This window comes from Copadichromis virginalis, linkage group LG8 (genome assembly GCF_057382275.1).
Source record: "Copadichromis virginalis isolate Kocher_CV1m ecotype Utaka linkage group LG8, C_Virginalis_male_GT1.1, whole genome shotgun sequence".
Classification (NCBI taxonomy): Eukaryota; Metazoa; Chordata; class Actinopteri; order Cichliformes; family Cichlidae; genus Copadichromis; species Copadichromis virginalis.
This window is the reverse complement of record NC_140625.1, coordinates 28,165,308-28,227,317: the sequence shown is the minus strand read 5'-3', so window position 1 is coordinate 28,227,317 and position 62,010 is coordinate 28,165,308. Positions and strand designations below refer to the sequence as shown.

Sequence of the window (62,010 nt, the reverse complement as noted above, 5' to 3'; positions counted from 1 at the left end):
TACACAAAGCAAACAGGCTCCTGATAGCACTGCTGCACTTAACTCCATTATCATTCTCTGGATTTTCATTTTCATTGGAAGTTGCAGTAGAGCTTAAGCATGCATTTCGTAACTGGATATATCTGGATAACAACTGTGGTCAGAGTAAATTAAGTAAAAAAAACTTGACAGAATAGCGCAGCAATAAGGACACATTTTCAGGTTTGAATATGTTACTGACTGTAACTATAATAAAGTTTTAATGAAGGTAGAAAGGTGGAATTTTACGAGTCTACAAAAGGAAAGTTATAAATTGATTTTTTTGTTTTTATCCATTTGTGAGAGGGGCTTCCAGACTGGACAGTAGCTACAGTAACAGATGGATGCGGTGGGCTCACAAAGGTCGAGTGTTGGCTCATAAAGCAGCTGAGACCTGCCAGACTAAACAGTGCACCCTTGTGTCACTCCTCTTTCACTGCCCTCCCTGTGGCCCCTCGGTATCACACACTGAGTGCCAACTTTTACACTGAGTCGAAAAACCAGCAGTGGAATTATTGACGTTCGAATTCATGCTGGGGCCATGATGTGTTGGCAAGACAAGTGCTTTCTTTCTTTTTCCTCTCCGCCTCTCTGTTTTGCCTTTCTGGAATTGTGCCCAGTGCAACAGCTGGCACTAGCTGTGTGGGTTAAGATGATTTGGTTATTATCCTGTGGTAGGAGTTCTCTGTGAGCCAGGTGCTGCCACAAGACCCTTCCCTACCATGTGGGCACCGGCCTGAAGGAGCTGCTTCACAGGCTCAGGGACTTTCCCTTTTCTTTCCAAGCATTACAAATAAATACAGTTCAAATAAAGAAATGGTGTAAGACAAATATTTGAAGTTACAGGTTTTTATCTCAGATAAAAGATGATTTTAATATTAAGCTGGGGGATAACTTTTACTGATTGGCCGTATAATCATTCTTTCCATACTTTAAAAAACATGATGCTAACTTCAGGCATCCAGATTAATCAGGTATTCCGACTAAAGCTTATAACTTTCTCCGGTACTCTGGGAAAAAAAGTAAGATTTCTCCTTTTGCATCAACTTACTAGCAACAATCATCAGTAAGCTAGCAGCTCTTAATAACTAGCATCCCTGGAGTATTTACAAGCGTTCCTATGAAAGGGATTCATTATCCTCAGCTGGGAACTAGCATTAATTAGTTAATATGTTAACAAGTTAATATAATAGTTTCTAGCATTAGCATTAACTAGCATACCCAGCCTACAAACTTGCCTTCCTAGGCTAGCAACTAGCATTCCTAAGATAGCTACTATTAACAACCAACCTACACTACTGACTAGAATTTCTAGGCCAGCAACTAGCATGTTTAAGCTAGTAATTATTATTACCTCACATCCTTATAATACTGACTAACATTCCTAGAATGATAAATAGGATCCCTAAGTTGGTGACTATTATTAACTAGCATCCCTGCACTAGTAACTAGCATTGCTAGGTTACTACCTAGCATCACTAAGTTATCATCCCTTAAGCTCCCAATTAACACTCCTAGGCAAATGAGTGACAATATTAAACTAAAAGCGAGCATTAATTAATAGAACCAGGCCTATATTTCTAAGCGAGTATGTCTAAGCTAGAAACTAGCAGAACTAAGATAAGCTGCCCATAGGGTTTTCAACTTTTTAACTATAAAATAAGGGGCACTCTGGTGTACCAGAAGCGCAGTGCACAGCCAGCTGGGCATAGTGTAATAAGAAAAAAAATATTCAAATAAAATACTGTAAATAGGGACTTCAGTCACCCAGTTTATTATGCTACACAGACAAAACATCACCTTATTTTTACAAATCACGTATTACTCTTCACATCTAATGTGCATAATGGGCCGTCACTGAATGTTGTGACTGGGCAGAAACAATCATCTGATACAACTGCAGTCAAATCAGATTTAAGTGGCATTACAGGTAATGGTCAATATATACAGGACATCTGAGGTAGAATAAGAGACGAACCATTTTTGCTCATTATACAGGATGTCCCAGCTAAAACGGGCAGTTGGCAACCCTACCTACACAACAATGGTCAAAGAGAAGTACAAGTTCTTTTTAATTAAGAAATATTTCCATAATAAATTAAGATAATTCCAAGAAACCTTGGAATTATATTTTCTGTATTTTCTATACAGAAAATACACAATTTCCAATTTTTTTCTTCCAAAACACTTTGATTTACATCAGTTTCACAAGTTGCTTATCCGCCAATAATAAGGTATAGATTTTTGTCAGCATGCAAAGCTTAAAAAGGAAGTAAAAGCACATTTTTACACATATATTCTGTAGATAAAAGTAATGTGGAAAGACACTATGAATTTGATTCTGTAAAAATAGTAGAGGTATACAGTTTCTTGCATATTACACTAATTTCTTTATGTTTCAGTTCTGGGACTCCACAGTAGCTTTGCATGACCTTTTGTATATTTATCTTATACGATCCATTTTTGTAGTCTTTTAGCTCATCATCCTTCTTAAACAAGACCTTTCAGCTCTTGTCTCTTTAAGACCCCCCTCCTTAAAAGTCCTCTGTTTTATGATTAGCAGACTTCTGGAAGTTTACTGAGGGGCAGCACTGAGCGTTTTTGAACTGTACTGATCATTCAGAAAAGTAAATATTAGACCATTGTGAAGCCTGAACATTTGGTCCACATATGTTCATTTTAATATATGTAACAAAAAATAAGAAAAAAGGTAACATCCATATGACGAGTAGAACTGAAAACAGAAAGAATGTTTGTTTGTTTTTTCTAGATAGAAATTAAATTTTAAAATAAAATAAAGACAATGATTAAGAAAAATAACACTGCGCTTAATGCTTTGCCTAAATATGAAAAATGACGTATGTGGTCCTTAAATCAACTATAGCTGCAGCCACTATTTTCCAGCCACTGTCCTCACTTTCTATACGTGAAGTGAACACATGTTATTCACCACATTATTTGTAACTGACTGGCGTATTTACTGGCCTGTTTTGGCATCACAATTGAATTTTGTCAGAGTTCCTCCATATTTGTTTATGTTTAGACTCTTGCAGGAAAACATTTTGTACCTTATGTAATCACGTCTTTGACCATGGCAGTCACAGCAGACGCCAACAGAGGCTGTGGTCTGCTTTTCAAAGCAGAGGAAAAATAATGGAACAACATTAGATTGCTGAAATATTTCAGCGCTGACTGTGTCAGTGCATTTAGACCAGAGTTTACCCTTCAAAGAGTGTTTGGGTTGTCCTCAGGACTGTCTGGAAAAATCTTAAATCCATGAAGACCATCTGCCTCCATCACTCTGAGGGAAAAAGGTTGTGTAACGGGTTTACCCAAATCAGACCCGCAAGCTGTGATAATTCCTTTAGATTACTTTCCAGTAACTTACATTACCCATTCAGTCAGCCATGTAATTCACTACAACTAACTAGAAGGTGTTATAGCTGCATGAAGAGAAATGTGTCTCAATACTCAAAAGTGTTTCAAATGCATACAATATGATCCAAAAGCGTAAACTAAGATTTAGAAACGTGTACATTTACTTGTGCGTCATTTTTGAGGACTCACAAAAGCATGGTCCAATCCACACAAACACAAAGCAGTCTGACCACATGTAAAACTATTTAACAAATAGGTATATCCAAACCCAAAAAACTATAGACCCCCTATGCTAAGCAAGCCTACCGCAGACATGAGCGAGACAGATAAATATGAAGGCATGCCGGTGTTGTGCCAAAAAGTGATTGTCTGCCAAAAACTGATTTCCGGTATTTGCCAAAAACTGATTGCTCGTATTTAAACTGCTATAAGTAACTTGTTGGGCTATAATATGTGAAACATATGTCAAATGCATCCCTCATGGATGACATAAAGTCATCTTGAGCCACAAACAACATTCGTGTAACAAGGTAGAAGCCGCAATCAGTTTTTGGCAGTGACTTTTATATAACCTTTATTTATGCAGTTAAAAAAATCTCATTAACATTAAAAATGTCTTTTGTAAGAGGTAAGTTGGCCAAGAGGACAGCAGACATGGCAGCAAATATTACAATATTTCTGTAAAAATATTTTAAGTGGGGATAAAGGACCGGATTGGTTATACTGTAAGTACAATAGCAGAGAGTTGTAAAGATACTTGAAAAACAGATATTGTTTTAATTCTCTATATAACCCCTTTGTAAACCCTGTTCACCGAAGTCTATTTACAAACATACGTAAAGATATTACACATAAAAAATACACAGAAACATTGGAAATCAGTTTTTGGCAGACAATCACTTTTTGGCACAACACCGGCTCGGTCAACAAGGTCCGCATCAGGTGTTGAGGAACCAGGGCACCCTGACGAGAAGTGGGCTACTGGAACAAGAAGGCATCGGTGGGCAAGAGACGAAAACAGGGCGTTGTTGGAATGCTACTACGCAAGTAACCCTGGCGGAAGGGGCTACATGAATAGGATGAGAGACCTATGGATTCTTCGATATCCAACATCCACAATGACGGCGAAACAACTAGTAGCTCAGTGTTCCAACATTTTTCATCTGCAGTCTGGAGGTATTATAAAGTTGATGATAACAACATTGCCATAGCAAACTGTGAGATATGTAAACTTGGGAAAGCGACCCACTTCAGTACTGGAAAGAACATGCTAACCAGTTTCCCTCTATGGCTGCAACCCAATATCTCAGTGCCCCCTGTAGCTCTGTGGACAGTGAGAGACTTTAGTGCCGTTGCAAACGTCCTTGATGAGAACAGAAACAGGCTCAAACCTGACAAGGTAGAGATGTTAGTTTTCATTAAGAGAAAACACACATTTCCTTCTGTGAAACTTACTGCTATGATGACAGTAAGAGTTAGGAGTGCAGTTTCTAAAACCACATTACTAGCTTTGCAAACACTGTGGCACTTTTATTTTTTTATTTGTTTACATGCCTGCCGGATATTTAAGTTGAGGTGCTATTTGTTGTTATATTAGTCTTTTTTTATATTTACTGTTGCACTAAAGTCCATAAGTGAAGAATTTATGTTATTTATTACTTGATTGTTCAAGCTACCTCACAAAAGTGCTTTGTTTGTTAACAGAGTTGTTGAACGTTAAAATAAAGTGAATTAAATAAAAAAATGAGGAACATCCAGGATCTGTTTCTTCGTTCTGCTTCATTCTTTTTTTATGTATTATTGAAGTATTGGATCGGGACTCGGTATCGGTAGATACTCAAAATCAAATGACTCAGACTCGAGGGCAAAAAAACATGATCAGCACATCCCTAATTGACACCTTGCTCGGACACTGAGTGGCAAATAGCAAAGATTGCAGATGAGTGCATTTAATGTTTTTGTCTTGTGTAGCCATTCTAAAGCTAAACAAAGGACAGGCTTTGTGTATAACCTGTGGTATGTAGCATACACATGTAATATAATAGAATTTTACACATCAGCTGAAACAAAACCTTCTTGGATGGTCTCGTCGATTAAACATAAATCCATTTCATTTGTTAGATAATTGCACTAAAATGCTGTAAAGAGCAAAAAACGCACAAACATTGTCAAGTGAACCAGTTCGCAGACTTCAGAAGGCACTCACAGCAGTTGTTGCTGTCACGATTGAACTTGAGCTAATGCAGTAAAATGAGACACTCCAAGACCTGATGGTAGAGAGATGAACCAGAGCATGACCTTCAATGCAGACTGCAGAGTTCACAAGTTGCTTAGCGGTCACATTAGGGTCAACTTTTGAGATAAGGACGGTGAGGTACGTTGTCCTCCCATCATGGTGAATTGTATGTGTGGATTACATAGATTTATGTTTTATAAGACATTAAACCTGCAGTGTTCCGGTCAGAAACAGCACTGGACCATTTTTGTGTTTGGGCGTTTCGTCCAAGTGAAGCAATGAAAACTCACAACTGCATTTCTTAGCATGACAGGACAGGATGATCACACTGACGTGTTTAAGACGGGAAATTCACACACTTTAACTTTCAAAGAAATTGTGATGCATTAGTACAAACAAATAATTATTATAATTATAACAAATTAAATCAATTTCAGTGAAAGGTTTATGTGATATAAGCAGACAGGCGATGCAGGATGAATTATTCAGATTTATTTATTAATTAACTGATAAATTTAGATTGTCCAATTACTGTTGCTGCTAATTCCCTGATTAATACATTTCTTTAGATTTGTCAAATTTTTTGGTTAAATTGATTCATGAATAATTAATTGATCACTGATCAATTAATTATTGATCAGTGCAGCAATACAGGTTGCTACTATGCACCTGTATTTATAACTCAGGTTCATAGTAGCAACTCTTTTTAACCCAGCACAAGCTCTCTAAGAAGACGAGGAAAAACTCCTCAAAAACTTGAGAAGAAACCTCGGGAAAGGCAATTCAAAGAGAGATCCCCTTTCCACGGATTGCTGGGGGTGGGTGGGGTATTTTCCATTTATGGACAGAAACCATGTATGGAAAAGACAATACATGGAAGTTCCACTTCGATCTCGTGGTTTTTGTGGGGTGCCTCTACAGGGGCAGGACTGTAAAAATGACATAATTGTTAAAAACATACACAGATATGTGACATGGCTTCAGAATTTGACCAAATACTTCTCTGTTAGAGCTTATGCTCTGTAACCCTGTTGTGCTTGGAGTCGATAAGTCATTTGAACCAGGGATGATTTCGAAGTTCCTCTAGGGTGAGGCGGTCTTCATTTTTGGCTGCCAGGCAACCTAACAGAAAACTCTCGCAGTCTGTTTGGAAATATAATAGAGGGTGGGGTTCACGTTTGTCATACAAAAATCGATATGTGCGTTACCGATACAGATAACACATTAAACAGAATTTTCTGTTTTGTAACGCAAATCACGACAGGTTAACGAATTAACATCTGGCTTACTTTCTGAAATATCAGTACGCTTCGAATACATGTTCTTGGAAGAGGTGATGTTGTGTAACAGCCTATCCATCACTCTGCCCAGCTGCAAAACTGTGATGCAATCGGCTTTGGTGGCGTTAAACAGCAAGTTTAGAGCCGGTGATTTTCTCCCTAAAATCCAAAGAGAAATTATTAATGGTAAGAAATGAATGTGGACACAAGGCGTGTGGGCAGGCAAGAACATGTAAACAATGAGGCTGATGACCTACCATTTCTTCGAGTGACTGCTTCTGGTGTAAAAAAGACTCCACAGCCAAAATCAATGTATTTGACACGCGGACGTGCTAAACGTTCAGCTGAGTTTTCAATTATAATATTGTCTGTCTTAATGTCTTGATGGAAAACACCCTTGGAGTGCATTTCAGTGGCTGCATCTACCAACTGTCTCATTATGACCTGACAGACAAACGAAAGATACATTAAAACCATAAGATCTAAATTATTCATAAAAGACAAATATTTTATTCTTGCTACTCACTGACCTTAATGTCGCTCTCACAAATCCTTTCTCTTCTGTTTGACAGGTAAACGTCCAAGTCTATGCCGTTTTTGCCCCCTTCAAAGACCATAATAAGTTCTTTTTCTAAGTCATACCAGTCGAGTAAAACTGGGGTCACATTGCTGCTTGTAGCCTCTGGTCCTGCCCCCACTTTTATCAGCAATGCCACCTCCAGAGGAATCTTGGTCATTCTACCATTAAGAAGCTTTAGAAACAGAACATCCGGGTCAGTTGTCAAACATTAGGCTGTTTGAGGTACATGCTGCCCGAAAAACAACCGAAAAAGACAAACATCTCATACCATTGGCTGGCGGTAGAGCGACTTCTGAGGAACATGTTTTATTACCACCTGCATTAAAGAGAAAATGTGTTTGAGAAAAAGCACGTAGAGAACAGGATGAACTACAAGAAAACATGCGTAAAGTGCACACATAAGAAGCCATACTGGGAAGTTGTCTTCTCTACGTTTTCCAAAGAACACTTCCCCATACTGTCCTTCACCCAGCATATCCTGCTCGTCATATTTTTCTTCAAAGTCCTCTACAGAGAGACAAAACAAACACGGGGTTGTGATTAGTTGCATGTAGGAAAGCTGACATCGTCTCATTTTACACATTCGTACAGGCTCTGTTGGAAGCTTCCTAGTGATTACCAGATGGATGCCAGCTAAATTCTGAGAGCTTGGGAAGGGGCTCTCGTTTAAGGTGTGATTTGAACTTTTTCTTACCTGTAGTGTGACCGTTGTATGTGCTAGGTAAAGGATCATCTGTCTCATAGATGGAGTTGTTAGACTCCTCCTGTGAGCTTGATGTCCTCCTCTTTTTACTGCGTGGTTCTTTTGTTCCATCGCTGCTCTTTTGTTTGCTGCTCTTCTTTCTGGAAGCAGCTGCATAAACAAAAATCAATTAGACCTCTGAACTCCACACAGGCCTACAGATGATCAGAAACTATAAAACAAAAAATAATCTCTGTGAATGTCTCACTTACACTTCTCAAAGAAAACATGGCTGGGGCCTGGGGTTGGACTTTCGCTGTCCTTTCGTGTTTTGGAAGCTTTTTCCAATCTCTCTGTGGAACCATCTTTTCTTTTGGAGCTCTTGATTCGCCCATCTGACGTCCTGTCCTCTATCCTGAAGGACCAGGGCTCAGTGTGGCGTTCTGCAGTTTGTAAAAAAATCTGTTTGTTACTGCTGAATCAAAGCACCTGAAGTAAAAGCCTGTAATTTAAGATGAATTGACAGGTAAAGGAGACTTCACTCACCTAGATATTTACTTACACCCACAGCACGTGGCGTAGCAAAGGTCGGCCAAGATTTTGACGACATATCGGAAACTGGTTCAAAATTGTTCTCCCTGGACTAAACTCACTTTTAACTATTTGATTTTGTATGTAGTTGGAACTTTGAAAGGTCCCTTTTTAAAACTGTTTTGATGACATCACGGAACTTAACATTCTAATATATGCAAACTGTCTCTGCGTGGCTACACAACATCAAATTAAATCACAACAAAGGAGTAACAAGCAGGAGCAGTCTTACAGTATAGGTCACATGTTTGTCAGCATACAGAAGTGAAGTGAGCTATTCTGTTCATTTAGAAAAATTAACGCCTGCTTTATTAAAAGAAAACCAATAAATATAAAAATAAAAGAATGCAGGAATAGAGACAAAGCCCAGATGTCCAAGTTTTGCAATGGGACATGAAAGCAGCTCAGGGAAGTTGACAGTGAGAAATTTGTCTCAAAAGCTCACCATGCTATCTGTGTGTATGAGGTGAAGCACATACATGTAAGGTTCTGTAAACCAGCGAGAGAGATGTTACATGAAGTTTTAGACATTTCTACGCACAGAAAGGTTTTTGAACGAGAAGCTTATCCAATTCGTGGAGCTGAGCTTAATAAATAGTGATTATTTATGCACAATTTATTTAGGTTTGGATATATGCATTTGTAAAATTGTTATACATGTGGTTAAATTGCTTCGTATTTGTGCGTGGACTGAAGCACGCGTTTTTGAGTCCTCCAAGATTACACACAAATCACTGCACACATTTTTAAATTTGGTCATTCAGTGTCCCACTTGTCATTCTGGATAGCCCTGACCAACACCCAACGCACAATAATGTCACGAAAGCATATTTTTGGTGATTAGTATCCCATAGCTACTAACTGTTATCCTTAAGCTAGTAATTAGCATTAACTAACGTCCCGATGCTAGTAACAATCATCCTTTTTGTGCCAATCACCAATAATTAGCATTTCTAGGGTAAACCTTTTCCCAAACTATTAAAACTACCCATATGGCAAAGAAATAGAAAAAACTTATAAAAGACTTGCGTCAGCTTTAGCTTGCTAGTGAATCATATAAGGCTTAATATGATTTACTCATGGGGCAGCACGGTGGCATGGTGGTTAGCACTGTTGCCGCACAGCAAGAAGGTCCTGAGTTCAATTCCAACATCAGGCCGGGATCTTTCTGTGTGGAGTTTGCATGTTCTCCCCGTGTTTGCGTGGGTTCTCTCCGGGTACTCCGGCTTCCTCCCACCGTCCAAAGACATGCAGCTTGTGGGGATAGGTTAATTGGATAACCCAAATTGTCACTAGGTATGAATGTGAGTGCGAATGGTTGTTTGTCCCTGTGTGTTAGCCTTGCGACAGACTGGCGACCTGTCCAGGGTGTACCCCGCCTCTTGCCCCATGACAGCTGGGATAGGCTCCAGCGCCCCCCGCGACCCTGAAAAGGATAAGCGGAAGTGAATGGATGGATGATTTACTCATGAAAGTGGCCACTTTCTCATTACTTTCATATATTGTTTTAGTAAGTATCCAAAACATACAAGTTTCATTTATATAAATGTTCAAGGGATCTTACATCTGTTTTCACTCTTGTATGCTTTTCATACAAGTTTCACACAAGACAGATACAAACCTTAGAAGATTTATATATATCTTTTCCATACTGACTGCATTTTTTTTTAATCCTGCCACCAGGGGAATGTTGGTCATTTTTCCCATTAAGAACATTCTGGTCAGTGTTCAAACATTACATGTACATGTTACAGGAAAAACAACAGGAAAAGACAAATCTCATCATTGGTAGGCAGTCGACTGCTGAGTAACATGTTTAACAACCTCCTGCATTATAGAGAAAATGTATTTTAGAAAAATCATGTACAAAATCGATGAACTAGAAGAACTGTAAAGTGAACAAATAAGAAGCCATACTTGCGTTTTCTAAAGATAGAACAAAACCTTGCTGCATCCACCCCTTCATATTTTTATTCAAAGTCTTCTGCAGAGAGACAAAACAAACACGGGGTCGTGATTAGTAAAGCTGACATTGTCTTAGCTTAGAAGGGGCTCTCTCGTTGCAGATTTTAACAATCTCTTACCAATCCTGTGATAAAATGGAAAAATCCACGCCGGGCATCGGTCTCATAGATGGAGTTGTTGGAGTCCTCCTGTGAGCTTGATGCCCTGCTCTTTTTATTGTGTAGTTCTTGTGTTCCATCACTGCTTGATTTTTATTTACTGGTCTTCTTTCTGAAAGCAGCTGCAAAAAAAAATATACATGTCTACAGATGATTATTTACTATAAATCAAAAAATAGTCACTTCAGTGTTGTCTGTCTGCCTTACCACTACATATTTCAAATACAACGAGGGTTTCTAGACAAAAACATGGCTGTGCCATGGGCTCCCCGGTGTCACCTATTGTAGCCAACCTTTACATGGAAGAAGTGGAAAGAAAGGCTCTTGGCTAAAGGGAGAGTACCCAGCCACTGGTACAGATATGTAGACGACATCTGGGTCAAAATCAAAACACAAGAAGTGGAATCCTTCACTGCGCACATTAACGCTGTGGATAAAAACATCAAGTTCACCAGGGAAGACACAAAGGACGACTGCTTGCCTTTCCTGGACTGCGCTGTGCACATTGAAGAGAACGGCAACCTCAACATTGAAGTTTACCGGAAGCCCACACACACGGACTAGTACCTCCTCTTTGACTCCCATCATCCTCTGGAACACAAACTTGGAGTCATTAGGACCCTACACCACCGGGCAGAACATGTTTCCTCTAAGCCTGAAGGGAAAAAGAAGGAACACACACGTGTAAAGGAAGCACTAAAAACATGTGGTTATCCTAACTGGGCGTTTATAAAGTCAGCAAAGATGCACAGAAAAGAAGACCAGACACCAGCGAGGGAGGATAAGAAGGACAGACGCAACAACATTGTCATCCCCTATGTAGCCGGTGTATCAGAAAAACTCAGGAGAGTTTTCTCCAAGCATGACATCCCGGTGCATTTCAGACCCAGCAACACGCTCAGACAGAAACTGGTTCACCCGAAAGACAAAACTCCTAAACACAAACTTAACAACGTGGTGTATGCTGTACAGTACAGCGAGGAATGCCCAGACCTCTACATTGGAGAGACCAAACAGCCACTTCACAAGCGCATGGCACAACACAGAAGAGCCACCTCCACAGGACAAGACTCAGAAGTCCATCTGCATCTTAAGGATAAAGGTCACTCTTTGAGGATGCCAGTGTTCACATTTTGGACAGAGAGGACAGATGGTTTGAAAGAGGAGTGAAAGAAGCATCTATGTCCACTGTGAGCGACCATCTTTGAACAGAGGCGGGGGTTTACGACACCAACTCTCTGCCATCTATAATCCAGTTCTGAGATCCTGTCACTACCCGATCTGTACCGGAAACCCGATCGGTACCCCGCATGCGCTAAAAGGTGTCTACTTCTGGTCGAAGCGTTTTACGATAGAACAGAGTATCTGTTAAGATGTTAAGAATAATAAGTATCTCGTAAAATGTTTCCAATAATGAAACATTTCAATATAATGTAGACAAAAACTAAAACTAAAAAGATAGTTACGGATCAGGACTCCCTGATCCTTACTGCGCATGTGAAAATTCTGACCATACAAATCGGGTCTACCCGATCCTTGCCACCTCCAGAGGAATCTTGGTCATTTCACCATTAACCCTAGAATACTATCGCTAAAAGTAGTAACACCATCACTAACGCCAGGTGATTTTATACCCAACAAAAAGTACTTCTCATCAAAATATGACAACACATGACAAATTAGAGTGGTCTTCTTTTTTTCTTCAACTGTGCCATGTCTAACAAAATGATGAGAATAAAAGAAAGAAAAATCTGTGTTGCTCTGGACTCCTCTGCAGAGCTGCAGTTTAAAAACTTTAAGCTGTGTTTAAAGTGTTTAAAAAACACTTTCTCCATAGCTTTCATCACTGGTAGATCTACAGTCTGAGGCTGGAGCCAAACAAACCTGCAATATTACAAAACCTGTTTTGATCAAGCTCACGAGCAGGATGAAGATTTGGGGAAGGAGGTACGGCTGCATGCAGGTTTACTGTAGCGGCTCAGTTCCATCAAAGGGTTTCCACTAATTTAAATATATTTAGCCAGCAGGGAGAAGCAGACTTACTTCTTTGTGCCTGCGTGTGATAAATCTTTCATGCCTTGCTCCAGAAAAACTACTTTGATACTCTGAGGTTGATGTGGAGTGTTGGATATGGAGCATCTCTTACTGCTCTCCTCATTGCTGTTGTGGTTTTCTGCTGTTTCAGGTTGGTTTTGACACCAGAAACCTTTTCATTAAAGGCTGAAAACGACCACATTGAAATGTCAGAATAAAACATTAAATATGCTTGTGAGAGTTTCCATGTTAGTGTAATTGTAATATATATATATTTACTTTATTTCTGCTGTAAATTTGGAGTTTTAAACAGAGCTGTATGAGAATTGACTCACTTTTGGAGGCAGCTTCAAGTGGCAACTAGAGGAACTGCAGTTTTTTGGCATTTGCGTTAGCTATTAAAAAACAAACAAACAAAAACACTTAAGCTAATGCTTGTTGATAATTGACTTTGGTTAATTGACTCATGTTGTTTGGATGAGCAGAGGTTCATAGCAAAGGCTGCAACCCACATCCTGCTCATTATGGGCAAAAATAGTCTGAGCATGCTCAAAATGTGCCCTCTTCTCAAAACAATAACGTTATAGCTGTCTATAAAATCCTTCCTGGGTTACACTGTCTCCCAGGTGTTTCAGCTGCAGTACAAAGCAGCAGTGACCTGCTTCACTTCTTCACTTCTGTTGTCTAACTTTTCCTGGTTGCTGGTGAGGGGCCTGTATCTGCACACTGTGCTGCTCTTCAACTTCATTCAAACCAGGAAGCTGCTGTGGATGTTGGCTGGGGTCATTTTGGTCATTTTAAATAATTTCTTTGTCAGACACAAGATTAAAGAGTAAACAACCACAAATATTATTAATCATACTATGATCAGCATTAAAGCATTAAAGTGCTGATTATGTTCAAGCTTAAAATGAAGTTCCTGAATCTCGTGACCAAAATCACGAGTGTTCAGATTATCTTTCTTTTGTTTTATGGACCACAGATAAACTTTGTGATCTTCCTGAACATCAGCAGCATCAGTTTTCAGAAGATGAAGAGCACCCACGTGAACCAAAGTGAGATATGTGTGTACATGTTACATGGGGTTATTGATTATCTTAACATCTGTTTTGTAGCCCCCCCCCCAACATGAGTGTTTTATATCTGTCTCCTGCTGATCTGCTGCCCTCTGTAGGAGACTCGTCCACTCTACTCGCCTCCTTATCCCTGTTTGGCTTCACCATGTTGTGTTCAGCACGTCACCATGGGTCCTTGACTCTACCTGGAGTTAGTTTTAAGCTCCTTCCAGGTAACGACCCAAAAAGTCCTAAAATATGTTGTCAGCTATTTACATTTTTCATGTTGTCTCAGGGTTTTACTGGAGTGTTGTACTGATTTCTAAATCGAGAGGTAACTTTGTTTTTTGCAAAAATGCATCTTCACAACATCAAGATTTGTCAAATGATCAGCAATAAAAAACATGACACTCTATTGATTGCATAAACTCAAAGAAAGACTAATGAGTATCGTGTGTTTTATAGCAACTTTGTATATTTTTATTCTTGGGGGGGCTAGCAGTCTAGTTCATTCATATTTTCATTCTTTTCATCATCTCTGTTTGTCTGAACTCGGAGTCGGCGAAGTGAAAAGGTCTCATTAGCAACTGCTTCATGTGTACACAGGCACGGACGCCCCATCAGAGACCTCAGGGGCCCCCAGGTACAAAGAAACAAAGGGCAGGCATGAATGGATAGGTGGAGGAGCCACACAGTAACCCTCTGATGAAATGAATTCCTCCTCTGCTCTCTGAGCCCGAGTTTGATGAGTGTGATAAAGTGAGACCATTCAGCACAGGGAGGGTTTAAAAAAGGTCTCCATGTTGAAAAAAGCATTCCCACCCTCCCCGTCTTCCTGTCTGAATGGCCTAACCCACATGGTTCACAGAGTGCCCTCCCCCCATGTGTATGTTGTCTTTTCCTATTATAGCGCAGAGTTATCCGGCTGCACGGCCATAGGACTCTGGTGTTGGATGGCACCCGGCCTGTGCGTGTTTCTGTAACAGCTTTCATCAGAAAGACTTCACTCCTTCAGTCTGCACAGCCCTCAGAATGAATTCCACAGTGAATGTGAGCGATGAGCATACTGCTCATGACTTCATGTTTACGTCCGAATCTGTGGGAGAGGGACATCCTGGTGAGTAGAGGAGTGCTGCTCATCATGTGAGAAACTGCTTTGAGCGCTTCAGTGATCATTGATGGTTTTGAGGAATGCGCAGAAGCCTGATCGGTGCTGCATAAAGTCTACTTTCGTGGAGCCACACGGTGCTGATTTGCAGAGGAGGAATCCTGGACTGAGAAAACTTCCACTTTAGTTCCAATATAAGCAGAACTTGTGTTTTAAGCTGAACATCTGATGAGTCACTTTTTTGTCATGAATAATTTTTACATCTGCAGCTGCTGCTGGAGCCATTTTTGTGGTGCAGACATGTGACGTATGTTCTGTTAGGAAAAATGTGTCTTCGGCATAATATAAATTATGTCATTTATAAAGTAAATAGTGCAGCTTTGCATCTTTTCTTTAATTTTCTAACAAGTGCATGTTTAATGCACTGCAGATGTTTAGCTTGATCCCACCAGGAAGTGGTTGAAGAGCAGATTTAACCTCATCACACTTTGCATTTTTACAATTCTGCAGAACGCAACATGTGAGCATCATGTAAAATAATCAGGATAACAGCTAGATTTTATAACATCTTTGCTGATGTGTAAAAATGGTGCTGGTTCACAGATAATCCCTTATATCAGGTGAGTTTTGAAGACGTGTGCAGTGAAAGTGTCAGCAAATATAATTCATTTAAAATTACACATAAACATGTGCTTTAAATGTAAATGTGTAGTTAAAACAGCAGCAAACCAAACTTTACAGATGGGGAAAATCCATGTTTGTAATTTAAAAAAAACAAACAAACATGAAAGTTTCACCAACAATAAGCCGATAATATAATATTTCTACATTTTTAAGGGTGGTGTAAAAAATGTTCATCATAAAGCAGGAGAGTAAATTGAAGTTACAGAAGCTTCAGTGCCGTAGTGCTGATACAGTTTGGGAGTGCTTTGATGATGGAGTTAGAGTGTACCGTGTCACGCTGGTGTGTATTCACCAAATCAAGGCTATTCATAGTCCTGTAACTGCCAGAGGGAACGGGGTGATATTTTCAGGCTCTGCCCAGATCAGGAATCTGGCATGTGCAGTAAAACGATCGCACGACAGACCGAACCAGCACACATGCAGATATTTATGCCTTTTAGACTTCTCCTTATTCTATTTTTTCCAGATAAGATATGTGACCAGATCAGTGATGCTGTGCTGGACGCTCACCTGAGGCAAGACCCTGATGCTAAGGTGGCTTGTGGTGAGTTTGAGTTTTTGTCCACCAGAGGGAAGCAACACACAGGGAAGAGGGACATTTAAGATGGATGCAAATGGTAATAGTGTCCATGACATTGGTTAAGTGAGACATTAAAAAAGGAGGGTGGGTTGCAAACAGGCTTGCATTTTCTTTTGACTGTAGTGGGAAAAAAATCGCCCATCAGAATATGTCATGTAATAAATGCAGGTGTGATAAGATAAAGCTTCCCACACCTCAGCATCTTTTGTTTGTATTTCTTTAAATTATATGTCTATTTTTAGTTTATGGAATGAAAAAGACGATATCGCTGGTTCTGCTGCAGGAAAACTCCGTGAAATATTCATTAACAGCAGTGATCCTGACAAAAGAACATCACTTCCCAAGCAATTCAATTCACTTTAATCCAGGACACCAGCAGTATTACATCAATAGTCAGGAAGGACATTCACATCTGATGGCATGAATACACATATGCAGTGTGATGTCCTGTGTGTGGATGAAACAGAGACGGTGTGTAAGACGGGCATGGTGCTGCTCTGTGGGGAGATCACGTCTCGAGCCAACGTGGACTACCAGAGAGTGGTGAGAGAAGTCATCCAGCATATTGGTTACGATGACTCGCAGAAAGGTGAGTGAAGTTTTTAACGTTTTGGCTGTAACTTCATCTACACTGGGATTCCAGGGAGGAGAAATGCTTTCAAACGAAAACATCCCTTTACTTCTTTTTCCTCTGTTTTTCCAAGGATTTGACTATAAGACCTGTAACGTGCTGGTAGCCCTGGAGCAGCAGTCACCTGACATCGCTCAGGGAGTTCATATCGATCGCACGGAGAGCGAAATCGGAGCTGGAGACCAGGTCATCTGAGCGCTTACATTTCAATTCTGGACTGAAACACCAGTTTTTTCTTCTTCAGAATATAAAGTGCTGCTCTTTGACTGTACTCGTGCTGCGTGGACAGGGTCTGATGTTTGGATACGCCACAGATGAGACAGAGGAGTGCATGCCCCTCACCATAGTCCTCGCCCACAAACTCAACGCTAAGATGGCCGAGCTGAGACGAAATGGGACGGTCCCCTGGCTCCGCCCAGACTCAAAGACACAGGTGAGGTCAGAGTAGAAAACTGTGTAGACATGCCTGAACCTGCAGTGTGAGGCAGCCAGGGTGGCATACTTAATGGCATGTTTGTTGTGGAGAAGAAAGCTGAAGATGCTTCCATGAATCCCCACGAATGAGGTCCAGCAGCCTTCATTCAACTCTTCATGTCAGCTTTGTTGGGCTCTGCTTTAACAGTGTTATTTGTGAAGTAGATTCAGTAGAAGTAGCTCCCTCGTGTGACACACCCGAGTCTCGTTAAATCAAAGTAAAAGGACTAAAAGTGGCAATGCATATTGTTTTGCTACAATAACATTAACATAATGTTCACCTTTCCGTAGGTAACAGTTCATTACGCCCAGGAAAATGGCGCTGTGATCCCCAAAAGAGTGCACACTGTGGTGATCTCCGTGCAGCACGATGATAACGTGTGTGTGGAGGAGCAGAAGAAGGTGCTGAAGGAAAAGGTCATCAAAGCCGTGGTGCCTTCACGCTACCTGGACGAGGACACCATCTATCACCTGCAGCCCAGCGGACGCTTTGTGATTGGAGGGCCGCAGGTAAAGAGCCGAGAACATTCGAAGTCCCCGAATACTGTTTACGTTGATGTCACGCAGCATGAGGATGCTGGCAGTGGCTTTTAGTGCACAGCTCAAATATGATGGGGTTCAAATCTAATTTCATAGTTTCAAAGTTTAAAAACAAATAATGTAGTGAAGATCTTGCTTGCTTGTGTGCTGTGTGGATATAAATCTTTGTGATTTCTCTCAGGGTGATGCAGGAGTGACGGGCAGGAAAGTCATTGTGGACACGTACGGTGGTTGGGGGGCCCACGGGGGCGGAGCTTTCTCTGGAAAGGACTACACCAAGGTGGACCGCTCGGCCGCCTACGCTGCACGCTGGGTGGCAAAATCTCTGGTGAAGGCCCAGCTGTGCAGGCGGGTACTGGTGCAGGTGAGACCTCGTTCCAGTTTAATCTTCTCCAAAAGGTTTCTGAGATGTGTGCAGGATGAAAAGGCTCAGAAGTCTGTTTTCTGAGTCCTTTTATGTAAATCATTCTTTTGGATTTTTGTGGGACTCATTTTTCTACATATTTAAGGTGGAAGCTGTTATGCTTGTCATTACTTTGCGGTTCAAACCTTCTGCTTGTGAGGGGAAACAATCAAAAGGCTTAAATAGAGAGGGATGGTGGTGCACCAAGGTCCAATTAAAAGTAAATTAGAATGGTTTTAAACTGTGAATCAAGGAGTTAGTTTCTCCTTCTTTTGGACTTTATAAATAAATAATAATAAAATAATTGTGGAAAACCCAGCAGTACGTGGCACTATCACCAGTGGTATCACCATCATCACGGTGGTGATAAAACAACATGTTCATTAATCACATGCTGTGTTTTTCCAGGTGGCGTATGCGATTGGAGTGGCCCACCCGCTCTCCATCTCCCTGTTCACCTACGGCTCCTCTCCAAAGAGCGAGAAGGAGCTTCTGCAGATCGTCAATAAAAACTTTGACCTCAGACCTGGAGTCATAGTCAGGTCAGGGTTGCACCCACACCACCGCCTCAGTGTTTTATAATCTCTGTCCAAATCTGTTAGACTGTACTGAATCTATCTCGACTGCTTGCTGCTGCAGAGACCTGGACCTAAAGAGACCAATCTACCAGAAGACTGCATGCTACGGACACTTTGGCAGGAAGGAGTTTCCCTGGGAGGTCCCGAAGAACCTCAACTTCTAGTGTGTGTGTGTGTGTGTGTGTGTGTGTGTGTGTGTGTGTGTGTGTGGTGGAGTCCATATGGCCTTTGTTCATTGGTCTGAGTCTGAGGTGTGGGTGGGTCAGAGGTGTTCCAGCTGTAGGTGACAAAGTCCCTAAATGACAACTCTGAAGCATGAGAGATATTTACACTTTAAATCTAAACTGTTAAAGAAAAAAATAAACTGAGTGGATGACCAAATTTTAAAGGAGAAAAACCGTGCATGGGTCATGTCTTAAGCGTTTCAGTGAGTTTTTGAAGAGCCTGTGGGGATTCTGCACGTTTGAGGTTTTCTCGCGCTCGTTTATGACTATTTCAGTGACAAACTCTGACAGTCAGCTAAACCTCTTTGAATAATTTTTATCACAAGCGTCTCAGTTTTGCCTGGATAAAAATGAACTTCCATCCACCCAATTAAGGGTCACTGGGGGGCTGGAGCCTTTTCCAGCTACTATAGGGCGAGAAGCACGGACAACACATTGAACTCACATTCACATCTATAGACAATTTAGAGTCACCACGTAACCCAACTCTACTACCTGCATGTCTTTGGACTGTGGGAGAACGCCGCAGTATGCAGAGAGAACCCACGCAGACACAGGGAGAACGTGAAACAGCCAGATGGTGGATTTAACTCAAGACATTCGGGCTGTGAGGCCACCGTGCTCCCCTGTAAAGGAATTTATTTAACATGAACAACAACACACGTCTACCAAAGACGGATGACGTCAGAGGACATGGAAGTAGACAGTCTGAACTGCATCAGCTGATGACACCCTCACATCAGCTGATTTTTGTTTTTAAAAGACAACTTTAGAAGTCAAAATGACTCCGAAGCGTCTTTAAACCATACATAAAAACAATTTTTTTTAATCAACTTGCTATCAGGGGTGGGAAGGTGTACTAGTATCTGCTGCTCTTGGCACTTCCCAAGGTTTAGCCAACTTTCCCCTACATGGCTTGGATGTGGCATCCTGCTCCTGTTACATTGCATGGAAAACACCAAAATGATTTTGATGAGAGTTTGAGGTTAAAAGAACAGAAGCTGAATAATCTTAAAACTTTTCTGCAGGTGTATAAACTTTTCCTCAGGCTTCATGCAGTTTAGTACGATAACGTGAGGTTTTTAATGAGATGCAGACGACCAAAGATGAAATCCAAATGTCCCAGAGAGGCTTCATAGGTTAGCATTTATTAAAGTTTAAAGTTAAGATTTTTCTTCCTGCATGCTTACCAGAATATATATTTTTTTACTATCAGTGTAGAATTTTTTTGTTCGTTTGTTTTTCTGTTAGATACAGATGGGTACAAATTAGGGAAAAGAAACAAAACACTAAGTTACTTTGGCCACCGTGTGGCGCCAAAGGAGCTCCGATGCGCGTTGGTTTTGCTTCAGAACTCTGCAGGAGGGATGGAACAGTTCTTCTAAATGCCAGTCATCATTTTGGTCTTTTAATATGCGTTGATACAAAATTTCACAATTTCTGGTATTCATCTCATCAAACCAATATGTCTTCTGCATGGGAGCCTTTTCAGTTTCATCAGGATGGAAATGTTTATTCAATCAGAACAACTTTGTACTGATTTGCAGTGAAGCTTTCCTCTAAACAGACCTCGAGGATCTTTACAGTTTAAAGCTCAATAAACCTGAGTCAGTGGATTCCTGTATATCTAAAGCTAACCACAACCCGTTATGTGTGCACACACTGCATCATTTCATATTAACTGTTTTATTGTTTTACTTTCAGTGTACATTCTAAGAAATACAATTTGAATAAAGTATTTCCGCGTATGATGAAATTAAAGATGTTAAACATATCAATGTTTCACCTTCATAGTTTGGTCCCATTAAAGAGAAATTATACAGCATTTTTTTGGGCAATGAGCTGAAATGAGAAACAACAAAAGACAAAACAAAACTGAGCTTATCTGGGAAATATGAGAGAGCTACATGGGCAATGTTGCCTTAAACAGTTGCACCAAGTGTTGAAATTCAGCTTAGAATAACATTTACATCTTTAAGCTACTTTGATAGGAGAGGCTAGTTGTCGCACATGAAGCCCACCTGCTGTCTGATGTTTGTGGAAACCCTCATCTTGCGGCGGAGGTATGGAGAGAAACCTGATTGTGTAACAAAACTTCCTGAGTAGAAACAATGCAAGGCTCCAGGACTGACGGCGCGCAGCGAGGAGCGACATCTGAGGCACTTTCAGAGACCGATTGTTACTCTGAGACAATTAAACCAAACATTAAGGACTGTGGGTGTGCTCGTGTGTGTTTCTTTGTTGGTGTTTGTGTTCGCACAGGCATTGTTGGTTTTGTGCAACGCTTTGCAGGACAGAAGTCTGTCAGTCTTTGGTCACTGCTGAGGAGAGCAGCTTTGGCACTTTGTAGTAGTGAGTGTGGTGATATGCAGGGTGCAGCATCCAGGCTCTAGACTCTGTTACTCTTTCACCTCCAGTTTTTCTCAAACACACCATAGTTAAGTCACAGGATCGATAAGCTCTCTGGCTGGTGGTGGCCGGCTCCGCCGACCTCTGTCTTGTGGTCAGAGGTGGAAAAGCTCTGCATCGCCCCGCCTTTGGAGAGCACCATCAGGGTGTTCCCCGACATGCCCCCAAACTCAAAGGCAAAAGTCCCGTAGAAGAACATGATGATCGAGCAGTAGATCCACTCAAAGATGGCGGAGGCGTGCTGCAGGGCATAGCTCTCCTGGCAGAAAAAAACCCCACCTGGTGATCAGAGGGTTAAGGCGAGCAACGGCTGCACAGTGGTTCAGTTTGACATTGTTTTTATTGCTCACGTACTGAGATGTACTGGTCGCTACTTTGAATTCGGTCCTGTGCTGTTAATATTAAGATGGCTTCACCATCACATTGACCTGTGGTCAAACCTGACCCTCTAACACAAAGGCCCACCTTAAAAAAAGTGATGGTTTACCTTTACCATTAACAGCCAGTAAAAGGTTTCCTGTGTCTGAATGCAAGCCTCACATAGACTCCAATCAATACCATCCATACATTGATGACCTGCCTTTTAAAGGTGCATTGCAGATGTTTTATCCCTAAATGTTTCCTTACAGACTTGACAGCAATAAACTCATCAGACACATAATCTTCATGACCAAAAACTCCAAGTGAGCATTTGGTTTCAGTCATGTTTGTAAGGCTGTAAGGCTGTGTGCTCTCCAGCAGGGGGCAATGCAACATACCATACATTATAAATGTGCTGGATTTTAAACACTATAAAGAGCGACAGTCACGTGTGCAGACAGACAAGAAATTAGTTTTATACTAATGTGCTGATTTATTGCAAAAAGCTGAGTTTCTCAGGATTTATGCACAAACAAAGCCAGTTATTGTGAAGCAAAATGACCCTTTTCTCCCTAATATATCCCTGCAACCCATTCATGCTGTTTTAAAGGTTTGATTAGCTACAAATGCATCTTTTAGTAAATTTAGGGGAACAAACTGTGTTATGTATAATGGATCATAAAGTAACTACTAAAGTGCTACCACACTTACAATTATGTCATTAAATATGTTAAAAAAAGGTCTTAAATTCTCTTCTTAATGCAAAAGTCATGTAATCAGTACTGTAACAAGTCACTTTCATTACTTTTAAGAAAAGTAACAAATAATGTGCAGTAATACATAACCTTTTTTTGGCTCATTTAACCATCATGAAAGAGAAAGAAAAACTATAGTTATTAAATCTTATATTGACCCATCCATTCACCCTGAGCTCCTTGTTCCTGTCTCTGTGGCTCCATAAATCTACAACTTACGCTGCCATAGGTCCTACAGCCACTAGAGGGTGCCATGTCTCGAAATAAATCTTTCTCATCCAGCTCTGACACAACCCTGCAGGGTATCTATGCCACTGAATGTGGTTTTAAACAAGCAAATAAATAAATGCAAGCAACCTATGTGTTAGGGAACTGTTTCACTAAAAATGTACTGTAGTGCTGGAAGAAACACAGATAAGCTTCAAGGATACTGAGCACCAGGGCGATGAGGGCCAGCAGGGCCATCCCCACTCGTATGTGACCTATCCAGTATTCCTCCTGGGTCTTGGCCAGTCTGTAGGTCAGAGCCGACTGAAGGCACACAAACAGCATGCTGGAGGGGAAGGCGACCCCAGCTCCCACGTAGTGAAGGACTTTAGCAAAATCCACCTGAAAAAAAAGAAAACAAAACAGGCGGATAAACAAAAACTGTTACACTGAGGATCTGGAAGTAGAAACACGGCACGGAAGAGAAAGACATAGTCGGTCTTTCTCAACCACTATGAGAACTATGAGAGCACGGCGCTAACACGTTAACAAGCAACCCACGCTAACGCGCTGACGCCGTCCAGCCCCACGCACGGGGCGATCCACGCTAACTCGCTAACTGTGATTTGCAGCATTAATGCGGTTATGGCGTTAACGTCATTTTAACGAGATTAACGCTGACAGCACTATTTTAAATGCAACTAAAATCCTCCTCTTTTGTGTTTAGGACAAAATAAATTCATGTGATATCACCAACTGTCTTTCATAATGCTCAACATCATCATATAGCAGCCACTGTTTGACTGATGTGAGCTCAGCAACAGGCTTTATTAGATTTTCTGCACTGAAAATCACGTTAACCGGAGGATGAACACTGCCACCCTGTTGACTGGGTGAGGTTTAAATTTGTTGTGTAAACCAAAATATCTTAACAACTCTGGGAAATTTGTGTTATATTAACAAATGTAACATAAATCAATTACTGGATGTATTTCTCTCAAATACGCCTTCAGGCTTTAGTACAAATCTGGAGATGGAAGTTTAAACAAGTCCTTTACTCAGCAGAATATCATTTACACCTCACAGTCTTCTTGTGGGAACATCAGGACAAAACAAAGCTGATAGAAATGCAAACAGAGGTCATTGTGACCCAGCACTGTTACCAAATCATCTGTCACAGGAAGCTGTAATGATACTAATTTACAAAGGAAGCTGGATCATCACCATTATCATCTCTGGCACTGGAGGAGGCGACACGGTGTCAGCTCGAACTCCACACATAACAAGCCGGAAGATTACCCGTCACTGCCATGAGCTCATCTCGTCTCAGCATCACAGACGGAGGAAGTTCATTTTTAATATTTTCTCCTGCAGTCTGTGAGAGCACGTTTTCAAATACAGCAGCTGATTTTATGACGACACATCTCCTGAGCCTGGACTTGTGGTTTATTATGGAGAAAAAGCAGCGGTTTAAGCCGTCTGACCACAGGGAAGAGACCCAGAGAACAAACAAATACTCATTCAGCTTGAGTTATAATTGTGCTTACACCAAGCATCTGAAAGTTTTTTGTTCATGAGCTACTTTTATGTGGGTCGTATCCTCTCATATTCATCTCAGCATTAATTATAAAACTGATTCAAAGAGAAGGGCGAGCAGGAAGATAGATAAATCTTCACATACGAACAGAGGAAGAGGAGTCAAATGCAGGACAGTTGACAGGTAAGCTGAGGCTGTGTAAAATCCTAAAAACAAGCCATGTTCATATACCAAAGGGCAGTCAGGGAGGCCAAACAATCCAGGCAACAGGTCACACAGAAGGAAATAACTACAAACACAAGGAAAAATACTGAGAACACGAGGAATTGTGCGGCAGGAGGTTTATGTCCTGAGGACACTTATTAGAAACAAACAATTACCAAGAAGGGGTCACGAAGAAAGACAAGAAGTAAAACTGACAACAGTGTAAAGAGAACAGTCCAAAAAAGGACCGCCTACCTGCTTTTCCTAACCACTTTTCCTCGACCTCGACGGAAAACATCACGAGGCGAAGGAAAGGAGCGAAGGAGAAATGATGAGTACTGTGCACAGGGATTATTGTCTGCCGTACAGAAACTACAACACCCAGAACATGGACTACAAAATGTGTTTAACACAGCTTTATCTTTATTTTGTGAATTATGGTGCGTTATTATTCCCACGTGTTTTTGCACTACTGTATCGGCCTGCAGGGTTCTCGGGTTTCTCAGTCAGATCCACACTTTGCTCAGGTCATCTGCTCAGCTTCATGCTGCAGAAGCAAGTATCAGCAAACATTTCGATGGTGTTTCCTACGTCCATCTTTATTCAGTGTCTATGTGTGATTTAAACCTTATTGTTGGTGCTAACTTTTTGGGTTTTTCTGGTGATTGTGACGACTGGAATAAAGGTCATAAAACTCTTCTGACTAATAATAAAGAGCCTTCAAAGCTAAAATAACTCCCTGGAGGTCTTGAAATGATCTTGAAAATGTATATATGAATTACTGTGTCAGGCACTGTGGAATAAGACCTGGGACATGGGATGATAAAGGTTTAAAAATGCAGACATACCACCGATGAATGAGACCACAATAAGCTCTTTGTGGAACGATGCATGATGCAGAACAATGCTGCAGAAATTTTCCTTTTCCACGCAGACTCTTGGCCGCATCATTCGTGATTTCCTGAAACTCCAGTTCAGCATTCACCCTTCTTTCTCTGAGACATAAACAGACTGGATGAAGCTGTTTATCATTGTGTCAGAGCCATGCGTGCTTCTACAGTATATGAGCCCATATCACTCAAGACGTCTGCCATGTTTACACTGTGGGAAACACTGCGATTCATTATATAAGACCGAGCATAGAGGGGGAGGGAGGAGGGCGCCACGGCCAATCGGCGAGCAGGGGAGGGTCGCCCTTAATCGATGGTGGGCGAATGGATGAAAAGAACTGAGGCTGCACTGTGCAGTGACTCTGAGATGTATTTGAGGGGGCCCACATGTGCAGAGACAGGGCAGCAGTAACCTGAGACCCCAGCCTCCCTGCATTACTGTGACCTCTGGCAGCGTGCACACGTGCCTGAATATTATCACTTCTATGTCAAAACAGCTCAGACGGCCGCCACATGCACACGCACAGTAGAAGCTGAAGTACTCCGATCTTTTTAATCAGCCCACAGTTTGTCTACTTTATTCTATTGGGACTTTATTTGCACAAATGTTGCTGGATCTGTACTTTATTTAGTCTCAAAATCAGTGCAGACGTTGTGTTTACGTACAACCAGTACAAGATGACACACACTCACATTGCCCTGTGAGTTCATTATGCTATCACTAGTTGTGCAGCTATAGTCCCAGATCAGCTGATCATCAAACCACAGCTCATCCAACTGGTGAATCTTTGGCCTGCTATATTAGCCGGCCCACAGCTGCTGTGTCTCTGCAAGCCACTTTGCAACCCTCCTCCACCTGATCTGTTCATGATGTGTCCGACTGCTTCACCTCCTACCTGAACTAACGATATGCTCAATTTTGTGCATCATGTTAGCGCGTTTCAACAAAGATGATGCAGTTTTGTTTCCACTGCAAAGTGGCCACTTAAATATGTAAAACTGTTATATGGTGGTTGTAAAAACCGTCAGTTAAATCCCTGTTTGTTATTTTAAAAACAAATATTTTAAAAACAAAGGGGTGAATATGATGTTAAAATCAGGCTACATCAGTGCAGTTTACATGTAGTGCAGTGGAGCATTTAGCAGCTAATGGGCCTGATATATATATATATATATATATATATATATATATATATATATATATATATATATATATATATATATATATATATATATATATATATATATATATATATATATTTAAATCAGCAATCACACAGCAAGAATCAGCTGGTTCTGAGCTCAAGGACAACAAACCTCCAAAGAACAAAATGGACCAGAGCACACTGATCACATTAGAGCCTTTACATTTGCAAACATTACTTTTGTCTCCCCTAAAGTATCTGAATCAGTGATTACAGGTTTAAATTAAAGTTAATGTAATGCACCTGTGTTTGCCTGCAGTGACAAGTCATAATATGTGATAAGAAGATTAGGAAAGGCAAAGAATGCAGAAATTATAAGGAAAATCTTTCATGTAATTTGTGTCTTTGAAGTGCTGTGAAGTAATATTAAACAATCCTCACATGTATTGCATATTAAATTGAGTGTAGGATACATCTAGAGCTGTAAAATAAATGTATTGGATTAAAAAGTCCAACATGTCTCAGTGACATGTTCTGCAGTAAAAATCAAGAAATCAAGTGACACAGTTAACTGCACGTAGTTTTCTTTTGCTTCCTATGCGTTTCTTTCCTCTGATCTGCAAACTAAAAACATTCATTATTATCGCGGTGACATTCAGACGCTGCACCGGTGCTGCATTCCTGGCAAAACCAAATCAGCACAGGTTTAACAGAAGATTTCGTGCAAGTCAGAACTTGAAGCACCAAGAAATAAAGGAGCTTGCGCTGTGACCCTAATGTACGCATGTGTGTCCTGAGCATCTGCTGTAAAAACCTACACGTTGGTGCATGTGTTGCAGCTCTTCTCTGTAATGAAGCCATCTTCTATGAATCAGAAGAAAAGGTGAGCCAAAGATTGAGCTTTTTTCTGAAAAATGAACGGGCGCTTTGTCGTGAGAGCGCGCCCTTACATTACACCACGCTCGAGTGTACCGAGGGAAGAAACACAGACGCACAACACGCAGCCAAAATTTTGTTTTTATGATCACAATACCACAGCGAGACAATTTCCAGACAAAACAAACAGAACATCAAAAGGAAATGTGCTTGGAAGCTCTACAAAGAGCTGCGAGTCTGCAGGAGCGAGGATCATCAGAGGCTCTGCAACCGCAACTCAGCAGAAACCCCGTATACGCCAATCCAACATTCACAGCGGTGCGAAAGGACATAATCCAGCTCGTAAGGTCGTAACTCGATTTTTCGAAGACTCGATTGAAATGGGAACGAGAGACAGAGTTGCAGTGCGTGCACGTAGCCACGTTTGCTGAACAATGGGCTGCACCGCAGGCTGAGGTGCACACTGGGTCATTGTGTAACTTCATGTCTTTGATGCTTGACGAGGCTGTGTGAAGCTGGAGAAGGGCTTGGTAACAGGTTTGTGAAAATAGTTATGAAAGTTAATGTTGCTGTAGGAAAGAGGTGTCAAACATAAGGCCCAGGGGCCAAAATCGGACCAGCAGACTCTCCAATCCACTGCACAGCATTCAAAAATGTGAAGGAACAGTAAAAGGACCGCAGCACGCCTCATTCACCGACTTATTCGCCTACAAGAACTTTTTCTACACCCAAGTCCTTTCAATCTAACACACAATTATTCTCTGCTCAAACAGCAGCTTCAGTCTCTTGTCCAAGATACTTGGATACCAGGGATCGAACCATCGGATGACCTGCTCTATGTCCTCAGCCACAACCAGCCCAAAGGTGTCAATTTTGGACTTTTAACTGTATTTTTATAAAGTTTTATAGCTTTACGTTTACTGATAAAGGCTGCACACATGAGTATCCATGTTACAAAAAGGTAGGTAATGGATGTAAGATTATAGATTAATAGATTAAAGAAAAAATGAAATAATGGAAAAGTTCTTGGTTTCTTAACATCTACTAAGGATTTTCTGTTTTTTATATGTAGCCAAGTGAACTAATACTACGCATGGAAAGGGTTTAAAAAGAGGGAATTGTGTTTTTGACTGGTTGCCTGTCTACCGGAGGTCTGTTGTAGGGTTGTCATGGTGATGACTAGACCTCGCGTTTTGGGGGTATACTGTCCCTTTAAGAGCCGCCGTAAGCCAGAGCACGCATGCACTCAAGTTTGTGTCACACTGAGCGCTGTGAGCGGGAGCACTGGAGAGTTAGAGACTGCAAAAGATTCTGTGGCTAGCTACACACGAGGTAAATGTGCTAAAAAGTGTAGCATACTGCAAAATATTGTCACCAGTGTTGTAGTAGACTGTAATTAGCTAAGTTTCTTTAGCAATGACTCCATGTTTGTGACCATTTCTGTACAGTTCTTAACGCGCGACGGATGCATGTTTAATGGTCACGTGCTGTGAAAGGGACTGAAGAGCGGGTTGGCGTGAGTAGTTACAGTGTCCTAACAGATTTCAAAGTTGTTAAGTTTATACTTTTACTCACTTTGCATAACTCTGTATGTTTCTGTTTGATTCAGAGGGGAGATCACTTGCTGTGTGATTCCTGCGTGTGTACTTGTCCTAGCACAGTAGCTGTGTGGAGAAACCGAAGTGAGTTCATGATGTTCTCCCATAGAAATGTATGTTTAAAAGAGAGTTTACAGTGCACTTTATTGCCAGTTGACCTGCGAAGTTGTGGGATGTAAACAATGTGTTTATTTGTTTTGTTTTCTCTTTTTTTGTTGTATTTGTTTCTTGACAGGTCACTACTGTTGTCTATACTGTTTGGATTTAACATGTACATATGATAGTTACTGTTGTCTCAGACCCTGAAAGGCAGTTTAGGCTGAGCCAGTGGAATAGTTAAATTTTGCCGTTTCACTCAAAACTACAGAATTAAAACTGTGCTCCTCCGAGTACAGTCGGAGAATAAAAAAGCCCACAAAAGAGTATTTCCTGTGTCCTGTCTCATTCCCCATGACCGGGCCACATAGTTTGGTGTCAGAAGTGGGATTCTCAGGTTAGTTTTGAGTTTCAGTATAGAGAGACACAGTGAGTGGGGCTTTATAGACAACAGTAGTGGCTTAGAAGATCCCAGTCCTTCCCAGAGGGCGGCAATCGCAGTGTGGACGTCCTGAGGTGGTTCGGTGCAGTGGCAGTTGGTACAACAGGAGCCTGCTTCAGCCATTGGACGAGGAGGGCGCCTGACACAGATTTTGGACTGTTGAATCTCATCTACAAGTGACTGTGGGAATCTGCTGCAGTAAAGACTCAGAGACATTGCAGTATGTCGCAAGAGGACGAAGGGGAAGGTCCTTCAGGGGCCGGAGCTATCCCCACTGAAGACAGTCAAGCTGCCTCGTTGTTTGACAGTGCAGGTAACCCGTTGGTGGAGCTACAAACAAAGATTAACGAACTGAGTAGGAAACATGATGCTGTTATGTCTAGTATTGCTAACATGGGTAATGTTCCAACCAGATCTGTCGTGTACATTCCAAGAGAAAAGGTGATTGTACCTTTTAGTGGGGAACCAGCTAAAGATGCTTACACTGTTGATGAATTCATAGAAGAGGTGGAAAGAGCAATAAGAACTAGGGGTCTGCGTGGAGAGGATCAAACCGACTTTATCCTCTCACAGCTGAAAGGGTCTGCCCTAGAGGAAGTTAAGTTACGTATGGCAGGCCAGGTGAAGCAACCGAGTGATCTCTTTTCATATTTGAGGGAGGCATTTAGAGAGAAGCGCACCACACCACAGCTCTTGCATGCTTTCTATGCACGCCGCCAACTAGATGGGGAAGACCTGCGAGATTATTCACATGCACTCTCTCAGTTGCTCAATGCTGCAATACAGCAGTCCCCTAATGTAGTACCCAACACACAGCTGGCACTTCGGGATCAATTCATTGAAGGTGTGCATGCCCCAAATCTTCGGCGTGAACTACGTAGGCTCACTAGGGACAAGCCTGAGTGTAGTCTCTTTGATGTTAGAGAGGAGGCAATCATGTGGACTATGGAAGATCGTCCACGCAGCACTAATGTGGCCAGACATAGAAATATAGTGAGTGACAGGCCAGATGAAAGCTGTGAAAAGACAACCTCCACCAGTGATGTACAGACAGACTTTACCATGGCTCTGCAAGAGATGGTTAAAATAATCACACAACAGGGTAAAGCCATAGGGGAGTTAACTAATGCAGTGAGGGAGCTCACAACACAGACTGCCAGTTCTGAAGACAGTAGAGGTGTTAAAGCTAAGCCCAAGCCTAAGTACACTAGAGAGGGCCAGCCTATTTGTCTCCGATGTGAAGGGGTGGGACATATGGCCAGACACTGTAATGCACCCCAACAACCTACGAGCCAGTCTGCAACCATGTCCAGTTCCTCGCTAACGGGAAACGGGAACCCTCCATTGCTATGAGCCGGGCAATGCGAGGCAAGTCAGAAGGCTCAAAGGAAGCTCTAACCAAGGAACATTTTCTAGAACATGCTGTTGGTCAGTGCCCTGAAGTAGATATCCAGATAGGTGGTGTATCCCTTAGATGTCTGCTTGACACAGGAAGTAATGTAAGCACTTTGACAGAAAGCTTTTTCAGAAATCATCTCCAGGGAGAGGATGAAGATATGCACTGTACTGCCAAGTGGCTTAAAATCACAGCAGCCAACCAGTTGCCGCTGCCCTATTTAGGCTATGTAGAGTTAGATGTACAGGTCATGGGGCTCACTATACCTGAATGTGGTTTTCTTATAATCAAAGATGATAAAACAGAAAGAGACAATCCCAAATGGTTGGATTTGTCACCCCATGGCATTATAGGGATGAACATTGCAAAACGATGTAGACAGTTAGTACTCTCAGAGTTTGACACCACTCTAGGGGGAGAGCTGGAGTCCAGCTGGAGGAAGGCCTGCCACTGCGTACAAGCTGCTGAGCTTGTGGAAAAGGTGTCTACTGCCCGTGTTGCAAGCAAACACAAAGTGCGGGTGCCTGCCTCATCCCTGACCACTGCCTATGCAAGGGGCCATGGCAAGCAGTTTGGTAGCGCATTGGTTGAACCAGGGAATGTTCAGCTCCCAGGTGGCTTATTGGTGATCCCAACTCTAGTGTCAACTAACAGCCTGGTATTCCCAGTACAGGTGATGAACATCTCACAAGAGGATGTCTGGCTTCCACCTAAGGCTAGACTAGGCATTATTAGTCCTGGCCGCTGCATTGAGGGTGACCCATGCGAGGTGAAATTTGAGCGCATATCTGCCAACCACGAGGAGGTGACTCTTAACCAAAAGGACTGTCAGGGGGCCAACAGCTGCGTACAGGACTTATTAGGAAGATTACACATAGGTGGCACACCAGGACAACAGGCCGAGGTCAGAACTCTTTTGAAAAGGTATGCGGATGTTTTTGCACTTCATGATGAGGATTTGGGGTACACTGATCGTGTGAAGCATGAAATTCCTGTTGTAGATGAAGCCCCTGTTTCTCAGCCATACAGGCGCATTCCACCAAATCAGTACAAAGAGGTCAGGGAGCACATTTCTGAACTGTTGAGAAAGGGGGTGATTCAGGAGAGTTCGAGTTCCTATGCTTCACCAGTTGTTCTGGTACGCAAGTCAGATGGGAGTCTTAGACTGTGTGTAGACTACCGCAGACTAAACGCGAAGACCAGGCGTGATGCGTTTCCACTCCCTCGCATTGAGGAGAGCCTGGATGCCTTGAGTGGTGCAGAGTTCTTCTCAACCATAGATCTTGCCAGTGGCTACCATCAGGTAGCGGTACATGAGAAAGACAGAGACAAAACAGCCTTTACCACACCATTTGGCCTGTATGAATACTTAAGGATGCCTTTTGGGTTATGTAATGCCCCCGCGACGTTTCAACGTCTTATGCAGGCCACAATGAGTGATTTGGTCTTTCAGATTGTATTGATCTACTTGGATGATCTGCTTGTGTTTTCATCAACATTCCAGGATCACATTGTGAGACTGGAGACTGTTTTGAAAAGGCTGAGGGATACGGGGCTGAAGGTTAAGGTTGAGAAGTGCCATTTCCTCCAGCCCAAGGTCAAGTTTCTCGGTCATGAAGTGTCGGCTCAGGGAATAAGCACAGATCCTGACAAGATAAGCGCTGTGGCAAAATGGCCCATCCCTAGTACTGTGAAAGAGCTAAGGTCCTTTTTAGGATTTTGCAGCTACTATAGGAGATTCATTGAGGGCTTTTCCCAAACTGCGGGGCCACTCCATGATGTGGTGAATGTCTGTGTTAAGGAGATAAGTCCTGTCAGGGCTAAACAGCTTTTTGCTTCAGCCTGGACACCGCAATGCTTACAAGCTTTTGAGTTGCTTAAGGGAAAGTTGACTAGTGCCCCTGTTCTAGGCTATGCTGACTTCAGTCTCCCTTTCACGCTGGAAACGGATGCTAGCAGTCTTGGATTAGGCGCTGTCCTGTCTCAGAAGCAGGGGGGAAGGAATAAAGTCATAGCTTATGCTAGTAGGAGGCTCAGAGGGGCTGAGAAGAATGATCAAAACTTTAGCAGCATGAAGCTCGAACTCCTAGCGTTAAAGTGGGCAGTCACCGAAAAATTTAGGAGTTATCTGCTGGGGTCCAAGTTCACAATCATAACGGATAACAATCCCTTGTGCCACCTGCCCACTGCTAATTTAGGAGCCATTCAACAGAGGTGGGTAGCTCAGCTGTCTGTGTTTGACTTCGATGTTAAGTATCGCCCTGGCCGCTGCAACACTGCCGCTGATGCCCTCTCTCGGCAACCAACAGTTGACACGGCAGAACCTGACAGTGAGGATGCAGAATATGATGGCTCTATAGCCATATGTAATGTGCTAAGGGCAGGTACAAGTCTAGGCTCAGATCTTGTCATGGCTGGAGTTGAGGCTTGTAGGATCAGACTGCTGCAGGCCTCCGAACCAGATGGGGAAGCAGTCAGTGAGGCTGTGCTGGGCAACACCCCAACGATGCCTGGTTATTCCAATGCAGAACTCTATCGCTTCCAAGTGTCAGACCCAACAATTGGTGTCTTGAGAGAGTTTTGGAGCAGACAGAAGAGACCCACCTACAGAGAGAGAGGGGGTCTGTCTAAACCGGTACGTTCTCTACTGAAGCAGTGGCCTCGGATCAGAGAAAAGGATGGACTGCTATACCGTGTAATTGAAGATGCTCACCTTGGACAGTGCCATCAGCTGCTACTACCTGCCTGTCTTAAAGAAAAAGTGCTCAGGAGTGTGCATGATCACATGGGACACCAGGGAATCGAACGCACACTGGGATTGTTGAAACAAAGATGTTTCTGGGGAGGCATGTTTGAAGATGTTGAGCACTGGGTGAAGAAATGTCAGAGGTGTGTGTTAACAAAGATGCCTCAACCCAAAGTTCAGGCACCCCACGCTCCATTTTTGGCTACCCGCCCACTTGAAGTTGTTGCTGTTGATTATACCACCCTTGAGCGGGCTACAGATGGTCGTGAAAACGTTCTTGTAATGACTGACGTGTTCACCAAGTTCAGTCAGGCATTTGCCACACGAGATCAAAAAGCAGATACCACAGCTAAGGTTATCCTGAAAGAGTGGTTCCTGAAGTATGGGGTACCAGAGCGCCTGCACTCAGACCAGGGCAGGGATTTTGAAAGCGCAGTGATTGCTGAGCTATGCAAACTGTATGGAGTGAAGAAAACGCGTACAACACCCCACCACCCTCAGGGTAACCCACATTGTGAGAGGTTCAACAGGACTTTACACAACCTCTTGCGTACGCTTCCCCCTGAGAAGAAGCGGCGCTGGCCCGAGCATCTGTCAGAGCTGGTGTATGCTTACAATGTCACGCCGCACTCAACGACAGGGTATTCTCCCCATTACCTGCTGTTTGGGGTCCACCCACATCTACCCGTTGATGCATTGTTGGGCCGGGAGGAAGTGAAGGATGACAAACTGGACTGGTTAGCAGTGCACCAGGAGCGTCTCCAGGATGCACATGCCAGAGCCAGAGAATTTGCCGAACGGAAGGCTGCAGAGAGAGTGGTTCAGCAGCAAGGAAAGGTGTTCTGTCCACCTGTTGACATCGGACAGTTTGTGTATCTCCGTTACCGACCACCAGGAAGGAATAAAATTCAAGATGCCTGGGCAGCCCCTGTGTACAAAGTGGTTGATATCCAAGGGACAACATACACAGTAGTGCCACTGGAAGGAGGGCCGGTGAAAAGAGTCCACAGATCTAACTTGAGGCCATGCGTGGGGTCTATACCTGCACCCAACCCAAGGCTACGTGACCAGGAAGTCAGTTCTGCAGATGAGCACCAAGTGTCTGATACGGAGCTTGAGCATCCAGAGTTTGCCTTGATGGAGGAGGTCCAGTACCCAATGGAGCTGCCAGTGGCTCAGGGACCTGGGAACTTGGTTCCGACGGTCAACGAGCCTGGAAACCAATTGGAGAATGGAACTGAAAATATGGGTGAGGATCTGCTAGGGCAAGAGAGCAGCGACAACCCTGATGACCTCGAGGTGGAGCCAGCAGCTTACCTTCCACCTGGGCCAGGAAGCATTGGATTCTCCAGTGAAGAACCGGTGGCAAAACCTGTTCCAGCTCCTAGGAAAGGAAAGAAAGAGAAAGCGGAGGCCGGTCCACCCACACCTTCTACACGCAGGAGTAGGAGAGAAACTGCAGGGGTCCACACAAACCCATTTAATCTACCTAGGTCAGCATGCAATGCAGTATCCTTCAGTCCAGATGTACTCTCCCAGGTGTTAGCCGGTATGGTTCTCTACACCACCAAACTCAGGGGAATGGTGGATGAGCAGGGGGTCACCGAGGACGTTGACTCGTAGCAGGGGAGAATGTAGCCAAGTGAACTAATACTACGCATGGAAAGGGTTTAAAAAGAGGGAATTGTGTTTTTGACTGGTTGCCTGTCTACCGGAGGTCTGTTGTAGGGTTGTCATGGTGATGACTAGACCTCGCGTTTTGGGGGTATACTGTCCCTTTAAGAGCCGCCGTAAGCCAGAGCACGCATGCACTCAAGTTTGTGTCACACTGAGCGCTGTGAGCGGGAGCACTGGAGAGTTAGAGACTGCAAAAGATTCTGTGGCTAGCTACACACGAGGTAAATGTGCTAAAAAGTGTAGCATACTGCAAAATATTGTCACCAGTGTTGTAGTAGACTGTAATTAGCTAAGTTTCTTTAGCAATGACTCCATGTTTGTGACCATTTCTGTACAGTTCTTAACGCGCGACGGGTGCATGTTTAATGGTCACGTGCTGTGAAAGGGACTGAAGAGCGGGTTGGCGTGAGTAGTTACAGTGTCCTAACAGATTTCAAAGTTGTTAAGTTTATACTTTTACTCACTTTGCATAACTCTGTATGTTTCTGTTTGATTCAGAGGGGAGATCACTTGCTGTGTGATTCCTGCGTGTGTACTTGTCCTAGCACAGTAGCTGTGTGGAGAAACCGAAGTGAGTTCATGATGTTCTCCCATAGAAATGTATGTTTAAAAGAGAGTTTACAGTGCACTTTATTGCCAGTTGACCTGCGAAGTTGTGGGATGTAAACAATGTGTTTATTTGTTTTGTTTTCTCTTTTTTTGTTGTATTTGTTTCTTGACAGGTCACTACTGTTGTCTATACTGTTTGGATTTAACATGTACATATGATAGTTACTGTTGTCTCAGACCCTGAAAGGCAGTTTAGGCTGAGCCAGTGGAATAGTTAAATTTTGCCGTTTCACTCAAAACTACAGAATTAAAACTGTGCTCCTCCGAGTACAGTCGGAGAATAAAAAAGCCCACAAAAGAGTATTTCCTGTGTCCTGTCTCATTCCCCATGACCGGGCCACATATAGACAGATACACAGCGATGTACACATGGATACATTTTTACTAATCTTGACTATGAAAACCAACCTTTTTAAGGACTTTTAAGGACCCAAAATGATTTATTTGAAGCCAGGAAATCTGCCCTGAGCTTTATATAGAAGCTGACACGGCTGTTAAATATAAATTACATCACAACGATGTGATCGTGTCAGCTGCACTGATGTTCTTGGAACATTAACTGTATAAACAACGCGTGAAAATTACACACAGCTCTGAGTTTTTAACACTCGCTCCTGTTTGCTCCCCTCGCTGCCTCCTCTCCCCACTCTGGCCTTTCACAGCTGCCTTCAATCCACATTGGAGCCCATGGATGTATAAACACACCATAATCCCACCACCCAGGTATTAGTCAGTCCTTGGGAATATGCATTGGAGCCTCTACTGTAGGTTTTCTCTATTTACATGAGAGCCTTTAGTTGATACATGGCAGATCTTGCAGAGGAGAAACTGTTTAATAAAGGTTACTGCTAACTCAGTGTTTGCACAGACACAATTAATGAGATATGAGCTTTAACATCAACTTTATGAATGAAAAAATGAAAGAAGAGTCTCAGTCAACTTTAGGTGCAACATAAGGGGAGGAGTTAGAGAAAAAATGCATACAGGTTAGGTCTTTTATCCTGGTAACTCTGTTTTTCTCACGTCAGGATAAAAAAATCTGTCCTGAAAAGAGCGTTTGATTCCAAACAAATACGGTCCCTCATATCATAGTTTGGTTTACAGTGGACTTAAATGAACAAAGTGGTGATCCTGAATGGTATCTCAAAGTCTGGATGCAGGTGAAAGTTGTTTCATTCAACAGACTGGTATGTGCTTCCCTCTTCCCTCAGAGATTAGCTGCCCATTAGCTGAGTTTCTGTTCTGGCTGAGGGGAGGCAGGTCAGTCTGACCTTCTTCATGGTCATCACTTAAATTACCTCCATGCTGTTTGTTACATTCAGGCCTTCTGCTTTCAACTGACCCATAAATCATGAAGTCTTATCTCTGCTGTGTGGCCTGAACACGGCATCAAGCCCGTTCTACCTCCTACTTCACTGCAGTAAATGTGGAAAAGCACAAAGTTACCCAGGTGTTAATACATTTTCTAAAACCAGCAAATGTTGTGTTGCAGGAAAAAAAAAAAACAGTGCACCCAGATTAGTTTGTTTTTAGGCTACACATGGATTACAAGCTTCCACCTCAGTTTCAAAGAAAGCAGCTGCACAATAGCCGGAGGTGCCGTGAATCACACACAGTGAGATTTCCATCTCTGATTATGTAACTTACTTTTTGCAGCTTTTTTTGCAGGATTTTTGCTTTTGTATCTTTCACGTATTAATATCACCCCTCAATTGATGTTGTTGAACGATTGCATAAGAATGATTTGGGGCCTGTCAGGCCCACTATCCCAGTTTCTCTCCCCTGTAATGTCTGTAAAGTCGATCAGATGGAAAATTGGCAGGATTCTGAATGAAACTGGGACAGAGTTCATAAAATTTGAGTTAATTTAACTGTGAGGATAAACATTAAGTCGTTTAGGAATAATTGCAGGATCCTATCCTCTGAACAGAGTCTGCCTAAAACCACGTGCGACTCTTTTTTACAGGGATCTCTCCTAAAAGAGAGGAGTTAAAGTTTGCAGAAGAATAAAAAACTTCCACTATTATCACCCTTGATTTACATGAAGTGAATGATTACACAGGCAGGGATGAGAGCTGTGGGCGAAGGTCAGCGTGAACAGATATTTACTGTCACTGCTGCTCGTGTGCTGTGAGTCTATGAAAAACTGGGCTGACAAACATTATCCAGACTTTTTTGATCTCATTGACTCTGACTGGATTAATTACCTGGAAGTTTCCCACCATGATGAGCCCCGCGGCGCAGAGCCACCCGGCGGAGAGGCCGGCGGTGTTGAGGATGCAGTTCTGGTGCTTCTCGATCACGTGAGCGTAGCGCAGCAGGCCGATCAGCATCACTGGAGGAAGTGAGGAAAAAAGGAAATGAAAAATCGGGAAGAAAGGACCGTTTTTGTTGGTCAAAAAGTTATGTAACCACATTTTTTTCTCTTCCAGGAAGAGAAGCTCACACTACAAACTCTACCTGAGGTGTTTATGATTACTCCAGCGGGATGAGCTCCATCTCTACAGAGCAGAAAAATAACCTCAGGGCAACAAGCATGAAGCTTAGTCCTCTCTGAAACTGATTTGCTTAGGCTGCTTGGAGGCAGCAGACAGAAGGCTTGCATCATTTGTACTAAAAGGGTGACGCTGCTGGTCCATTCAATTCACTACAGAGTCAGATTAACAGCACAGATAGTCTTACAAAATTCTAGCATCACTGGATTACAGTTTATAACAAAGTACATGTCCTCAAGTTCTTCACTGAAGTACTAGTTCAGTATACTTGCAGCTTATTTAAGTATTTCCATGTTATGCTACTTTTTGCCTCGATTCTACTACGTTAAAGATGCAAATGTTGCGTTTTGTACTCCACACTGTTTATTTTAAAACATTAATTCCTTCTTATTTTACTGACAGGCAGTGTACGGACAAAGGTTTTAGCCCACACCTCTTAATCTTTTAATTCAGGTGTTTTCAGTGCCATTGTCACCAGTGTATAAACTGAAGAACTTAGCCATTCGGTCTGCCTTGACAAACATTTGTGATGTAAAGGGTTAATCTGAGGGTTAAAGGGTTATCCTCCATGTAAAGTTACAGAGCGGGGACACAGAGTGCTGAAGCATCTAGAAAAATCCCCAGTGCTCTGCTGAATCAGTAAATGCAGAGCTCCAAACCTCCTCTGGCAGTAACATCAGCACAACAGCTGTGCACCAGGAGCTTCATGGCATGGCTTTCCAGGGCCAAGTAGCTGCTGAAGGTGTGATGTGCAGGGGAATCAGTACTAGTATCCTTACAGTATGATTATAGATAAAGCTACTATCTCCACCTGCAACATTGAAATGATCACCAGTTAATTTAACATGCATATCTTTGGAACTGTGGGAGGAAACTGGAGTACCAAGAGAAACGCCATGCAAGCACAGGAAGAACATGCAAAGGCAAATCAAATTTCAAGGTGTGTACCAACTCAGGTCCCTGCTTTAGCCACACCATCATTTTTGCAACTATAAGACTTCCAATGCCCAAACTGCACAGAATAAACCTTTAGTCGTGCTCAAAGCTAAAGCTTGATGATTCTGCACATCCCTGTGTGAGCAGATTCCTGATGTCTGTTTATGAAACGTCGCCTTCAAAGCTTCGCAGCAGTTTCACACGGCTCTCCCACCCTCCTGTCTGATGATCATGCCGTTCACATCTGGCACTCATCTCCCTGCAAACTGCAGAGAGCGACTGTTTTGATGTTCCCGTGGGTTGTCCAGCAGCGAGCACAGTGGTCCGTTTGTGGCGATCGAGTGCACGCCACGATAAGACTCCGTGTTTTGGGTTCTGGGTTAGGCGTGCGTTTCTTGGGCTGCTGCACAGCAAGAGTTTGACATTTACCATTCTTCTAACCTCACACTACACCTTTGAATTAAACAAACTCCCCCACCAATATAAACTGAGCATTGTTTATGAAAGGGGAATAAAAAAAGAAGGAAAGCTTTTGATGTGGGAGAAATGAGCTCGCTCACAAACCCTAATTTTTGCAGACTTCACCGAAATCATCCATAAAAATGGTAATTACAGGAACAAACTTGTTGTTCCTGTATTCCTGCAAAGAGAACAAGAGGTCCTTCCTTTAAGTATTTATCTATTATCCTTCAAGTCAAATTAAGATGTTGTCATTCCTTGACTTGGAAAGAGCACTGCTCAGCCCGGGGTTGGGACACCACGGACCAGGACCGCAAAGTTACACACCAGGGCACAAATGTTTGATGCGCTTTTGCCAATTTAAGACAGATTTTGAGAGCTACGTATCAGGCATCTGTGGTCTAATGAAATAGAAAGTGACAAAAGCAAGAGAGCGAAAAACAAGAGAAGTAAAGTTTTCTATTAAGCTCTAAAGCTTATTTTTCTCAAGTCTTTGTCGCTGTTTCAGACTATTTTCTCTGATTTTCGTGTCTTTTGCCACAATGAAAAAACACCAAGATGAAGCCCTGAAAAACTTTTGTGCCCCATGGATGGAAAAACAGTGACTGTGTGTTAACAGCCAAGTTCTGAGATAAATCTGGTTCAGGGAAAAAGCCTGAGCTGGAACGGGTTAACAGGTTTTTAAACTTGCCCAAATTCCAGCATTTTCTCAGAAAAGCAGCATGAACCTGGTGTTCATAGGGGAGAGGTCACCTTAAATAAATGGCTCTGTATCGAGAGCAAATAGGCAGCTTCAGTCCAGGACACTCGGGTCAAAGGGTTGACAATATACTGCAAAATGTGTGTGAGTTCACGTTGGATCACAGGAAGCTCCCAACACCAGGAAATTGTGTCTGACTGAGGCTCCTACAGTCGCTTTCAAATCTGGAAAGAACTGCATTCCTTTGAGGCAAACTTCCATTTATGCATTTCCAAAAAGTTGATCAGGGTGAATTCCCTGAGTGTACATTATCAGAATCCTGGCAAACATTTTTAAAGCAAATATAGAAAAAGAGCCAATATACCCTCTGCACACCGGGCAACGAACCCTGAGCAAACCACAGAAAATCAATGCTTTTGGCACACAGAGTAGCTGTCCGTATGGTCAGAGGGTGAATGCTTGTGGGTCATTTTATTCAGAAAAAAGCAGTATCGATGGCCTAGATTGAAGTTTTCTCTCAGATTGAGGGCTGAGGCCAGAGCTGGCCGTGGATTCTGGGGAACAGAAAGTTGGCCGGAGCCTCTCCAGCTGAAAAAACAAGTCCTGTTCGACCAAGATGTTGGGTAAATATGTACGAGAGTAAAAAAAGAAAAAATACTATAAAAGCTGAATATTTGTAGACCAAAACCATCCTGGTTCTTACCCATAAAGGATCCGGTGCTGCATATGAGGCTGAAAAAGCAGCTTTCAGGTGGCAGAGTTCCACATTTACTACAATGGAAACACAGACGAGAGGAGGGTGGTTAGTAAGGGCTGTACTCAAACTACGACCCCCTGTGCTTGCTGTCATATACCCCCTTCTCCATATTTTACTTTTTTTTTTACTGTGCACAACTGGAAAACCCATATTTGTGTGCTTAGCTGCTCTGTGATACTAAAAACCTGCCAGCATTTTTTCTATAAATATAGAGTCTTTGTGGGAGGTCAGAAAGAAGGACACACATCTGTATCTCCAGCTCAAAAGCATCCAAAACATTTTCCCATCTAGACACAATAAGCCGATTAGATTTTAATCTTGTCAGCAACACTTATTCAGCACCCTGGATGTTTTTGTGGGGGGAACATAAGACTTGTGAAGCACTTAACAAAAGCCTTTCTTTCTGCAGAGGTGAGGAGGAGCCTCGCTCGGGCAAGTGCGGACTTATCTAAGATCACGATCTTCACTGCAGCTGCTCGCCAAATATCACTGCAGTTTATCTGAAACCGGATTAGTTAAAGAAGCGGGTGACATCACTTTCTGGAGCTACATGTAAGACTTGCAAACCCTAAAGCAACAGTTTCAGCTGATGTTTGTAACGCTGCATGGAAACAAAAACTGATTTTCAGCCCCATGAACAGCTGCAGATCTCGTGGATTCCTGACAGTTCACAAGGATTTACAGGTTGAAGCAGGCAGGTTTTTAAACTCTGAACTTTCGTAGCTTGTTAGTCCCTATTTCATGGATGTCAGATGCTTAAATTGGGTCAATGAGCTTACACTGAGGGCTAGATGTGAGTTTGCTTTAATTTAATCCCCAAAATAAAAAACTACCTTGGATTTATTGGTTCATGTCCTATAAAAGCCTCTTTACCTGCACTTTAAAACAGTCATGCAGTAGCATTTCCTCTGCCTTATCTATCATGATGAAACTTTGTTTTTCCAGCTCTGACACTTTGATATTTGGCTTGCATAAATATATTCTGTGAGTTCAACGACTTTCTGAAGACTTTGTTTGATGTCCGTGGCTCCACATTTCTGCTGGTGTGTTTTAAAAATGACAACACAAAGAGTCTCAGACTGTCTTCTTCCTTTTGCAGCTTTTCTTGTGTTATTTCAATTAGTAGTTTTAGTAAAACAGGAAAATTTTGTTTCTTTTTTTAGAAAAGGACCAAAAATCAAGCACGTGCTTGCTCCAACTGAACAAAAGCAGCCAACCTCGAAAATAAACCACTGACCACAGCAGGGCGGTTTGCTGTGTCACATCATCTGACATCTGTGGTCAGATCATGTGTACAGCATAACTTTTTTTGTGTTTCAGTGAAATTGTTATTACTGCAAAAGCAGAACTAGGACCGTCAGTCTGCTTCCTCTTTGTGGTTTAATGAAGGATAGGGCAGGAATGACTGCAACGTGCAGCCGTTCTGTTCTTTGAAGTTCCCAAATGCTACAAGAAACCAGGAGTTTAGCAGGTAAGCACACAGCAGCAGCAGCCAGCTCTGTTCTAGGATGCCCTCTGGACCCAGTGGAGGTGGTGAGTGACAGGAGAACGGCGGCTAAGCTGTCATCCCTGATGGACAACATCTCCCACCCCATGCAGCAGACTGTGACAGCACTGAGCAGCTCCTTCAGTGGGAGACTGCGGCACCCACGGTGTGGGACGGAGAGATTTCGCAGGTCTTTCCTCCCCACTGCTGTCAGACTCCATAATAAAGACTTTAACTGATCAAGCACACACATCCATACATATGCAATAATACTAAGTGCAATAATCCTTTCTGTCATCGTTGTATTTTTACTCAGTTGTATATAGTATTTGTATTTGTATTCTATTTTTATCTTATTGTATATTTATTTTATTTTATTCTACTGTATATAGTATTTTATTTTATTCTATTCTGTACAGTTGTGTACTGTATTTATTCTTATTGTATTCTAATTTTTGCCTCATAACTTTTGCACTGTCCACTTCCTGCTGTGACAAAACAAATTTCCCACGTGTGGGACTAATAAAGGTTATCTTATCTTATCTTATCTTAGCATGGAAATTAAAGTCCACCTGTAACACCCGCAGAGGTGGGCTCACTGACCTGATGAGTGGTATGTTGTCCAGGGTGCAACACAGTACAGGTCCCCTCTGTAATGGAAGCGGCTCCACACAGGACTCATTGTAAACCCTAGAAAAACACACATGTGCATCCATTTATTTCAGTTATTCAACATGATTCAGTGTTCGGAACAATCGTTATCTCTCAGAGCGCCGAATTTCTTGCGGTTGCTCGAATTTCTTAAAGTAGGATGGGAGGCCTTCAACTATCAGCCCCATCTCCTTTTTTAGGATTATGCTTCAGACTTGGGACAGCATGGTCACTGGTGTTGGGGTTCGAATGCACCACCTAGCCGGGACCTTTCTGCATGGATGCGTGAGTTCGCTACAGGTTCCAGCTTCCACCCACAGTCCAGAGACATGCAGTTAGTGCGGTTAGCTGAATGTGATTGGTCATCTGTCTCTGTGTGTTGGTTCAGCAATACAATGGCAACCTGTACACTGTGTCCCCCACCTATCCGAGATGGGCTTGATCAGGTGACTCCGGAGTATTGCTGTTATGGGCCCACACTGCTGGGGGATTTCCCATGATGCCACGCACTTCTTCTCCACTCTCATCTTTTTAGTCTCCATGTGTTTCCATTCCACTACTTTATGTCATTATGTTTATTGACTGACGTTTGCTGTTTGTGGCCTGAATCTGCAGGAGGTTTGTTCCTGTTAAAAGTGAGTTCTTCTTCTCCACTGTCGCCAAGTACTGCTTACATGGGATCATCGAAATGTAGGTTGTCTAACTCCCAGTAAAAAAGGTTGAGTAAAAATGTGATCTTAGTGTTTCACACGAGATCAATGTCAATTCAGGGAAACTGAAGTGACCAAACGTGTTGAAAACTCTGTTAATGGTTGAGCATCAGCTGCGACACGTTTGGCATGATAGCGCTCTTACTGTACGCAAATGACGGTAGAAAATTAACCCAAAATGTTTTCAGGTGAAAGGTCTTTTATGTAACACAGTTAATGTTCAGCTGCATACTTTGTTTTTATTTTGATTTCTATTCTCCATTTGTATGCAAGTGACTCAAACCGATGTCTCATTTAACTCAAATGCAAAATAGCAAACTACATTCCTGCATTACAAATGTTAAAAACTGGGTTTGTAACATTTTATCTATAAATATATACCTGTATTTACTAAAATACCTGTATATGCATGTAGACAGGGCCTAAATCGACATATATGTGCAGATACAGCACTATGGAGATATGTGGTCCCAATATCCCAGTGGCCATATGTTGAGAAGCAGGGTACACCCTAGACTGGTCAGAGTGTAACACTTAGAGACAGACGACCATTCACACCTATGTGCAATTTAAAATCACCAGTTAACCTAACCCCACTCTATGTCTTTGGACTGTGGGAGGAAGCCAGAGTACTCGTGGAGAACAAGCAAACCCCGAACACAGCTTGAGAGAAAGTCTGTTTTATGTGTTTTTATTTGTTAAGGACACGCTCCTGTTTACAGGTAAACACACAGAGTGACTCTTTAACCCTCATTATTTGATTTGGCTGATTTTGTTTTTTAAAAACACTCAGAGAACTTATCAACTTCTAATCTGATATGATGAAAATGTTATCCAACACTCGCTGCTTCACTCATTCAGCAAATAAGGAAAATCACTGTTATCATCCCTGGAGTTTTAGTTTGTAAATATAACTCCAAGATTCACTCTATTTATCTCTGAAGCTGCATTTTCACTCAAGGAGCCCTGATATTTCCCACTGTGATCTATATTAAAGGCCACTGAAGAAGAGAAATCTCAACTTCTGGTTTAAGTGGTGATGCTTTGCAAGTGGACTCATTAGTTAACATGTTTTTGTACATACGTCACAATGTTTTTAGCATCTTTAAGCTTTCTTCCTGTTGAAAGGATTTTTTTCTTTCCCACTGTGCCCAAGTGCTTGTTATTGTAGGGTCTTTACCTTGCAAAATAAAGCACCTTGAAATGACTGTTATGATTTGTGATTTGATTTGGCGCTTTTTAAATGAAAGTGAACTGAATTGTCTGGTTTAACCAAGCAGAGCTGAACAGTTGAATGCAGTCTTGAGAAATTGTGCAACGATCCTGCTTAAGGTCTGAAGCACTTTGTGTAGTGTAGACATCTCTGACTCTTTTTTTTTTAATCTAATCCACAGTCAAAAATCTATCTCTGTGAAAGTGACCTCTGGTCACTGCACTGGAAACAATTTGGAAAAAGTTTCCTCGTCTCTTTGGGAACATTCCTGATGCGGAGATGCAGCTTGTGTCTCTTTGGTGCTTTGAAGCAACATTAAACTGCTGACCAATACTATGGTCTTTAAAATGAACCCGATATGTGTGTTTGTTTGTGTGTGTGTGAGTGCTGTACCAGTTGTTCACAGGGCAGACGTGCTGGTTGTAGAGGGCCATCGCGTATCTGTGAAGACAAAGAAGAAGAAAATCTTTGGTCAAAGATCTGAACAGACGGTTAAAGAGGCAGACAGAAAATGATGAAGATTCAATCATGCTGTCAGGATACGGTCTGGAGATAACACTGGCTCTGCTCTCAAAACACGTCCAAAGCTCTGCCTCACTCGCTGTACTGCAGCATTTGAAAGTATTGTCACATCCAACCACACGAACGTCTCCAGGCTCTAATAATGTTTTCCACTAACAAAACACACATGAATCACCACACGGTTGTTTTCAGAGACGGAGACAGCTCCTCTTCATCACACATGTGCGTCGAGCCGGACGGCTGCATATTAACATGTACTGTTACACCACAGGGATGTTTAAAAAAATGTCAGTTACACAAAACAACCTCCACACACACACACGCAGAGCCTAACAGCCAAACAGAGATCATTCATCACACACATAAATGCACAGTAGTACATTTTAGAAGCACATGTTCTCTTACTCCACCAATTTGGTGCAGACTCCTATCTCTCAAACTCAATGCTGGATTTCCATAAAATTCTGAACAGACAGTAATTTCCTCCAGAGGATAAATGCTTCTGGTTTCGGTGATCCTCCGACTTTCTGTCTGGCTGTACCAGGAGATCTTACACACAAAGGTTTGGCAACTATCAAATAGAGATTTTGCACAAACTATCCAGATAGTTTTTGGGGTTTTTTTAATGCAAAACCCTCTGAGAAGTCCTTGAAAACAATTTGAAAGTGCTGTTTCTTTCCAAATATAACTGGCAGTTGACCAAAACTCTAAAAGATGACGCCAACACAGAAGTACCAAAAACTGCAGTTCCTCTAATGGCCACTTGAGGCTGACTCCCCTGTTAAAATGCTCAACTTTACAGCATTAAAAAGTATTAAAATCTTTGATTCCTTCTTCTATTTTTGGCCTCTTCTTTTTTCAGTCACCTTCATAAAACAGCTGTACAGAGTTGACCCTTTGAAGCCATCATTTCTACTTTTAGTCCTCTAATCTGAGTCGCTGAAGTGGAGTCCTCTATCAGATTTGTGCTGTTGGTGCATTTTTCTAGGAATTAACTTCTAAATAATATATTCTGCTTTGTGCTGCAGACCTCCCAGGAAGTCTGTCTGTGTCAATTATTTTACCACAATCTCTCAAACCTGATGACAATCCAGCTCCTTGTGAAGTAGACTGCAACAGAAATCCCTTCAGTCTTACTCTTCAACTCTTTTCTACTTAGGTTTAAGATCAAAAGCCTGCAAAATGCTTGACATTTCTACCATGATACTTAAGCACAAACTCATGAATCTGCTAATGAAGTTGCATTACAACTGCCAGTTACAACAAGTCTACGCATGTGTTACTGTAACCTGGCTAACCTGATTCAGAAGGTGTCCACTCTCCTCTGTAAAGACATACATGGATTAAGTCACATGTGCTTCTTGTTCAAAGTGTGTGGCATAAAAACTCTACAAATACTCATTTTTACCACATTCAGACAAATTAAAACAGGTTGTTACCAAAATAAATAACCAGTGGACATAAAATCTCCCATATTCCACACCATAATGTTGTTGGTGCACTATCACTCAGGTTGAAATATGTCACAAATGGCCCATTAGCCTCTTTCAAAACAACCGTGAGGACATATTGCACCATAGATCAGATACACAGGACTCAAAAAAGCAAGATGCCAACAGACATGTGACCGCTGGAGCGTCTTTATTGATCGCTGATAACGAGGGAATTCTCGGGTCAGAAGAATTGATTTGCCCTTTACAAAGTTGATGTGGAGTGAGTGGCCTGACAGAGGCCGTCCACTCTCATCCACTTCCCTCCCTCCCACGACTCATCTTTTTTAGTCCTGCTGCATGTACTTGAAAACTGCATGCCGTGTAAACTAAAGTGAAGATCACGGTGTGAATGAGCCGTTAAACTAGAGACTCAGATACACCGCCTCTCTCATCCCATCAAATACTTCAGTGTTCTCAAAGCTGTCAGCGCCGCCAAATCACACAGAAGGTGACCTTTGGATTCAGTGCTGTGATGCATCGAGTTCAGGCAACAACATGATGGATTCTTACTGCCAACACGTGAAATACGAACACTTGTAAAGCACTCTTTGTTTGACCGATGTGTTTCAGTCTTTGGCAGGGACCCTGGTGAATGGCTATCACCCGAAACATGCAAGTCTACCAGTAAAGTTTCTCTACATACAAGTGTTGCTGGAGCGTCAATCTTTTTGGTCTTCCCCATGCACCCTGGAAATAGGTAAAGTTTTACCAGCAATCAAACCAAATTGAAAACTGTGTTTTCTGTGTAAACCTAATCAAAGATTCTTTTCAGTGCAGCATCGGTCACTGCATGAAGTGTAACGTCATCAAACCTCCTATAAGCACTGATCCTCGTGCTCTGGCACGCTTGACTCGCTGCAGTCTTCTCCTGAATGGGAAAAGAAAATCACAGCTGTGGCACTGAAATAGAAGTTGAAACAGGAAATGGCATACTTCCAGTAACTTTCTGTTGGCACTGCCAAAGCACCTTTCACAGGATTCATACTGCTGTGTTAAATCTACCCCGAAGATCCCTGCAAATCCCTTTGAAACCTGAAAGCATAATCTACCCCATAACCTGATGTGCGCCTCCCTGTAACCACATGTCACATCAACACAGTCTGCAGCCACGTCCACACTAATACGTTTTCATTTGAAAACGCATCTTTTTCTTTCCGTTTTGGCCTCCCGTCCACACTGAGACGGCATTTTTGTTCAAGGAAAACAGAGCTTTTTGAAAACGCTCTCCAAAGCAGATACATTTGAAAACGCCGTTTTCGTGTCACAGTGTGGACCGTGTAAACGGAGCCTTTTGGAGCTGTGACCAATTAAACTAAGATAGCAGAGGGCATTATATAGCAGCTGTTTTGTTTTCTCTCTATTTTGACAGCCCTATTAAAGATTAATATCAGTCTGCACATGCTCCAGAGAGCTCCAGAGAGCTTTTCTTCAAATCCCTCGCTTTTGCAACTTTGTACTTTTGTGTTACTCGCAGCAACAACTCCGCCTCATTGTTAGTCCATTTAAAAAACTTGGTGCTTTTCCTCGACCTTTTGCCGCGACGTTTCAAAGAGCGGGTGTTGTGCCAAAAAGTGATCGTCTGCCAAAATCTGATTTCCGGTATTTGCCAAAAACTGATTGCTGGTATTTAAACTGCTAGTAACTTGTTGGGCTATAATATGTGAAACATATGTCAAATGCATCCCTCATGGATGACATAAAGTCATATTGAGCCACAAACAGATATAAACCTAGTGGGAGTGACCCCCCACAGAGGGACAAAAGGACACTCTTTCGAGGATGCCAATGTTCACATTTTGGACAGAGAGGACAGATGGTTTGAAAGAGGAGTGAAAGAAGCCATCTATGTCCACTGTGAGCGACCATCTTTGAACAGAGGCGGGGGTTTACGACACCAACTCTCTGCCATCTATAATCCAGTTTTGAGTTTCCTCCCCAGACGCCTTAACGCCCACTCACATCCTGGGCCAGCTGACCTCAGGAATTCGCATGATAAGGTGGGGCCAGGTTTCACAATGAACACACCCGAAACTCTGGCTGATTGGGACCCACGCCCAGTTTCCCACCTTGGCTCAGGCGATTAGAGGATCATCAGGGGGTCCTTTTGTCCCTCTGTGGGGGGAAACTCCCACTAGGTTTATATCTGGGACTCTCCACCATTTGACCTTAGAACTGAAGAAGCTTCTCGGATGAGAGGTGAAACGTCTTCAAGCAACTTAAAGAAGTCCAGACGCTTTTCTTTGCAAGCTCCTTTGACTACGATGACCTGGATGACTGAGAACCTTCACAGACATAAACGGCAGACAGAAATGAGGCAGGTTGAATCTTCTTGCGTTTCACGGATGAGCGTTTTCGGCCGTTTCAATGTGGACGCACAACTCTGTGAAAATGACTGAAAATGATATTGTGGAGCGGAGCGTTTTTAGACAAAAATGCCGTTTTCAAATTTATCCGGATGAGTGTAGACGTAGCCTGCGACTATTGTGATTGGCCAGTTCAACAATCATCGCCTCTACATCAGGACTCACACGTGTCAGTAAATTCATGGAGGGAGATTACCAAAACTAGATATGAGGAAAAGTACAAAGAAGTGAAAAAACTTGACGGACATTTTTGCCAAAAAAACAAAAAGTGAAACTGACCACAAACTGACCCATGAGGGAAAAAACTCACAAGATACTTAACACACAATGCATCAGCCCAAGCGTGAATGCTGGCAACGGCCACGTGCATGGAGTCACTGCAGAGGTCAAAATATGAGCATAAACCACCACCCTGCCCACCTCCTAATAAACGTGCAGCATGCGACAGTCCAGCTCTAGCTGATGTTTTGGGAGAGCAAGTTGCTCAGTTGTGACCTATTACTGATTTTAATACAAAGAACGAGTTAAAGAAAAAAACAAAAATATTTCATTTTGGAAAAAGCAAAAAAAGAAAAGTCATTTCTCCCTTCAGATGTGACACATTTCAGCTTGATATAAATAATTTACTTCGCTTTGGTTAAAGTGTAAAACTCAAACTCCTCATGTTTTCCTGCAAAAAGCCTCACACGGCTGCCCAGAGCTGTTGAGTTTTTAGGTCATGACAAAAGCTGACAAAGCATTCAAAGGCAGAAACAGACAGGTGTCGACGTGCCTGAAAAAACAGCAGGAGGAGGAGGATTACAGATTCAAGCTTTAGAGGCCCGGCGTGAAGAACTCTCGCACTCATTTAACAAAGGACACTGTGAATCCTCTCACACTTTGAGAGGAAAAGAAATCAGCTGTTTCCCAGCATCCTAGTCTATAGAAAGTGCAAGAAGGCGTTATCCAGAGGTCATCCAGCCTGGGAGCACAGATGTTGGATAGCTTTTTTCCTCAAGAGATCATTATCAGGAGCAATAACTCATCTGTGCCACTCTTGATAGACTTACACAATCCTACACTGACTTTTATACATTAATTATTATTGACTGACCTTTTCATGCACAGAAATGAGCCTCCAACTAACCATTACATTTCATTAAAAGGTTACACCAAGAATCCAGTATTAGAAAAGTATTCTGGTCTCTTCAGGGACTCGTGTGTGGTGATCAAAGGAAACAGTTCCTTTTTTTATGCTTTTATTTGCTTTTTTGCTGGGAGCTCTGTTACTTGATGAGGTTTTATCAGTTTTATCCTGGTTTAAGTATCAAAACAGGACATTGCAAATCAAAATCCTGACTTTAAGTAATTTGATTACATGTACATTTTCCCTAAACAATTCTCCATAAAGTACAGTGAAAAAATGTTAAATTCAATGGACTCTGGTCAGTGATGATTTAAGATAAATGCAAAATTTGTTTTTAGTGGGGGACTTTTCGCAGTTTTGTTTAAAGAGAAATGAAATCTTAGATTTGATTTTTTTAAAAACGATTAACTTTCATCACCTTCGAGAAAGTTAAAATGTATATTTAGTGCTAAAAATATGGATAAAATTCTAGAGTTTGACTGACACAACTGAAGCACAGACTTATTGGATGGTTTGTGACAATTAACCGCACAAAAAACACAAAATTTAGTGGCTGCATGTCGACATCCACCTATCGCCCAGCAGCCGTACCCTTAACAATGTCAAACTTTAAGCCTTAAAGCATTTAAATGGGTGAGCTATGAAGAAATATCCAAGCATGTTACAAGTGTCATTAGCAGGACAGAACAAACAGTTTTTCAGAGCAGTCTGCAAACATGCTGGTCATTTTAACATGAGAGCCTATTGGGATAGGCTCATCTTTGATGGCTGCCTCTAGTGGCTATCAGAGGAACTGCAGTTAACCACAAACAGAGGTTCTTGGGTCTCTTTTCAGGAGTTCTTACATGCCTGCAGGAACAAGCATGAACTCCAGCCGGGGAGGATTTTTAAAACATCTTCGATCTTCGCCTGCAAAGTCCTGAAATGAAGACTAAGCGTTTTTCTGGCTTCCAAAAAAGGAAAACATTTCACATGCATGAACTTTGCACCGTCAGTCGACATCATGGTGACCGCAGCAGGGATAACAGATAACATGTGTGACCACACTCGTGTGCAGACAGCTTGACTCGTGAGTTGTCTTTTAGAGGAAGAAAGATCACCTTCATCACTACACACTTATTGATTCCAAGGCTCGTATTTAAAGAGGAAGCAGCTGAATGTATTTACCCTAACGAGTCCTAATCTTATCCAAAAGAAGTAAATGTTTACGTGAGTGTTTCAAGAGCTGAACTTTAAATACATATTTAAACTTTGAGTGTACAAACAGACACGGGAACCTCCTGCAGATGCTGCTGCGCGGCTTGTTTACTCGGAGGTACTCACACCACCCATATTCCTGTGATGATGAAGACAGGCAGGCTGACGGGAAGGATCATCCAAGGCGACATGACGGACGCCAGGCGATCTCCGCCGCAAACGACACCAACGGACACGGGCTTCGTTACAGACCTGAAGGAGCGCAGACATAATCAGTCAGGGAAAACAAACGTACAAATATTACAATCACAAATCCTGAAATCAGGATTCCTGATTGGTAATTAGCTCTTTAATCCATCTATAAAACTCCCGCCTGTTCCAGCTCCTATACTGAACTTTCCTCTATGCTTCCCTATACCACACCACTTTTTTGTCTTCCAATATTTTTGGTCCTTTTTTCCACATTTACCGAAACCTGCACTGCTTTATATTCAGTTTCAATCAAATAAAACCTTTAGAGCTCTTTGCCATATTACGTGCATTTTTTTACATGATGATTTATTGTCTTTCATTTAGATTTTTACTCACTGGGTTCGTTTCTTTCTTGGTATGTGTGTAGTAGATTGCATTTTGTGTTGCCATACTGCACTTTAATTTCTCAAGCGATTCTTGTTTTACTAAAGCTGCTGCGTTTATTGTTTGCTGTAAGATTGGAGTTTCGCAGTTTTTAGAGTATATCTTATGTTAAAAGTGAGGGTTTGTAGCTTTTCCCTACTTTATGTTTCATATGCTGAACGTCTTTTGCATTTTGGAGTGTCGGTTGAACAAAACAAGACATCTGTGAGAGATGTGCAGTCCCCTTGCAGTGATGTAAGGGGGAGAATATTACAGCTTGAACAACGTGTTTTGTGTCTGTCGTGCAGGTCCGATGTAGCGGCCTGCAGCAGAGATGACGAGCTGTCAAACTTGTACCTTCATCACTTTCTCCACAAATACATCAGTGCTTTCCCACACAGAGCGAAACAAACAGTAACCTGTGAAAACGACGGGCCAATGCTCAGACCTGCAGTCCTGCTTCTGTCTGTATGGCTATTTTCCTAAATAAACATATAAAACTATAGAGCAGCTCTCAGTCCACACACCAAACTGAAACCTTTTTATACAGGACACTGATTTATGTTTTGGCCGAGGTATCACAGTTTCTGTCCTTGGACATGTTATCGTCCTGTCACAGATTAAGCACAGTAAGTTTGAACTTTACAGAGTTCAGTGAATTACTGCCAGTCATTCATAAAAAATATGCACATTTAGGGCTCAGCACATAACTTGAGTATTACTATTTTTGTGACTTGTTACACAAACAATTCCTATAAAGTTGGGACACTGTTAAAAGAAAATCCCATAGAGCCATATTTTATTCACAACAGAACAAAGAAAACACATAAAATGTTGAAAAATGTTAGCTTAATTTGAGTTTGATGGCAGCAACATTTGGGACATCTAACAGAGCATAATGTCACCGACTGATTCCAAGAATCTGGAGGAATCTCTGTGCGCAGGGGACAAGGCTAAAAATCAATAGTGGCTGGCCGTGATCTTCAGCTCTCAGGCGGCACTGCGTCATAACCAGACCTGATTCTGTCATGGAAATCACTGGATGGGTTCAGGAACACTTCCAGAAATCTCTGTCTGTGAACTCAGCTCACTGTGCCGTACACAAACGCAGGTTAAAGCTCGATCGTGCGTAGAAGAGCAAACATGTTCGAGCAACATCACCAAAGCTAATTTAAAACAACCTGAGGAAAAGTGTGAAGATGTTCTGTGATCACACAAATCAAAATCCTCCAGACCAAAGAGGAGAAGGACCCTCAGCTCTGAGTATATTCAGGTTTCAAACCAGAACGGGACAACATTCCTCTCCCACGAGCCCAGCAGCTGCTCCAGATGTTTATGAGCTGTTGTTAAAGGAAGAGAGGATGCTGCACAGTGATAAACATGTTGCTGGCATCACTTTCAGGTTCACCTTATTGTTTTATGAGATTTACAAATCATCGCTTCTTTTAATTTCACACTTAACAGAGTCCAAAAAGTAACTTTTACACTTCATCCTCAGTTATAACAGGTGTCGGCTTATTTCCACCTGTTTTAAGGGGGAAAATACAGATTTTCACATGCAAAGTATGCAATTATCTTATTAAATCCTACATTAAACATGAAATATTCTATATTCAATCTGCCTGTAAACGTTCAGCTTTACCGTTTTTGAACTCGTTTATCTGACGTGATAAATGTAAAATTTAATGTATGATAACTAGACTTGAAAACACAAGCTGAGTCAGATTTTGACATTTTGAAATTCATTTTTGGGTTTTTTCTTCTTTTTTATTTTAGGCGTGTTTTGTTAAAAATCACACAGAAACTGCAACACGTGCGTTATTTTTTAACACAGCCTTTCTAAGACTGTAATAAGGAATGCTTCAAATAAGTAGCCTGCATGTTGTGTTATATTAAAGTAAAATGTCTGGGAAACATCATAAAATTATAAAATAGTTGAGGTTACAGGTAATCACGTGCAATAAAAACTGACTAACATTAAGTCTTAAGTTATTATAAAATCTTTAATTATTGCCACAGTTTAGTCTGTAATTTCAGATTATTCGTGTTCCTGCTGTGCGTCTATTTGACCTCATTAACCCCTCTGAGCTTGATCAGCTGGCCTTCATGCTTTAGATGCATGACAACCTGAGATGCACAGCTTCAGTCCTCGGATCCTACCTCTGCCGCTCAGCGGGGGCTCCTCAGTCTCCGCGTCTCCTCCCAGCTCCTCCAAACTCGGGGAAAAGTTGCTGAAAAGTGAGGCCGAGCTGGTGTTTCTGATGTTTCATCGTCCAAACGTGGCTGCAGGTGTATCACTTCATCGGGATCGGGAGAGGAGACGGATGAGGTGGCGTCGGTACGATCCTGCTCCCGAGGCAGCCCGCTGAGCTGTGGTGGGAGGTGAAGAAAGCAGCTGGAGTCGGTGACTGGTAGCTCCTCCCACCCACGCGGGTGGAGGCGAAGGTTATTCTAACCCGACAGTCATCGCTGCTTTAAAGCTCGCACTGCTTCTGGGAAATCTCTGCCACATTTTTCATGTTTTCTGAGTCTAAAACACGGGTGTGGGTGGGCAAACGGGACTTCTGCGTGTTCCAGGAAACTAATTTCACTAATTGATTGCAGTCAGACAAGTTGCACATCCGGGCTGCTGAGCCCGGAGTTTAGTCAGGATTCTGCCAAGTTTGTTCCAGATGTTTCACTGGGAAAACCTGAATGTATGAGAAAAAGTTACTGTCAGGTTGAATGAGCTTTAAGAAGTTCCACCTCTCTAAACCTCTTATTGAAATGAGCATTTGAGAGCTAAAGACTTGAAAAATTATCCATAGAAATCCGAAAAAGTCAAATAAAATGACGTCTCACAACTTTCTTCTGCCATTACAACCACTATAATATATTTCATAACAAGAAAACAGGGGAAAAATCATAGTTTAATTCCACGTTTTACTAAATTGAGTTCAAAACTAATACTTGTATCTGCAGAAATTTAGACCTTGTGTTACAACTTTGATCTAACCATGGATGTCAAACTCATTTTACACGGTAGACCACAAACAGCCCACTTTGATTCTGAGTGGGGCGCCACTGAAACTCCCCTTTCTGTCAGTGTAAAGAAATAAATTAGTGTATCTATAACAGCAATCCCTGAGATTAAAAGTGTAATTTCAACAGCATGTCGTGATTTTTCTATAAATAAAATTAGTCAAAATACAGAAAAAGCGCTGGTGAGCTCACTGGCCCGACTGTCCTGTACGAATATAAAACATAAAGTTCTGGTTAATTCACAGAGATTTATTTTTCTATAAAAATAGACATTTTTATAGGAGAAAGTAAAAAAAAATAGGAACTTTTCTACCAGTCAGTTGTTTATATGTTACTTAACTATTTTGGTGTATGAACGGCAGTGGGGGAGGTCTGAGAGCAGGAAAGGAGGAGGTCGAGTGGAGGTGGGTTGCAAAGTGGCTCGCTGACGCACAGCAACTGTGAGAAGGTTAAAGCAGCTTAAGAAATGCACCATATATGAGATCTGAGCTGAGCTGGCAGTGAGATCAGCTGATCAGAGTTCAACTTTGTTTACATTCATCTGCTGCGTGTCTTTAACTTTTGTCCACTTTCGCTATGTTTTTTGTTTTTTCTCTTCTCTTCTCTTCGCTGTCCCTTCCAGTTCTGGTTCTGTTAGAGGTCTCTTCCTGTGAAAAGACAGTGTCGCCAAATGCTACTCGTAAATAATTGTTGGGGTTCTCTATCTAATATATAATATAAGCCAGTTTGAGGCGACTCTTATTGACACTGTAGGAATTAAAGTTGAATCGTTTGATGTAATACTTTTATCACTTTAGTCTGGCAGAGGTTTAATAGGTCCATAATTATTGGTTATATTTGTGCAAATGCTTTAACAAATTCATTCAGTCAGATGAAAGGCTCTCTGTATATACTTATTTCTTCTTTTATAATACCAGATTAAGTACATTGTAGGGACAAACTAAGACATGTCCACAAATTAATCAGAACAAAGTAACTCTTAGTTAAACCCCCAAATCACAGGGTTTTAGAAGCTTTGACTTTCTGTCCTTGAAAATGTCTTCAAAGTTTTTTTTTTTTAATTCTACATGCAAAATAGTAGACACAGCTAAGTAATGGATGGATGGATGGATGGATGGATGGATAATAAAGAAATAAAAGCGATACCAACTGTTAAACGTCCATTGCTTTGTTTAGAAATTCATTTATAGGGATAATTTAAGTAAATACAGTTAAGCATACTTCCTATTTCTGCTGGTTTTTACCTTAAAAGGGGAAATTTTACACCTGTTACTCGGTTAGCCAACAGCTTCGGATTTTCACAGCAGATTAGGAACATCAGTGGGGGGTCGGGGAGAACAGATTGGTTGGGTCGTGGTCCAGATTTCATTCATTAGTAATGTTAGCTTTAATAGAAAGAAACAATGAAAGGAGAGAGGATGGCAAAAGTGTAAATGAAGCCTCTGTGCCTGAAAAGTTCGATAAAAATACAAGTCTGTCTTGTCTTGTCTTGTCATCCAACAGAGGCTAAGTAAATAAAAAGACAAAATAACATCTGCAGCTGGTTGCTGTAGGAAAACACAGTTTATCAGTGTGTCCCTTTTAAAAACACCCTGCAGGTCCCCTGCAGATGAATCAATAGTGAAAAGGGAATCTCTTCTCAATAAAAGCTTTTCATTTTACTAAAAAGCCATGAAATTGAAGGGGCTCTGGGGTTTTCTCAGAAAGGTTATTCCGCAGATTGTTCCAAGAAAAATCTGTGGTCTACGGTTGGGCCAAAGAGGCGCCTCGTGGGGTGAAACTTTATTGTGAAATAATCGGCCGCAAAGTAAGGCCAATCAGAGAAGATGCGTATTTTCATCTTTTACATGGTAAAAACAATCAGCCACAGGCTTCCTGAAACAAAGAACAAAGAGCTGTGACCCTATTTTGAATTAATACTGTACCCATATAACGAAAACTGAAAATACTCAACCACATGCCTGCATTTTCCCAACAAAACAAGCAACCAATGCTGCAAACCCTCACAAGGAAACACATGAAGTTCAGATTAACCAGGTTTGTGGCGGCACCTGGAGGCTGCCTCACGTGCTTCTTCGCGTGCCCGCCTGTGCAGAGGTTCGCACAGCTGTTCTTCGTTACATTGTGTGTTGTAGTAAGAAACAAACGCACCGCTGACGTATAGTTTGGAGCACATGTGGAGAAAGCGGTAATGACAGCCTCCTGCCACACGAGGGCGCCAAAGACTGCAATAACAGCCACAGAGCGTCAGGATGAAGAAAGTCCTCGAAAATAAAGAAATTATGGTTTTATATTGTTACAGCAATTTAAATAAACGTGGACAGACAGACGGAGTTTATTATTTAACATGCAGAAGTACTCGATTACAAATAGGAGTTTATTTATTGTTCTTAAAAAAGGGTTAAACATGTAAGTATGCCCCCATTTAACCATTCAGGGTAATTTTTATCAGTCTAATCTCATGTTACAGGTTATAGTTGTTAATAAATATGAACACGATGATTAAAACATATGTAATTATACAGTTAGTCCGTCGTGTGTAATTACAGTAACATGTGCTGGATGTGTTAATGTGAAGGATATCTTTAATTACTTTAAACACTACATGTTTCATGAGCTCCTGCACAAACACAAACTGCTGTAACAGCTTGTGTTTGTACTGAGATGATTGCCCTCTTCTGCGCACTGCTCACATTCAGCTCCTAACAATGTGACTCGTTTCTGTAAGTTTCATAAAAAGTTTGCTTTCCATCACAGAGCCGAGCTGAACACGAGCTGGTGGTGTTCACGCAGAAAAATCTCACTGTTGTCGTGACCCTAACCCTCTGTGACGAGCTTGTTTAAAGCTTTTCCCTCTCGGCTCCTCCACTGCGTGTCTTTCCTCCCGGTCCTCTGGTGTCACCACCCACAGCTACAAGACTATAATGTGCTGAGCAGGCAGAGCTTTGTCTTCCATCAACCCACGACCTCCCAGAGAGCGCTCGGCTCAGCTTGGACGTTTGTAGGGCAGTGTGCTGCGAGCTGCAGAGCTGCAGGGGGCCGGTGTGGTTTAACTGTGTCAGCAAGACAAATTCCTCTAGTTTAAAAGCTTCACGGGGATTTAACAGCTTCTGATCATCAGAGACTGTAGAGCCACTGTGTGCTCTTCAGTCAATTTATCCTTTAGACTCAGTTTATACAGAAAATACACATATGTGTCCAATGTGAGTATAATGAGAGCCTTGTTTACATACTTCTGTACATTTTGTATCATATTTATTTTTCTTACAGAGCTCGTGTTAATGACTAGAACTGAAAAATCTATTATTAAGACCTAATATTTAGATTTGACATGTTATATATTATCTTTCTCTCTTTAAACATTTCCTTTCCTCTGTAATGCATGGTTACAATTTAACACAATCCTATTATACATTTTTTCCCATCCCTTAAACATGCACTATGACCGCAATAATAAATGAAACTGAACTATCACCTTCTTAGCAATGCCAATAAAACCAACACGAATACACAGGAACAGCGTGAGCATCATAAAAGTTTCATTGAAAAGCAGTTTCAGACGTTTTCCAATAACGTCGTCGGTCAAGGAATTCACCTTATATATGATAAAATTAGAAATGTGTTTTAGCCTTAAATATTTTCTATTTCACATCTTCTGTATATATCTCTTTAAATCTTTGTTTAGTTGTTTTCCCACAGCTGTTGCAGACACCTCAACTGTTTATGGCACTTTCTGGGATTTTATTTGCGACCAATAAAGTGATGGGAGGCATTGTCGCATGTACACAAACCTTTTTTAAAAATTCTCTCACGGTCGCTGAGTTGCCACATTCAGGCCTGAATAACAGAGTAATGGGAGACTGCCATCTATACGGCACTTTTTCAGACCCGTGACCTTCAAAGGGCTTCACGCTACAACCTTTCACACACATAATTGTCACACCCTGAGGTCAAGGTCACTGAGAACTCATCACCATCTCAGAAATGCATTTTACATTAAGCTGTGTATGCTTGAGTTTGGCTCTCGTCTACGATTAAGACTCAACAATCTTGCAAAAGATTGCTTTTAAATTTCAAGAGCTGCTGTTTAGTTAAATAAAAGCAATTAAATATGTTTATAATGTATGTGCCAATAAAAAGAAAATAAAAGACAATCAGACTGAAGTCCTGGCTTTATCACACATGCCTGTCAGAGGCTTGAATATGTGCTTTATATTTTTTAAGATAATCTTAATAAAGGAAACTAAATCAAACAGCTGATGTTTGTGGCGAGTTTGTCCGTCTTCTATTTAAACAGATATTCTTCTCCACAGTGAAAATATTTCACCCCTGAAACAACAAACAGAGAAACTTTTATTATAACGTTTCGACACGAAGCCCTTTTTCCAGTAGAAACCACAGGGAGTAAAAATCAGTAGGAAACATAAAGCACAGACAACAAAACAAAGTAAAGCACGACAGAAAACAAACAGAAGCATGTTTGACACACCAAGTTCAAGTTTTAACAGCGTTACAATGTGTCAGATTTTAAAAAGCAGGCAGTTTCAAACAGTGTTCAGTGCTCTTTATATTGAATCACATAAAAACAACTACGACTGGTTGATGCTGAAACAATAAGTGCATCTGAAAACGGTGCTTTTATCAGAACTACGTCGTTTCTCACAGAAGGTGCGTCAGCGTGACAAACTGTAATCCACAAAGTCCTGAACAATCGGAATTCAACTACAGACACAAACACAAAATCAGCTCCGTCACGCCAAGTCAAAAGTCTCCACACAGGTTTTAAACCACAGCGCTCAGCACACACGTTTCCAACCAAGGCGAGCAGCTTCTGTGGCGAGCACAGGCCCGTTAAACAGGACGTGGTTTGAGAATGTGCTGCACAACTTTAAACACGAACACCGTCGCAGTTCACCCTCCGAAGCGGTGTAAGCGCGAGCGTGGATGGAGCAAACTGAACTCAACCCGCTTCCTAATGTGACACCTGCCAAGTAAACCTCACACCTGCTGGAAAACGTAAAGAAAACACATCCCTCTCATCTAAAAACAGACACCAGCGCCCTGTGGCCTCCTCTTCAGCAGGTCATAAAGAGCAGCAGCACCACAGTCAGCAGCAATCGCCACATAAATTTGGTCCTCGTCATCTGCCGTATGTTTGGTATCAGTTTGTTCAAATAATTTAAAGCACAAAAGGAAAATAAATAACCAAAACCAACATGAGCACAGGGCAAAGTCACAAAGGATGGATCAAAATAAAGCTTTTTCTTCTAACTAAACAGGAATCAAGTGTCGGCAACAAGGCAAACGTAGTGGTCGGACCTCGTAGGAGTTGCAAGATACAAAAACCTCTCCTGTTACGTCACATTATGTTCAGTTTATCCTTTTTGTTTGTCTGCTAAACACTTCACACGAGACACTCTGGTTTAGCTCCTGCTGCTCAATCAGAGAATCAGTTCAAACAGTTTTCAGATGCTTTTTATCGCTTTTAATAAATGTGCACCATAGAAGTGGAATGTTTTTGTTAAACCTCTGAGTTAAAGCTACAGGTCTGCATCTCCATCACATCTACACGTCTCCTTTTTAAATCCATCGCACAGCTGCACAGAAGAAAAGGTTCGGGAAACTGCGTCCCAACAGTGAATCGTTCCCGTCATCTCTTATTAAAAACGTTAAAAAACATATACTGTACAGCGCGTAAACATGTGAAAACAACCCAAACGACAGGGACAGGAGGACGTCTGGTTTAACGCACTTCCTGTCAGTTGTTTGAGCTGGAACGGCTTTCATCTGAGGAACGCGTTCCTCACTCAGGCCTTGTCTTACAGAGTGTACGCGTGGTGAAAGCGGCTATAAATATTGGCTATGTTAGAGGAAAGCTGGGTTGCATGAGGTACTTATTAGTGGTCAGTGCATAACCTGCAGTAAAGGGTGAAGCAAAGCAACGCAGCGCTGTGGACGGCATTAGCAGCAACACTAAATTTAACCTCTGTGTTCGTTTTATAAGAATATGGTCACTTTACTGTTGTGCTCTCAGACTCAGAAACTTCACCTGGATTCAAACCAACACCTTAAAAAAAACAAACAGAAAAAACAACCTAAGCTAACAAGTTGAGGCAGGTA

The 62,010-nt window shown here is 41.9% G+C and overlaps 5 protein-coding genes across 6 annotated transcripts in view; 2 read left to right on the top strand and 3 right to left on the bottom strand.

The window, feature by feature from the left end:
- Positions 1 to 6,109: 6,109 nt before the first annotated feature.
- Positions 6,110 to 9,301, bottom strand: LOC146703637 (serine/threonine-protein kinase pim-1-like). Its single transcript, XM_085466930.1, has 9 exons — positions 8,721 to 9,301; positions 8,447 to 8,617; positions 8,187 to 8,345; positions 7,905 to 7,999; positions 7,761 to 7,808; positions 7,443 to 7,664; positions 7,170 to 7,356; positions 6,922 to 7,071; positions 6,110 to 6,775 (listed from the first exon to the last, which is right to left on the bottom strand). The coding sequence occupies exons 1-9, from the start codon at positions 8,782 to 8,784 to the stop codon at positions 6,684 to 6,686; spliced, it is 1,188 nt and encodes a 395-aa protein (XP_085323056.1). The 5' UTR covers positions 8,785 to 9,301; the 3' UTR covers positions 6,110 to 6,683.
- Positions 9,302 to 14,893: 5,592 nt separating this feature from the next.
- On the top strand, positions 14,894 to 21,864 carry LOC146703636 (S-adenosylmethionine synthase-like). Its single transcript, XM_085466928.1, has 9 exons — positions 14,894 to 15,094; positions 16,236 to 16,313; positions 16,816 to 16,938; positions 17,054 to 17,166; positions 17,270 to 17,413; positions 17,746 to 17,964; positions 18,176 to 18,358; positions 18,806 to 18,939; positions 19,037 to 21,864. Exons 1-9 carry the CDS (start codon positions 15,010 to 15,012, stop codon positions 19,137 to 19,139), a joined length of 1,182 nt encoding a protein of 393 aa, XP_085323054.1. The 5' UTR covers positions 14,894 to 15,009; the 3' UTR covers positions 19,140 to 21,864.
- Positions 21,445 to 55,714, bottom strand: LOC146703634 (transmembrane protein 150A-like). Its single transcript, XM_085466929.1, has 8 exons — positions 55,030 to 55,714; positions 52,381 to 52,506; positions 45,947 to 45,994; positions 43,583 to 43,669; positions 41,440 to 41,507; positions 38,354 to 38,481; positions 23,155 to 23,332; positions 21,445 to 21,887 (listed from the first exon to the last, which is right to left on the bottom strand). Exons 2-8 carry the CDS (start codon positions 52,443 to 52,445, stop codon positions 21,643 to 21,645), a joined length of 819 nt encoding a protein of 272 aa, XP_085323055.1. The 5' UTR covers positions 52,446 to 52,506; positions 55,030 to 55,714; the 3' UTR covers positions 21,445 to 21,642.
- Positions 29,050 to 31,636, top strand: LOC146703635 (uncharacterized). 2 transcript variants are annotated; one of them, XM_085466924.1, is made up of 2 exons: positions 29,050 to 29,098; positions 29,192 to 31,636. In XM_085466924.1, the coding sequence occupies exon 2, from the start codon at positions 29,941 to 29,943 to the stop codon at positions 31,069 to 31,071; it is 1,131 nt and encodes a 376-aa protein (XP_085323050.1). In that variant the 5' UTR covers positions 29,050 to 29,098; positions 29,192 to 29,940; the 3' UTR covers positions 31,072 to 31,636. The 2 variants fall into 2 exon arrangements, with proteins under 2 accessions (XP_085323050.1, XP_085323053.1); XM_085466927.1 differs by having other exon boundaries at positions 29,056 to 29,264; positions 29,416 to 31,636.
- A 4,516-nt stretch (positions 55,715 to 60,230) lies between the features above and the next one.
- LOC146703633 (very long chain fatty acid elongase 6-like) overlaps positions 60,231 to 62,010 on the bottom strand; it is a 16,986-nt gene continuing 15,206 nt past the window's right edge. Inside the window, exon 4 of the mRNA XM_085466923.1 lies at positions 60,231 to 62,010. This exon is cut by the window's right edge and continues 1,312 nt beyond it. The gene's annotated coding sequence lies outside the window, so the exon portion shown is untranslated.

Coding starts and splice junctions, on each gene's coding strand:
- LOC146703634 (XM_085466929.1), bottom strand. CDS start 52,445: ATGTCGCCTTGGATGATCCTTCCCGTCAGCCTGCCTGTCTTCATCATC. Junction 41,508..43,582: donor GACAACATACCACTCATCAG/GTCAGTGAGCCC, acceptor TTTCCATTGTAG/TAAATGTGGAACTCTGCCAC. Junction 38,482..41,439: donor CAGCACCGGATCCTTTATGG/GTAAGAACCAGG, acceptor CACTTCCTCCAG/TGATGCTGATCGGCCTGCTG.
- LOC146703636 (XM_085466928.1), top strand. CDS start 15,010: ATGAATTCCACAGTGAATGTGAGCGATGAGCATACTGCTCATGACTTC. Junction 16,314..16,815: donor TGATGCTAAGGTGGCTTGTG/GTGAGTTTGAGT, acceptor TGGATGAAACAG/AGACGGTGTGTAAGACGGGC. Junction 18,940..19,036: donor AGACCTGGAGTCATAGTCAG/GTCAGGGTTGCA, acceptor TTGCTGCTGCAG/AGACCTGGACCTAAAGAGAC.
- LOC146703635 (XM_085466924.1), top strand. CDS start 29,941: ATGTCGCAAGAGGACGAAGGGGAAGGTCCTTCAGGGGCCGGAGCTATC.
- LOC146703637 (XM_085466930.1), bottom strand. CDS start 8,784: ATGTCGTCAAAATCTTGGCCGACCTTTGCTACGCCACGTGCTGTGGGT. Junction 8,618..8,720: donor GGGTGTAAGTAAATATCTAG/GTGAGTGAAGTC, acceptor TACAAACTGCAG/AACGCCACACTGAGCCCTGG. Junction 6,776..6,921: donor GCGTACTGATATTTCAGAAA/GTAAGCCAGATG, acceptor ATTTCCAAACAG/ACTGCGAGAGTTTTCTGTTA.